Below are 60,024 nucleotides of genomic sequence, written 5' to 3' on the forward strand. Positions count from 1 at the left end.
TTTAAGCCTGGGTTCACACGGATGCGGTGTGGAATTTGCACCGGTTTTTGTGCGATTTCCGCACCACATCACGATTGCACCCCATTCATATGAACCGCTGCGAGTGTGCATTTTAGGTCAAAGCGGAGTTCCAGCCGTTTTTCTGTTCAATAAAAGTCAGCAGCTACAAAAATTGTCTGGCTTGTTCCAGGGTAGCAGGTGCAGCCTTCAAAAGTCAAGTTGGAAGCAGCAGCTTCTATATTCTTCTCCTGAGAGGTTCCCTTTACACAGAGCTGCTCTTCCTCTTGGCCCTTTGGTGACATTTCTCTGGGGCCCTTTTAGAGGCGCTGCGCCTTTAAGGAAAAGATTACAATAAGAACTCCGTAACAATGTTGCCAAAAAACTTTCACCGCTGGTCACGTGTCCTCTGCGGGTCATGTGAGTCATTTGTTGCAGCGATTAGGTCCGGACAGAGTGGGCGCGCCTCGCCTAATTTGCATGGCCACCTCCTTCCTGTCCTTTCCCGTCCAATGGCAGCCCGCCGTTTCCCCCGGGGCCACCCTTTGATTGGCGGGTGGTGGTGCCAGTCTCCGTTCTGCTCTCTCCGCTGTTATAAGTGACGTTGTGCGGCTCTGTACTGGCACTCTGCGGGGAGGGATGGCACCGGAGCGGGTGTGCGTGCTGGAGAAGGGGCCCTCGGGCTATGGCTTCCACCTGCACAGCGAGAAGAACCGGCCCGGACAGTATGTGAAGTTGGTGGAGCCCGGATCGACCGCCGAGAAAGCGGGGCTCAGAGCGGGTGACAGGCTGATCCGGGTGTGCGGGGAGGACGTCAGGGAACTGGGGCACCAGCAGGTGGTCGGTAAGATCCGGGCGGCCACGGAGCAACTCACCCTGGAGGTGCAGGGACCCGAGGAGGAGGCAGAAGACATTTCCCAGGTATGACCTTCCCGCAGATGTTCGGAAAGTCCATCCAGAACCGCGAGTTCTGGGCTAGGTGGAGAACTAGTGAGCCAGGTTCTGGGGAGGGAGGTTCTATTCAGCCTGGGAAGCCAGGTTCTGGGGGTTCAGCGCCTGGGAAGCCAGGTTCTGGGGGTTCAGCGCCTGGGAAGCCAGGTTCTGGGGGTTCAGCGCCTGGGAAGCCAGGTTCTGGGGGTTCAGCGCCTGGGAAGCCAGGTTCTGGGGGTTCAGCGCCTGGGAAGCCAGGTTCTGGGGGGGGGGTTCAGCGCCTGGGAAGCCAGGTTCTGGGGGGGGGGTTCAGCGCCTGGGAAGCCAGGTTCTGGGGGGGGGGTTCTGTCTACTCTGGGAAGCCAGGTTCTGTCCACCATGGGCAGCCAGGTTCTGAGTAGTGAGGTTCTGCCCATCATGGGATAGCAAGTTCTGTCCATCCTATGACTCTAGGTTCTGGACAGCCAGGTTCTGTCACACCAGGTTCTGTCCACCTTGGTATACCAAGTTCTGTACACCTTGGGAAACCAATTTATGGGGAGTGAGGTTTTTGGACATGAGGTTCTGCCCACCCTGGGAAGCCAGGTTCTGGGATGTGAGGTTCTGTCCACTCTGGGTTGCCAGGTTCTGGGTAGCCAGCTTGTGTCCTCCCCCTGGGCAAACCAGGTTCTATCATTGGGAGCCAGATTCTGCCTGCTCCTCCCCCTCCTGAACATTGCACCCGCACCACTGATTTGTAGGCATATGCACGGGCTAAGCCTTCGTTTACTGCCATGGCAGAAGTCACATGACTGCAGACCGGACACCAGACCCCCTTGTAATCAATCCACAATAGGTGGAGTTGGGAACTTTACTGCTGGAGTACCCCAGAAGATGGGTTGTTGAAGTGTGGAGCCTCCTGAAAATGGCAATATCTGTTTTTCAGGTGGACTGGGGTGGTGATCAATGCAGTGAATGGGGAAGAGGAAAGCTTTCAGAATTGCTACATAGTACAAGTTGTGTGAAGGTTCTTTATACAGGGAGGTAAGAATGAGAATTGGGGATCTGCGCTGTGAGCTCAGGAGCCAGAATGTGTTTCCATTGACGGCAGTGGAAATGGTTTTAGGACATTGGATGCCAGCCCTGTGTTCTGGGAATCGGCTGGCACTGCTGTGATTCTCAGCTGATTCCCGGATCTGATCCCGAGCTTTGATCTCCTGTATTGTGCAGATCAGCCGTTCTCTATCAGGGGTTCTCCTGAGGTTGCGTTTGGGTTCCCTACGATATTGGCAGTTTCAACCTCCAATGACCTTTTCTTCTCACTGACCTCACCCCCTCCCCCAATGTAAGGGGCATTCTTCCCACTGACCCTCCCCCTTCCCCATTGTAAGGGGCATTCTTCCCACTGTCCCCCCCCCCCCCCCCCCACAAATGTAAGGGGCGTGCTTCCCAGAAACACCCCCATCCTCATAAAATGCACTCTTCCCACTGCCCCTGCCCAATGTAAGGCGCTATCTTCCCACTGACCCCCCCCCCCCCCCTTCACTACTGCAAGTGGTGCTCTTCCCACTGCCCCCTCCAAATGTAAGGGGTATTCTCCACACTGTCCCACCCCCCCCCCAATTATAAGGGGCATTCTTCCCACCAACACCCCCATCCTCATAAGAGTCTTTCTTCCCCATGCCCAATGTAAGGAGCATTCTTCCCACTGACACCCTCCCCTTCACCAATGCAAGGGGCATTCTTCCAACTGACCCTCCCCCCCCCCCCTTCCCAATGTAACAGACATTCTTCCGACTGACCCCCCCCCCCCCTTTCCCCAAGGTAAGGGGAATTCTTCCCACTGACCACCCCCCACCTTTCCCCAATGTAAGTGGCATTCTTCCCACTGCCCCCCACATATGTAAGGGGCATTCTTCCCACCAACACCCCCAACCTCATAAGCATTCTTCCCCTTCCACAATGTAAGGGGCATTCTTCCCACTGATTTCCCCCCCCCTTCCCCATTGTAGGGGGGCATTCTTCCCACTGATTTCCCCCCCCTTCCCCATTGTAGGGGGGCATTCTTTCCACTGATCCCCCCCCCCTTCCCCAATGTAGGGGGGCATTCTTCCCACTGATCCCCCCCCCTTCCCCAATGTAGGGGGGCATTCTTCCCACTGATCCCCCCCCCCCTTCCCCAATGTAGGGGGGCATTCTTCCCACTGATCCCCCCCCCCTTCCCCAATGTAGGGGGGCATTCTTCCCACTGATCCCCCCCCCCTTCCCCAATGTAGGGGGCATTCTTCCCACTGATCCCCCCCCCCTTCCCCAATGTAGGGGGCATTCTTCCCACTGATCCACCCCCCCTTCCCCAATGTAGGGGGCATTCTTCCCACTGACACCCCCCCTTCCCCAATGTAGGGGGGCATTCTTCCCACTGACCCCCCCCCTTCCCCAATGTAGGGGGGCATTCTTCCCACTGATCCCCCCCCCTTCCCCAATGTAGGGGGGCATTCTTCCCACTGATCCCCCCCCCCCTTCCCCAATGTAAGGGGCATTCTTCCCACTGATCCCCCCCCCCCCCTTCCCCAATGTAAGGGGCATTCTTCCCACTGATCCCCCCCCCCCCTTCCCCAATGTAAGGGGCATTCTTCCCACTGACCCCCCCCCCTACTTCCCCAATGTAAGGGGCATTCTTCCACTGACCCCCCCCCCCCACTTCCCTAATGTAAGGGGCATTCTTCCCACTGACCCCCCCACTTCCCCAATGTAAGGGGCATTCTTCCCACTGATCATCATTCTGATAATTGGCGAGCTGTAGATATAAGAATTAGGATTTCTGAGACCAGAAAGTTATTTCAAGGGTTCCTCTGTGTTCACAAAGTTGAGAAAGTGATCTAGACCTAGACTTGTGGGAGCATTCCGACCTCTGACCCCTTTGGGGGAGGGGTTGTGTCTTTTGGAGGGTGGTCAGCAAGTGTAGTTGGGAGTGTTTGTTTTTTATTGCCGGAGTTCTGCTTTAACAATGAGGTGTAATTAGTGATTGAATTGCTATAGTTCATCCTTAGAGGTGACCGCAGACCAATTGTCATTGAACTGAAACTGCGCAAACACAGAGCATGCACTGCAATTCGCTGTAACATTTGGAAGTCAGCGATTCCATAGAAAACAGATTTCCTTCGTACAAATTCCTATTGAAAAATGAGGATTGCTGGGAATAAAGTGCCCGACTGATGTGGCCCTTCCATGTGTGTATCAGGTGATCACCACTCAGGTCTGCTTTTATCAGCAGAATTTAGTCTGTAAATAGAAGGTGTATCTTTCCAGCAGGGACACAGAGAAATTATCTCCCCCCCTCTCTATCTAAAACTAAAAGGCTTTGACTTTATCCCAAACACTGGATTCAGGGATAAGCCCTTTTATTTAAATCTCTTCATAATGTGAATTTCTTCTACTTGATGCTTTGTGTATTTCTTTTATGTCTGTGCAGTAATCCAGTTTGACTTTCCTTCTGTAATAACGACCACTCACTGTTGCTCTCTCTCCTTGTTCAGGGTGACAGGTCTCGTCTCCGCCCCCTTCTGTAGTTTTCTGTTGGCAGCCTGTAATGTGTGGAGCCTGTTTGATCCCTCCCACAGCTCTGCTCTATCTTTGCTTCTTCAGGGTGACTGGTCTGGTCTCCGCCCCCTCCTGTGGTTTTCTGCAAGCAACTTGTAGTGGGTGGAGTTACTAGGTCCCATCTATAGCTCTGCTCTCTATGCAGCCTATGTAAAGGACAGTGATGATGTCACTGCTACTTTTACAGGGTAATACCTGGGGAGCACAAAGTTTGTGTGTTGTGCTGGAATTCAGCTGTAAACCCCCGCAGCCAATCAGAATTCATCCTTTACTGCAGAGGACATTCTGAGCAATATGGATTATTGCACCTTCCTGAAATTTAAATCCCTTATAATCCCTCTTGTGCTGCATTGCAGGAACTCTATGAAGTCTTTGGTTCCCAACCTTAGTACTTTCGTACCTCCGACAGACCATGTTTTCAGGATTTCCTTCCCCATGCACAGGTCCTGTAAATGAATGCCAATGGCTTGGTATTGATGATGTTATCTACGGGTAATTCCCAAAACTTGGCCTGTTGGGGGTATTTGAGGATGGGAATCCCTGGAAGTAATAGTTGCTCTGGAAGTCAAGATTTTGCATACCGCTACATATGCTTCCCATGTGACCATGCACAGACTTCACCATTGGCTGCTTATGCACGAAGAGCTGCGTTGTGGAAGTAATGATTTTTCAGCAGTGATGCCACTTTTAGATCAGTTCAGCCAGTCCTATGATTTACAGAACCCTTTTATGCGGCACAGCCAGTTTCTTGTATTCCCTTTGCTATTATGCAGGTAAAGCAATGGAACCTGATTAAACCTTCCTTCTCGCAGACTGTAACTGGACCATTCAGGAGCAGCGGCAGACTGATGGGCTCATCCGTCTGCTCTATTCTCCAGTCATCAGGCAGTTTGCTTACAGGACATCTGCTTGAGCCCTGTTACTGCCATACCCCCTTCCAGGCTGAGTTCTGCTGTAACAGGAATGAAAACAGACTAACCTGAAACCATATTCAGGTTCTTCGACTTGGTTTGCTTAAAGTGAATTCTTTCCTCCTTTCAGCCATAGAAAAAGTACTGTATATGCTGCCTGCAGTAGGGCTGGATGCTGCACCCTCTATGCAGGACGCACTGCTTCTTGTGTAAGGGGCCTTAGTAGTCGGGCTGCCCACAAACCCACCTTCTCTTAAAAGCTGTGAACGCACTCACCAACTTTGCTTACAAAGGAGACTTGGCTGAAAATTTCCCACCATGGCAAACAACGCTTCTTCTGATTTTAGGTTTTCCAGCTTTGTGTTGCAATCGTTGGCACAGTCCTTGTCTGACTTGTGTGAAGGTGCCAAATTCTATTCTGTAGACCTTCCCCTCTGTGCTCAGAGGTCATTGTTTGCTTTGTGGCCCTGCTGCAATTGTGAGAAGTGAGGCATGCTGGGACTTGTAGCTCCACAGCGTTGGCATAGACAAGGGTGTGCAGAAGACTGTTCAAGATCAATACATAAAACAAATCCAGCACTGGCATGTATTGTACAGTGAGCACAGACTATGTACAGGCATCGTGCCATAGGGGGGTTCAGGACCATGTTACGTGGGGGGCATAGGGTAACCAGTATAGTACCTGAGATCTGATTGGCTGTTGGTTCCTGTTCTATGCCCTGCCTTGTTTATTAGGGCTCACCTCCAGGTAGATGCGTGTGTTTTTTTTTTTTTTTTTTTTTTTTTTTCTGAAAAAAAAATCTTTAAAGTGAAATTAGGCCCTCTGGTTTTTTTTTTAGCAGTTTCAGCGCTTATTTAATGACTTTAAGGATATGCATTATCTTTATCTTGTAATCCTTGCCTATCTTTTAATCCACCTTTTTTAAGCTGGTGACACGACCACTGCCCCAAGTTTCCTGTTTCAGGGTGGCTCCTTTCTATTACAGCATCCTATGGAGCCACCCTTGCATGCAGAGACTAGAGTTGAGCCTCCCTGCACTGTTCAGCAATAGAAATGCACAGCCCTGTAGCCTAGGATGGCAAGGCACCCCTGCCCCCCCAAACCCAATCGCTCCTCCCTTCTTCAACAAACTGACTTTTTATTATCCATTGGTGATTTAGGCTTTAAAAGCCTTTAGTGTGTGTGTGTGTGTGTGTGTGTGTGTGTGTGTGTGTTAATTTTGACACGTTCCCTTACCACTTTTATTATCACCGGGAATATAGATATCCCCTGTGATCACAATAGGCAGTGACCGATACTCTTTACTGATAGATCTGGGGTCCATTAGACCCCTGATCTTTCAAATCCGGTTTATACCAAGAATGATATTTTGAAAACTAGGGCTAGGTTCACACTTGTGGGCTTGTTGTGGGTGCGGGAGTTGTGCTGCTTTTTGAGAAGCGCGGGGCTGCCATTTAATCTGAATGTCACCCGTGCCACCATTCCAAATGTTTGGGCTGCCGTGTCTGAGCAAACGTAGGCTGCATGACCCATAATAGTGTTTGTTTACATCTGGTGAAGCTGGAAGTGATGCAGCGCTCAGTGCTTCCGGTGCTGCGGCCATCATCCCGGTATAACCACTCAAAGTCCAGCAACGTACCAGTGGTCCTCAAGTGGTTAACACAGACCCAGGGGTGGACTGACAACTCAAGGGGCCCCCGGGCAATAGGGGATCATGGGGCCCCTGTGTCCTTGCCCAAACTCAAAAAAGCCTATGAAAAAGGTACCAGGGACATCCCATGGGGTCCCCTACTGACCCCGGGCCCTCGGGCAGTGCCTGAGTTTCCAAATGGTCAGTCCACCCCTGCGCAGACCTACACCGCCCTACCCACTATCTTTGCACTCTGGTGCACCTCCTCTCACACAATTGGACACTTTTTTTTTTTTAATTTTTTTATTGTAATTGTGTTTTTTTTGTGTTGTGTGGTTTTTTTTTTTTTTTTTTCTTATCCCTTCTCAGCACAGTTACTTAGTCTGGCTGCAAAAGACAAGTCCATCCAGTTCAACCATTAAAAAAAGTTATAATCCTACACCCAGAGGAAGGCAAAAACCCAGCAAAGCATGATCCAATTTGCTCCTGCTGGAATTCCTTCCTGATCCCCCGAGAGGCAATCAGATATTCCCTGGATCACCTTTACCTATAAATGTTATATTCTGTGTATCTAAGGGCCCATGTACACTGCAGCTGATATATTCACGTTAGGAGCTGTTCAGCGTGTTTTTTTTTTTTGTTTTTTTTTTTGTTTTTTTTCCAGCAGCCCCTGAACTCTCCCTAATGTTTTCCTATGTGTCCATGTACACATCTTCATTTACAGGCATTTGAGTTTACAGTTGTTGTTTTTCGAATGCAGAAAACTTGCGTTCAGCAGTCCATTTTATCAGCGTTTCAAATGCAAGACACTTGTAAACGTGGCAAATCACGTTTTATAAGCATTTGCGTCTGAAATTTTTTTTTTTTAACTCTTCCACAGTTTCCGATGCTGTCCAGAGCCTTTTTTCATCATGAAAAATGACTGGAAATAGTTTTCAAGGTACTCAGATGGACAAAACACTGAACACAGGATGTTCCTACCAAGCTTGTCACACATTGTAATAACCAATTCACACCTCAGACCTCTCCCTCCCTTGGGTACAAAAGATATGAGGAATCTGAGGTGTGAATGGTCATTAACATATCTTTTGTTTCCAAGGGTGGGAAAGGTGGCTGGTGGAGGGAGTCATTAAGGACACCTGGCAGGGGGTCCTCATGAGGAATCTGAGGTGTGAATGGTCATTAACATGAGGACCCCCTGCCAGGTGGCCTTAATGACTCCCTCCACCAGCCACCTTTCCCACCCTTGGAAACAAAAGAAATGTTAATGAGCAACTCACCCCTAATTATCTCAACACATACTGCTGTCTCTGCTTCTACTCTCTATATTTCTCCGAAACAGTTTGAAATAGTTAATAATTTTCCACTTTTCAGTGCATTCTGGGCATTTGGGAGGTTCTCCTGCGCATATCTTTAAAAAATGTTTCTAAATGTAAATACGCATAAATGCGGTATGCAAATGCGGCTAAAATGTTTTTAACCTACATTTTCCAGCAGTCAGTTTCCATCGTTCAGAAGTGTCCTGTGTACATGGGGCCTGAGAAAGAATCCAGGCCTTTTTTTTAAAGCAATCCACTGAGCTGGCCAGAGCTCCCTATATTCTTGCCTAGGCACCCACAACCCCATTAGGACACTGATGCCATGCATCTCAGGAGGCTTTGGGGTACTCAACAGCACATGTTGGTCATGGGGGGCCCAGCTGTCTCTTCCTGGCCAAGGAGGTCTTGGGACTGATATATTTTTAATCTCTAAAAACTGGCCTGCGTTGCAGTTTGTTCACACGCATGCTATGGGGAAACATTGTGCGCGACTTTTAGCTTTCAAAGTAGCTAACATTTTAGTGAGCGTGCAGTTAGAAACTTTTCCGCTTTAATAACGATCGACTTCCCATTTGCTGCAGTTAGCCGCGGTATTGCTTTGCACGCTGTTTAATAAACGTATATTTGCTAGGTACATAAAGCATTTTTTATGGTTCTGGCTTACCACCGAGCAGCCCACACTTCCTGCGTGAATGCTTTTTGTAACGTCATGTGACCAGCGCGCAGGAGACAGCCAAGTGTTCAGGTCTGTAGAGTAATATGTTCTGCTATCTGAAATTCAATAGACTTTTATGGTATCCTGTTCTGTGTTGACTTTCCCAGGCTAGGCCGGAGGTCCAAATGGGGGTTCTAATTTTGTGTTTTTATTTGATAGGTTGCAAATCCTCCAGCAGCATCTGCCAATGACAAGGTATGTGACCGATCTTCATTGCTGTATCCATGTGGACCGGACTTTTCTGTATCTTTGCTCATAAAGAGTCGTTACATTTATGAGATAATGGAAGGATGGCTTGAGAACAGTAAATACTGCCTAAATGAGAAGTGACCGGATCATAAAACCAAGACAGCAGATTAGTTGTGTGTCCTATTATTACAGATGATAACCCATCTGCCGCAAAGAGCTCATGTGGAATTGTAAACTTTCGAGGACCTGCTCCAGGCATATATAAATGACACATTATTGCATGGCTTGCAATCATTAACGGCATTGGCCACCTTTTTGAAAAAAAAAAGAATATACACCCATGTTAAAGTGTTACTAAACCCACAACCGTAAAATCAGTCTGTATATGCAGAAAAGCATGCTTGTTATACTCACTGTGGAACCTAAGGCAGGGGCGTGTCTACCACAAGGCATTTGCCTAGGGTGGCATTTTTCAGGGGGGCAGCTGCATTTTTCAGGTAAGCGGCGCAACCCCCGAAAGAAGGGATGGAAGAAGGGACACACATGTAGCATGGATCTCAGGGGGGATCTGAGAGGCTGCTTGGTGTATGCAGAGCCTGACTTTTTTTTTTTTTTTTTTTCTGGCGATTTCCGGAGCTGTGAAAACTAGTATTTTCTTTTGCTGGAATTGGGGGGTTGCTAGTACATTGGGGGAGGTGGTAGTGGAAGGCTCTCTTGGGTGGGGCTGGGGTGTTGTTGGTCAATGTCAGGCTCTCTTCATGGTGAAGGGGGGTGTTGGTCAGGGTCTCTCCATGGGGCAGGGGGGAGAGATTTTTATGTTGCATAGGGCAGCACAAAACCTAAATATACCACTGACCTAAGGGGTTAATCCTCTGCATTGTGTAAAAACACTATTTGATCCTATCTTCTCTGATCCTCCCCTTCCAGCGTCTCCCTCCTATCTCCTGATAACAGTGTGGAGACACTCTGAACATGCTTAGTTTGGTGTGTATGGCTAGAAAGTTTTTTTTTTTTTTTTTTCTTGGGAGTGTGCATGTGATCAGCACAGGGCTAATCTGCATTGTCAAGACCGATATCAGGGGTTCTGTATCCACCTGGAGCAGAAAGAAAACTCCTTCAAATGAGATTGATAAAAAGTAATACAAGAGAAATAAAATCAATTTGATTGGCTCTGAGGAAGAGGTACAACCTCAAAACACATCAGCTATCCAGAGGTCTACAGTCCCCCCCCCCCCCCCCCCCACCAGACCACCTTCAGGGATCTTGGACCACACTGCATCTCTTGTGACATACTTTCCATTTGATTTTATTTCTCATGTGAGTAATTTACTTTTTTATTCATCTAATTTGTAAAGGTAATGCACTAGGCCCGTAAGAACATTTTTGTCTTTTCATATACACTTCCTTCCATGTTAGCCTATGTGTCATAGACATTTTATAGGCAGGAAAAATAAAAATCACTGCCAGCATGTCCATGAGCAGTGTTTTGGCAGAATGCTAAACATGTTAACACGTCTAAACATGCGTTTTAGCGCTTGAGGTAATCAATTTCAATGGCCAGCATAAATTATTATTCTGGCCAATGAAATGATTTCATGCCCAAGTGCTTGATGCACCTCAATGTGTTGCATGCGTTTTTACAAGCATCAAGCTTTTTTTTTTTTTTTTTTTCCTGCCCTAATGCAGCCACCAGGATGGTGTGTAGGAGAGATGGCAAAATGTCCCGTGTGCAGAAGGCCTTAAAGTGTTACTAAACCCATAACCGTAAAATCAGTCTGTATATCCAGTATGATTGTTACTCACTGTGGAACCTAAGGGGCTAATCCTCTCATTGTGTAAAAAGGCTGTTTGATCCTGTCTTCTGTTACTCCCATTTTTTTTTTTTTTTTTTTTTCTTCAAGTGACCACCTCTATCTCTGAATTGGACAGACTGAACTGTAGGCATTTTGCACATGCTCAGTTTTAGATGTATGTATGTTTTTCCTCTTGGGAGAGTGCATGTGATCGGCACAGGGCAAATCGGCACTGTCCAGACAGAGGTCAGGGGTTTTTGAATCCTACAAGCTTTAACCAGTGTTCTGCTGAACACTAATATAAGCCACAATACTGCTCTAACTTCTGAAGAGAAGATATTTACTAAAATATTGCCTTTCCATGTTGTGTACTATGGGAGACCGGATATAGTGAAGGCGGGGTCCGGGGAGACCGGATATAGTGAAGGCGGGGTCCGGGGAGACCGGATATAGTGAAGGCGGGGTCCGGGGAGACCGGATATAGTGAAGGCGGGGTCCGGGGAGACCGGATATAGTGAAGGCGGGGTTCTGGGTTTAGTAACGCTTGAAGTTTTGTGTTTAAAGTACCAACAGATTTCCAGTTCTTATTTGTTCTGTTTTTACATTGTAACACTTATGTTTAAGTATTTATGTACCATTCATGTTTTTGCATATGTATTTAAATATTACTCTGCCAGCAATCCAAATGTTTGGCTGCAGAGCAGTCTCATTTCCTCAATGGATGAGTGGCAGCTGGGTTTTTGCACATTACTGATAATTGCCCTGTGGTATAATATTAAACCATTTGCTGAAGTGGGTTATAGACTGTTAACGGTGCTAAAAGTTAATTTTACCAGCCAGCATGAATGTGTTGGCGGAAAGTGCCTGAAAGCTGCTTAAAGCCAAAATACACTTAACCACATGCCACCCAGCCACTGTAGAAATACATTGGCAGGGTGGCACGGCTGGGCAAAACCACGTTTCCAAACATGTGTTTGCAAAACGGGGCGCACGCGAGGCGCGCCACCACCCTACCTGTCCCGCCGATCATGGCCGCGGATGTCAGTCGCCGGGTCACAGCCGGTCGTGAAAAATAAAAAGCGCACAGGTGATCAAATACCACTGAGAGAAATATTTGTGTGGGGGGAAAAAAAGGACATAAATTTCGTTTGGGTGCAGCATTGCATGACCGCGCAATTATCAGTTGAATTAGTGCAACGCCGAGTAGCAAAAAGAGGCCTGGTCATTAGGAGGGAAAGTGGTTAAAGCTGAAACTGGAGTACAGTGGGGACCCCTGGGCTGTTCAACAGGAAGTCAAGGGAAGTCCCCCAACAATCATCCCTTTTGGAAGGTCTCAACTTAGTACCTTGTTTTGGTGCACAGACAGCCGTAAGCACTTAATGGGTTTTAACCCTTTACTAACCTATTAAAGCCTTAAAAAAAAAAATTAAAAAAATTTTTGCATTGGATACGATATAATGCTGATTTGTAAAAGGATTTTTTGTGCATGGTAAGGAAAGTACACTGTGAAAATCTGATTTTCTTTTCATTAGGGTGAAAAATTGTTAAAACTTTAGCAATCAATAAGTGTGTGTGTGGGTTTTTTTTTTTTCTCCTGTTGTATGGTTTTGTTTTGTTTTGTTTTGTTTTGTTTTTTTATTTATTTTTTGATGAGGCTCTTAACGTAGAGGGATGTTAAATGCAAAAAGCACGCTCTCTGCACCATACCATGACTCTCAGCAACAAATTGTGTCGTACTGCAGCCAGATTGTTGCTTGGGGTTCCTGTAGTTTGCATGTCACACTGTCAAATCTGATATTCTATTAGATATTCTGTGTAAAATGAGGACCGGTCTTTGTATGAAGATTTTGCTTCCAACTGCTCCTCGCCTCCCACCAACCTGTCAGCACTTCCTCTTGTTTCTGCCAAACAGCTAATGATCTTTTGACCCCCCCCCCCCCTTCCTGTACGGTTTGTACTGACCAGACCACAGTTAGAGGCTATAGCTGGCTTTACATTAGTAGAATTTCATTTGAAACGTTTCAATTTAAGAACTTTGTGTTTTTTTTTTTTTGTTTTTTTTTTTTAATTGAGTTAAAATCTGTTCACTTTCCGCCGCAGTGATGGGACAATTGGGAAGGAGCAAGATGGAAAATTTTTATCTTTTTAATTAAATTTTTTTTTTCTTTTATTGCTGGGAAAGTACATTAATTTCAACATCGTCGAATGTTAAAAGCAAACAAAGTGGTGTGGGTTTTTTTTTTTTTTTTTTTTTTTTTTTTTTACAATGTTGGTCAAGTCATCAAATGTACTGAGAATTTTCGTACGAATATTTGTTCAAAAGTCCAGTAGTGTATGGACAGCTTCAGAGTTCACCTTGTTAGGAAGGTAGACAGCACAGTCGAGGGGACTTGGTGTGTTGGAGTTCTTGCACAAGGTACTGATATTTTACAGATCTTCCTGGCAGAAAATCTGAGTAAAAAAAAGTATGGTCTGTATAGTGCGTGCGTTACACATGCATAGATTTGTAAATGTCCACAGCTGCCAGAATTGAACGGGAAAGTGTTTTGCACACATACACTTGTATTTTATTGTATTGGACCGATCAGAAAAAAACACAAGTTACTAGTCAGTATCTTACATATTGACTAGTAACATTTTCTGTTTTTGTTGTGTCCTTTTTTTTTTCTTTTTTTTTTCTGATCGTTCCAATACAATAAAATACAAGAGCGTTAAAGGGCCTTGCTTAAGAGGATTCTAGTACATGTGTCCATAAGTGCTACGGGGTGGGGGTGTTCAGACATTGGCTCTAAAGGGGTCCTCCACCTGCACTCTGGCCACAGTTTTGGCTGGCAGCAGTGGAGCAGTTAGTTGAAAGAAGAAAATGGTCCACTGGTCTACAAAGCTTGTACAGAGATAAAATACAGCGAGTGACACTGCTGAGCATCTTCTGAAAATGCTAGTGGCCTAGCTGTCATTTTGATCCATTATCTTCAATATTTTCTAAGTGAGTGACCCCAAACAAGTGAGTACATCAGTCAGAAATCCTCCGCATGCTTGATCAGTGGTTCAGAGTATTGAAGTTATTGTAATAGTACCAGGGGCGGACTGACCAATTGGAAACTCGGGCACTGCCCGAGGGCCTGGGGTTAGTAGGGGGCCCCATGAGATGCCCCTGGTACACTTCTCGTTTTTTTTTTTTTTTTTTTTTTTCATAGGCTTTTTTTATTTTGGGCAAGGTCACGGGCCCCATGGGTTGTCAGTCCACCCCTGAATAGTACCACAGCTGGGCAGATGGTATATCTAACAAGTCAGTAATGGCACCCTCACCCTTTTTGTTGTTTTTGCTACAGGTGTGTGTGGGGGAAGGGGGGAGGAGAGATAGACCTTCCTTGAGTTCAAATGGTCAGGCACAAAAAAATCTTTTATTACAATTGATAGTTGCTTACACTTCTACTTTTTATATTTTTTTTTTATCCTTTTCTGTTTTTTTTTTTTTTTTTTTTTTTTTTTTTTTTTTTTTTTTTTTTTTTTTTTTGTTCCACAATTCTTATTTGGAGATCTTAATGGTTTTCCCATTAGAGGCTATGGAAACTATTTTGTTTGTAAGTGGTGGCATAGTGACCCGATAAACAGTCCTTTTTTTGTTTAATCTTTCAGACTTTGCTGTGGTTATGGGGCCGGTTTAAAAATGAATAGTGCATAGTTTGGTGGTTCTTCACCTAGCACTAGAGATTAAATATTATTTCACAGGACTTTAAAGTGAACTTGGCTAGGACTGGCTTTACAGTAACTGCAAACATTTTTTTTTTTTTTTTTTTTTTCATGTGGTCATTCCCTTTTGCTCCCTTGCTGTTGAGTTCATTGCGAACAATGAAGGCAAGAAGCCTCTTGTAAGCTCCAGTAATATCCCATTTGGAGCTTTGACAGGATTGTCTGTTTCCCTTTTTTTTGTTTTCCCGCACATGACCGAGCTGGGCCAGTTGTAAGCTGCAGCATGATCACATGAGAAGGGTAAGGTCACCCGATCCCTATACCTGGAGGTACCTTGTAGCAACAACAGCGCAGTGGGAGGAATAGATCGCTGCTGCTCTGTTTTCCTGCACACATTGGCCAATCATTAAACTGCAGTGATGTCATGTGAAAGAATGGTAGGGAGTCACCTGATGCCTATAACCTATAGGTTAACAGGGTAGCAAGAGCAGAATGAATGGTTAGTATGTTGCACTGGGAATGGGGAGCATCTAGCCCCAATGCAGGAGGCTCCAGCATTGAGCAATGTGGATGTAGATCTCCCCTGCCATGCTATTGTATCCTGACAGCAGCCCCCCCTTCCCGCATCAGCGTACACAGATCAGCAGCTGCATGTGCTGATTTTCCTGCATGATCATTCAACATGAGCCAGTTGAACTGGCTTATGTTGAACAGAGTAAACACGTACCGAAAGTTAGCGGGTTCCTGATTTTAGTATGTAATACTAAACATGCTGAAAGTGGGGAAATGAGATCTGACTTTTTATTCTGCATGCTTGTTCCAGTCAATGTGGTAATGAAGACAGACATACAAGTACACTGCTACAGATGAATTCTGCAGTCTTTAGAGATGTACTGTCAGCCCAGATTCAGCCAAGTGCAGCAAAGTTGATTGGACGGGGCTTCACAGTACAGATGGACAATGATCCAAAACACACTGCAAAAGCAACCCAGGAGCTTTTGCAGGAAAAGTAGAATATTCTGCAATGGCCTAGTCAATCACCTGATCTCAACCCGAATGAGCATACATTTTACTTTCTGAAGGCAAAACTAAAGGCAGAGACTCAAACAAAGAACTGAAGATAGCTGCAGTTAGAGCCTATCAAAGCATCAGAAAGGAAGAAACCCAGTGTTTGGTAATGTCCATGGGTTCCAGACTTCAGGCAGTCATTGCCAGTAAAGGATTCTCAGCAAAATATAAAAAATGAACATTTATGATCATTTATCCAAATTACATTTGAGCCCTGTAAATGGAGGGACTGGGCATAAAATGGTTTCAGTTCCCAAAATTTTTACTTTATGTTCAACCCCTTGAATTAAAGCTGAAAGTCTGCACATCAAATTCATTTGGATTGTTTTGTTTTAATTTAATCTGGTGGCATACAGAGCCACGTATGAAAATTGTGCCTGTGTCCAAATGTATATGGACCTAACTGTATATTAAACTTGTTCATGAGTAGGCCACAGAAATAGGTTTAGGATATACAACCCCAGTTGGCACACAACCGGAACACTGGTGAAATAGAAATAATCAATTTGCAATGTTTACCAGATTAGTCATTAGCTTCAACTATTGAATTGCAACATCAACAGTAAGAAAAGGAAGAAAAGGTGGTTTGTTTTCTCAGCTCCCTCTGGACCACTGGCACCATAATGGTGGATGCATAAATTATGTAAACGTATACTCTTTCCATGATTAGATATATGTACCCAAATTTGAATAACTGGCCTTTAAAGAGAAGGTCCCTTTAACTAGTTTGCAACTTGAGTCCTGCAATGTTTAACGTTCCTGATATGGTGGTATGTTTTCTGCTAGCAATGGTGGGGCCCATAAACATTAGTGAATACTGGTAATTCAATGAAAGGGAGATGAGTGATGACAGAGGTTGGGCATCCGCCTGCTCACCAACCACATGGATAGCATGGCCTCCTAGGAACTGAGTTCTTGCTCAGACTCTTGGCTGGTTGCAGGGGCTGTGAGGATGTGCAGCAGGTGGAGATGTCTGTGTGAAGACCGGACCGTGACAGTCCTGATAGAGAAGCTTGGGCAATCCCAGTATGGCGATTAATGTCACTGTTGTGCTGAACTGATGTGTGGAGTTCCACAGTAGTAGCAAGCAATCTTTTTCTGGATAAACGACAGTTCCCCTGTGTTCAGCTCAGAATCCCACACCAGAAGAGCGAGCCAGTCCCTTGCTGTAGAATATCTGCTTTCACTGCATCCTATTTCACCAGCTCTCTGGTAGTTGTAGTTCAATCATCAGGATGTGTTGGCTATAGGACTACAGGTACCAGGATTTTGTGCTGTTAGAAAAACTGAAGCCACTCTAAGAGGAAGTGATGTAGCAGCCCCAGTACTGGGCACTGGAGGGGGGAATAAACAGTCTCGTCTTTAAATATCCCTGAATAGCATAATGATATAGCCAGCTCGTGGCTACACAAGCTATGTATATGGTGGTGTGTGTGTTTTTTTTTTTTTTTTTGTTTTTTTTTTTTTCCTTCTACAGTAGCTGTTTGTTTTTTCCCAGCAAAGGGTTCCTCCAGCTCCCAAACAAATGTTCATTGTACCAAAATTAACTGTTTGCTCATACTTATTCAGTTCTAGCTGCCTTCTTCCTAGATTCTGTACAGCACATGGTTAAGGTGAAGTGCCCAGAAATATGCACAAAGCAATAACCTGGCTGCATGGTTCAGGGCTATGTAACAGAAGACATCCCCTGAAACTGTGAGCCTAATGACCCCTGCACCAGCCGTGTATTGGGTGAGGAGGAAGAACACTAAATTCCACCAATGCCCTCTTTATACATCTCCTTGTACAGGTGGCTAAAGATCTTTATCAGCAAATAGAAGGAAGTCTGATCTGTCAGGACAATTGATGAGAAGGATTGCTGGGGAAAGGTTATATTTACAAACTTGCTTGATTGCCTGGCTATTAAAGGAGGACGTCACGCTTTCAATCAACATGGATTATTTTTTTTAACACTTGCACTGCTAGCATTAGTAAATGAGGAAAGTATATTATATTGTTTAAACTTTTTTTGTTTTGCTTCCTGGTTTCTTGCCTAGGCAGATATCATACATCCCAGGAGTCTTCAGGTGGGGAGGAGGGGTTTCCTCAGCTAAGCACTCTCCTGCCTGCATGTCTGAGCTAAGGGCAGGTGGATCCCAAGGAGCAGGTAGCTAATCATTTTCAGCAATTATTCGGCAAGAACTCCTTTTTAAAATGGGAGAGTTTTCTTCTAAACCAGTGATCTCCAAACTGCAGCCTTCTGCTTGCTTTTATCTAGCCTTTGTGGCATTATTCTCTTTTGCTGACATCAGGGTGGGGCACGGTTCCTCCCACTGACACCAGGGTGGGGCACCGAGAACAGGGATGGGGCAACATTTCCCCCCTGACACCAGGACAGTTTCTACTCCCACAGGCCACATTGTAACCCCCTAAAGTTTGAAGGACAGCAAACTGGCCTTTATTTAGAAAGTTTGGAGACCCCTGCTTGAAATATTTAGTAGTTCCTTCTCCATTATGATCCACTTGGGACTTATCACGGCCAGTGGATATGTTTGTATACAACGCGGTGGTTGCGTTTGTAGTGCAGCAGATTTTTTTTTTCTTGTTACTGCATTTTGCAGTTGCTGGGTATTGCCACTTGCCAACTGTACCCATTCAAGTCAATGGCACTGTGTTGTGGTTGCAGTGCAAAATCCCCCTTGGGGATCAAAAAAACATTCATGGCAACTTATCTCCTGAACAGCTGGCTCTGAACTTCTTCTGAAAAATGATACACCACAGATCAGTTTTCAGAGTGCCGACCATCTCAAAGTTCATAACACTTAGCTTGGGTGAGAGATGGGGGGACCCTCAGAGGCTGTCCTACTGTATGCCCAGATGCCAATACATTGTAACCAGTTGGAATAGACTCGCCTATCTCAGGGGTTCTTGTGTTTGCACTTTTTAAAGCAATATTAAAATTGAAACCAAACCTTTATTATATTGCAGCTTACTAATTCTTAGATGTGATGGCTGCATTAGTTTTACTTTTAGGCTCTTCTACTTTCATCTAGTGATCCAGCATGCAAGTCTGTTTTCACAGCCCAAACTCAGCAGAATGTGTCCATTTACATGGATGAGACAAATCGCTTGCAAGCTGATCCTTTTTAATTTTCTTGCCATTGTTGGTGGTTTATGTAAAACTGGAAAGGAAAAGAAGAAAAACTGAAGCCAAACTTCAGCTCACACTTAATAATCCGTTACAGCAATTTGCTAGTGTATCCAAACCTACTAATACATCAAACACTCCCCCCAGACTGACAGAGCTGCTGTGCCTCCTGTGCTCGTTCCTCCAGAGCTCTCCATTATTACAGGAGGTGTTTTACTGGCCAGATCACCAGGTAAAAAACTGGGGAGGAGGGGGTAGGGGCAAAGAAAGGAAAACTAATGCAGCCACCATATCTAATGATTTGTAAGCTGCAAAGTAGTTTTTGTTTTGTTTTTTTTTGTTTTTTTTGGGGGGGGGGGGGGTTAAAACAGATCTAGAAGTCCTCCTAGACACAAGTTGCTAGTACATCTAAAGTACAAATTGTCGGTCTTGTTTCATGACAATGGATCGGATTCAGTCATGGCCTGGACAGTAGGAGTTTGCAGTGGAGAAGTGCAGATTCTCCTTGGTTGAGGAAATGAGGAACCAGAATTAGTGTCTGGGCTGTTTGTAGCGTCGGTGGCTTTTCGGTGCATACAAGAAGGTTCCGCACCATTGCAAAGCTGACACTGTTCCGGGAATGATACATCTATTCTGTGTGGTTCTCCAATCTCCATTCTATTCAGTGCTCATTGTTCCTCTGTTTGTATTACACACAGTGCAGGAACAAGAGTGTGGATGTGTACGACATGCCTCGGCTTGTAGAAGATGGCAAAGAAGTGGCAGTTGCTGTGTCCTGTGCATGGAAGTCTTCCAGTTGGAGGTGGTTAACCCCTTTGCTGCCACTGATGTACAGCTGTGCAATCACTTCCACACCCCCCAAAATGTCCAAACACCCCAAAATGTGTCCCTACCCCCCCCCCTTGCTTTCCAGGCTCCACACTCCATCTGCACACCCAGTACAGGCATAGCAGGTGTCATGGGGTAGGGAGGAGTGCGACCAGTGAGTCTGTTACTGAACTCTACCTACTAAGAGCACCAGAAGCAATGTGGATTCAATTTGTATTGGGTCACTTCCGGGTTCTGCTGTCACTTTCCAACAGCTGTGGTCAGGAAAGAAGCTCTTGGAGTGCCACCTGTGCTCCTTTAGCTTCAATGGAGATCTAACTACCTCTGTCATTAAAGAGAACCTGTCAGAGCAATATAGTATAACCCTAGGTTCACATACAGTCATGGCCGAAATTGTTGGCACCCTTGATATTTCTCCAGGAAATCATGTATTTCTCACGAAACGTATTGCATTAACACATGTTTTGCTATACACATGTTTATTCCCTTTGTGTGTATTGGGACAAAACAAAAAAAGGGAGGAAAGAAAGCAAATTCGACATAATGTCACACAAACCTCCAAAAATGGGCTGGACAAAAGTATTGGCACCCTTTCACAACTGCGGATAAATAAGAATGTTACAAGCATGTGATGCTCCTGTAAACTCACCTGGGGCAAGTAACAGGTGTGGGCAATATAGAAATCACACCTGAAAGCAGATAAAAAGGAGAGACGTTCACTTAACCTTTGCATTGTGTGTCTGTCTGTGCCACACTAAGCATGGACAACAGAAAGAGGAGACGAGAACTGTCTGAGGACCTGAGAACCAAAATTGTGGCAAAATATCAACAATCTCAAGGTTACAAGTCCATCTCCAGAGAACTAGATTTGCCTTTGTCCACAGTGCGCAACATTATCAAGAAGTTTGCAACCCATGGCACTGTAGCTAATCTCCCTGGTCGTGGACGGATGAGGAAAATTGATGAAAGATTGCAACGCAGAATAGTCCGGATGGTGGATAAGCAGCCCCAAACATGTTCCAAAGACATTCAAGCTGTCCTGCAGGCTCAGGGAGCATCAGTGTCAGCGCGAACTATCCGTCGACATTTAAATGAAATGAAACGCTATGGCAGGAGACCCAGGAGGACCCCACTGCTGACACAGAGACATAAAAAAGCAAGACTACAGTTTGCCAAAATGTACTTGAGTAAGCCAAAAGCCTTCTGGGAAAACGTCTTGTGGACAGATGAGACCAAGATAGAGCTTTTCGGTAAAGCACATCATTCTACTGTTTACCGAAAACGGAATGAGGCCTACAAAGAACAAAACACAGTACCTACGGTAAAATATGGTGGAGGTTCAATGATGTTTTGGGGTTGTTTTGCTGCCTCTGGCACTGGGTGCCTTGACTGTGTGCAAGGCATCATGAAATCTGAGGATTACCAAAGGATTTTGGGTCGCACTGTAGGGCCCAGTGTCAGAAAGCTGGGTTTGCGTCCAAGATCCTGGGTCTTCCAGCAGGACAATGACCCCAAACATACGTCAAAAAGCACTCAGAAATGGATGGCAAAGAAGCGCTGGAGAGTTCTGAAGTGGCCAGCAATGAGCCCAGATCTAAATCCCATTGAACACCTGTGGAGAGATCTTAAAATTGCTGTTGGGAAAAGGTGTCCTTCCAATAAGAGAGACCTGGAGCTGTTTGCAAAGGAAGAGTGGTCCAAAATTCCGGGTGAGAGGTGTCAGAAGCTTATTGATGGTTATAGGAAGCGACTGATTTCAGTTATGTTTTCCAAAGGGTGTGCAACCAAATATTAAGTTAAGGGTGCCAATACTTTTGTCCAGCCCATTTTTGGGGTTTTGTGTGACATTATGTCATATTTGCTTTTCTGCCTCTGTTTTATATTTGTTCCAATACATACAAAGGGAATAAACATGTGTATAGCAAAACATGTGTTAATGCAATACCTTTTTTGTGTGAAATACTTGATTTTCAGGAAAAATATCAAGGGTGCCAACAATTTCGGCCATGACTGTATGTGCGGGTGATGCCACTGCGGATCCGCAAAAAAATTAATGGACCACCCGCACAGAAATAAGGACCCATGGGTGGGTGCCATTAGTTCTAATGGCACGCCGCCTGCACTGGAAAACTGAACCGAGGTTCCCGTGCGGGCTGTCTTTTCAAAAGAAGTGCAGGGACTTCTTCCCTGCGTGGTACGGGAGTCCATTCAAATAAATGGGCTCTCGTACCCATGCAAAACATGGCCCACACTGCCACATATATGTGAACTGGGGGTAACATAGACTTCCAAATCCCCCCTAAATTCAAGCGTGTGTTTTTACCCCAAGGAAAAAAAAAAAAAAAAAGAGAAAATATACCCAAGCAATCCCTGGACCACCCCCCTTCCCCAACATACGCACACCGGAGTGAACAAAAAATCTAGCACCATTCCTAATGGCTTACGCTACCTTAATGATCTATAGGAGCTTTTTAAATCGTCACTTAGAGAAATTTTAGGGTACCAGAATTTTTTTTTTTTTTTTAAGCAATTTTAAGACTTGATATGTTCATCAATTTCCTCAGCACAACCTCTTCAGTGGGCTGCCCTCTGTGTTTTGCCTAAAACTTTTGCACAGGATCGCACTGCGTTTTTGGAATGCAGTTATGGCACCAAAACATGCATTGCACATTCTATCAAAATTTGGGATTGTGGCGATTCTACTGGCATTTCCAAAATCTCAAGTGTGAGTGTAGCACAAGTGTCTGTAGATGTGAAACTCATTAACCTGGTAACTGGGTATCTGTGCTAGATTTTATAACTTAGCTGAAATTGTATCTTGTGATGTGGGGATATCCTCTTTTGTATCAGTCTTGGTTAGGAGCCCAACCTGCACCCAGGCAGCCATGGGGGGTGGCACTACATGGTGGACTGACCAGAAACTGTTTGCACACATTACATTTCTTCTGTTGAAGATTACACAACAAAGCAGACACATGCATAAACCACTTCAGCAGTGACATGTTGGCAACCTGCATTTCTGTGCATAGTGTGTTTTTTGTAAATTTGTAATCCTGTAGATCAGAACTGCATTTCCAAGATAGAACTGCCCTTCCTTTTTTTTTTTTTTTTTTCTTTTTCCTTCACAACAGTGGCAAGGACTGCCGCACCTCTAAAAAGCAATCCACGCTTTGAGGTGATATGTTAATGGTGAAGTCTTTCAATTTTGACTGGAGTCCCTTCCAAAGTGTGTCTTTTTTGGTTTTATCCAGGATTTGCTGTTATACCAGTCTACCCCTCTTCCTTTTTTTTTTTCATGGTTTGAGATCGCCTGCTTTGTGAGATAGGAGAGGAGGTTGCTAACGCACCCTCTCTTGTCCCTCATGGCTAGAGATTAAAAGAGGGGGGGGGGGGGGGGGCTGGAGTCAGTTCTAATTTTCTCATGGTCACCAATCAGATTCAAGCTTGCTTTTGAAAGTTTGTTTAAACTTTCTGAAGTTGGTGCAACTTTTTCTTTCAGTTTTCAAAGTTTATGTGAACTCTTGCATTGTAAAACTTATTCAGGTTAATACAGAGACCTATAAATACTTTTTTTTTTTTTTTCTATTTACAATCCTCTGTTCTCAGCTGCATAAGAATCTTGGGGAGCTGGGGGAGGAGAAATGGCAGAACACTGAACTTCAAAGTGGCTGTCTAACTTCATTTTGTAAAGAGCTGTGTAAAGTATTGGCGCTATATAAATCCTGTATAATAGTGTGATCAGTTTAATAGGAAAGAGGGACTGGCAGGAACACCAGCCATTTCACACAAAGGAAGCAATACAAAGAACAGACTTTTTTCATAAATCAGGTACATGTCAGGAATATGAAATGATGGGTTTACATATTCAGTGAGTTTTCTGATGTTTGTTTAAAAAAAGTCATACTTTCTTGCTCTTTGCAATGGCTTTGCACAGAGCAGCCCCGATCTCTCTTCTCAGGCTCCTCCCTCCTGCTTAGTGCCACCATAGCAAGCAACTTGCTATGGAGGCATCCAAGCAGGCTTGCCTCCTGAGTTGCTGCTTTGTGTCCATTCAGACATGGAGTGTGGCACAGTCCTGCTCTCTCCTTACTGGTTGGGATTGACAGTAGCAGGAGTCGGTCTACTGCTGCTGTCTCAGCCAATGAGAAGGGAGAGATCCAGGAAAGCAGAGGCTCTTGTGCACATCCTGGATCGTGTTGGGGCTCGGGTAAGTATTTTTAGGGTGTGCAGCTGCACACCAGTTATCTAACTTCAAGCATAACATGCATGAAGGTTAAAAAAACAAAAGTGATCCTTTAAGAAAATAAATCTCTACTATTAAAGTGGTTGTAAAGTGATACTAAATGCACACTGTTTTTTTAATTTACAGTGTTCCTTTTTCTGTATGTGAATGATGGTACTGTAATTGTTAATTTAAAAAAAATCTAAGTACCTTCTTTCCTATTTGATATACCGCTGTTACATGACCCAGCTCTTTTCCGACCTATCTGCAGGGGAACATAAGCAGGAGAAGCTTCAAGTCTTCTGCTGGTCCAGTGTTAAAGGGAAAGAAAAGCCATTTGGGATACAGAGTAAAAATAAATATCAGTGTTAGATCGTCAAACACAGACTTACCTCGGTTTACGTCTTTAATTTATTTCCCATAGGAATGTATTGAAAACCAATTAATCCGTTCTGGAGGGCAGAAAAAAGTAAGTCTTATTTGTTCAAAACTCTTTATAAAGTGCAGTTTAAAGGCATAAATACTGTACGGGGACATGATTAAGAAAAAACTATTTGTAAATGCATTGAAAACCAATGAATCCGTTTGTATTGCGAAAAAATTTGTAAACCGAGCCATTATTTTCAATGGATTTTCATTCATAAAACCAAAGTTGCATTAACCAAGGTGTTTGTAAACCAAGGTACGCCTGTATATATTTGAAATCAAATCTTAATTTTTTGGCAATGACCTTGTGTGGGTGTCAATCCCTTCTAGCCTGTGTCCTAAAAAAAAAAAAAAAAAAAAAAAAAAAAGCGAAGCCTCAATCAATCAAGATGTAATATCCCCCCCACATTGTGTATAGCTAATCAGTGGGCATGGAATAGGAGGGAGGGAGTGGGCTGTCATTTTACCTCTGTATACTCCCACATGTGAGTCTGTAGTCACTTGGACTGCTCAGATGTGATGAAGTTGAAGATGTGAAGAAATGTTTAGCATATAAACACTGAAAACTGAGCATGTGCAGTAGCTGCCAACACTGCTCTGCAAAATCCCCAATTGCATTGGTGACCTGGAGAGGGGGAGGAAGTACTAAGCAGGTTTTTTTGCAGAAAACGAATCCCCTGGTGACCGAACATGAACAGCATGTAATACAGCATTTATTAATAGTTTGTTATGTGGGTTTAATGATACTTGAAATATGCCCATTCATGGCTAGATCTTCGTTTGTACAGCCTGTGCAGGGGCTTGGCATTTACAAAATAGGCCTTCTGTACGAGAGTGAAAGATGCTTGGCATTGATTGAAGCCAGGGTAGGGTCTCATTGGCTACAGTATGATAACTTTTTTATTTATTTTGGGAGGATAGGTACAGATATTGCCTGCTGTCTGTAGCCTTGACCCATCACCCCTTTACTTCTCCACAGAAGGAATACCGCCCCAGGCTTTGCACCATGAAGAAAGGACAGAATGGATATGGATTTAACCTGCACAGTGACAAAAGTCACCCAGGGCAGTACATCCGGGCTGTGGATCCTGATTCACCCGCTGAGCAGGCTGGACTTCTGCCAAAGGATCGCATCATTGAGGTACGCTCATGTACTTGGATAAGGTAACCAGGCAACAATTATTCACCGGGAAAAAAAACAGGCGTTGCCTATCGTGATTAAAGACCGGCAGAGGAGATATGAGCCCGGGCACTCATATGGTGTAACTTGAACAAGCAGCATTACCACTTTACAGCACCGTCTCTGGTTGTTTTCCCCGCAGGTTAATGGTGAAAGCATGGTGGGCAAACATCACGGAGAGGTGGTGAGCGCCATCAAGGCTGGGGGCGAGGAGACAACTATGTTGGTGGTTGATCCTGAGACAGACCAATACTTCCAGGAATGTCATGTGACCCCAGGACAGCAACACCTGTCAGGTTAGTGAAATTGGATTGTGAGTTGCTAACAGCTTTCTCCCCCCTCCCTTCAATCTACTTAGCTGGATTATAGGGATTCCATGTACTGGATTCACATCTCTGTTGAGTACATGGGGGGAGGTGAGCAAGATTTGTGCACTTTGCTCCACTAACAGTCTGCTCTGATCTTTCCTTCTGAAGTGTAATATTGACATGAGGTTTTACCCAAAAGTGGTACATTTTATGCATTTTTTTTCCCCTAGCACAAATTTTAGATATTTCTATTTCCTGCATTTTTTTTTTTTTTTTTTTTTATATAGCACCAACCTAGCCATACACATTTAATGTTGAAAAGCATGAACATTCTTCCAAATGATTGTCTTCAGGTGTTTTCAGTGAAGGATATTAATGCTACAACATTGGACAAAGTTTTACAAAATTGCACACTTCTTCTTACCGTGTGTTGATAGTCCATTATCTGTCCCAGCATGACTCTACCACTGTGCACAAAGCCAGCTCCATAAAGACATGGCTTGATGAGTTTGGTCTGGAGGAACTTGAGTGGCATGGAATGAGTCCTGACCTCAACTCTACTGAACATCTTTTAGAAATTCTGATTGCAAGCCAGGTCTTCTTACCCAACATCATTTCCTGACCTCCCAAATGTTCTTGTGGCTTTTGGGCACACATACCCAAAGACTTGCTCCAAAATCTTGTTGAAAGCCTTCCCAGTAAGATGGAGACTATTATTGCTTTAAGACTGCATTCCAAAACTATGAACATTCATATGCAATGTTAACAGTTTTTTTTATATGGGTGTGATAGTCAGGTGTCCACAAACCTTTGGGTATGCAGTTGGGTCTCTGAGTAATCAGATGTGTTACTCCTCTGAATAATTTGTAGTGTCCCGGACTTTAACTGTCTGCTGTAGAATTGTGTTCATGTTTGTGTTCATGTTTTATCGTACAGATGGTAAATAGTGTTTTCAAGGTGAGAGAGTCCAACTTGAAAACCCTATGAACTGGAGTTTTGAGAATTTGGAAAGAACGCTACCCAAACTCACAAACTTTGATCTCGGAATATATAGGGTGTTCACAAGAAACTGCTGTATTTATGATGGCACAGCTTTAGAGACTTTTGTGTAGCTGGGGAGAAGACATACCTGGATAGACAGTACCTGGCTGTTGATCATGTATATAAAAGAGTTGGTATTCATTGCTCTATATATTTCCCTTATTTGGACAGTAGCCAAAAAATGAATAGTTCTGGGAGACCGGCTCAGTAGTACATCGTTGGCAAGGTTGAATAAAGACCTCCAGTTCAACTGGTGTGGGTGTATGGTCATTGGTGCCATGGTTCTTCAAAGTGGCATTGGCTTCAGCATTATGCAGGTAATGGGTGGTCAGTCACACACAGTTCAAGGAACTGCTAGCAACTTCCTGGAGGAACTATAGGGTTTTATGGAACACTGGTTGAGAATAGCTGGTATATAGGGGTGGAGTTTTAACTAAAACTGGTACATGGTAGCCAATCGGCTTCTAACCTCAGCTTGTTTAATTAGGCTTTGCCAATAAAACCCTGGAAGCTGATTGGTTTCTATACAGAGCTGCACCAAATTTTCCATGCTCCAGGTTTAATCTCCTCCAGTGATCATTTTTGTATGGCTTTGTAAACTTACAATATCACTGTTTTAATTGGATCTGACTATCATCTGCAGCAATAGAAGACCAAAAAACAATTTGGTGTCGTTTAAAATTTTTAATAAAAATACTTTCCTGATTAACACCAATTAGCTTTGTCCTCCTTCCTTCTCTTGGCCATGTATTTGCTGTTGTCCTTTTATCTTTTGTGAATAACATCCTCATGTATTGCACCAGGAATTAAAAAAACATTAGGCATCCTAAAAACAGCACTAAAAAAATGGCAAAAAGTGTATTCCCATTTACTGGGAATTTACTTGTTGTTTTTTGTTTTTTTTGTTTTTTTTTAGACCATACTGGCTGTGAGGGAATTTTGCTGTGGGTACCTGAAACTCTATAAAGCAAATGTAGTCTTGCCCAGACTCAACAGTCTTCACAAGTTTGTTTTGCTCTCAGAACCCCTGCAAGTCTTGAAAGCAGGGCATGTAACTCTTCAGAGATATTGGGTGGTGGCAGCTTTGATAAATGAGGATTTGGGTCTGTGTCCCTGCTAGAAATAAATTTTAATTGTTCTGTTTAGTGCTGGATAGACTAGGATTTATTTTCTTCGGTTGTTTTGTTTCCTATGGACAAGCTGCTTATGTTGTAGCTAATACTAGGCATGCATTGTAGCCAGTTTAAATCTGAAAGTGCTTAATGAACTCATCCACGTGAGGCTTTGTTCCCCAAGAGGCAGCAAAAACAAGGTCCTCACTTGGGGTCCCCCCAACCCCCCACTTCAAAAATGTATATGTACCATTTCTGAGCAAAGTTACTGCCAAGTCGAGGCATGTAACTAAAATTTGAAATTTGCCTTCCTATATGGACAGACCATTGCTTGTCCTGAAAAACGGTCCTGACATTGCAGTTTTTGGTACTGGTAGGTACATTAGTTTTAAGTTTTCAATATATTTTGCTGTGATTAGATTTCTACTCTGCAGTCCTCAGCCCTGCTTTCTCCTTCAAATGCTTTGGTTGCTTTTCTATGACCTAAATGATCAGCTTTTCTGGAAAGAAGAGACCTCTGGTTGGAGCAAGAGTGAGGACCTGGAGAACAAGATGACTGGAGTCCTTGCAGATGCAGCTTCATGAGTCCACTGTACTATCTCTGCTTCTTCCCCCTATTTTCTAACATTGCTATGCTTTTGTTGGCTTTTCTACTATAAAAGCATTGATCAGATCAGGAAAGGAGTGACTTCTGATGGTAGTTGTTCCAGGTGGGGGAGTTGGGTCCTGAAGAATAAGAAAGCTGGAGCTCCTACAGGTGCGGCCTTTAGGAGTCCATTCTAACAACTGCTTAATTTGAAAATATTCGTATTTGGGTACGCTTTATCCAGGCTTGTTTGAGTGGCTGTTTTTAGGCCTTGTATGGATAAACCTTGAAATCGTGTTCCCCTTCCACTCCCATTACATTCCCCTCCTGAGAGCCCCTGAAAACAGGTCTGAAAGGGTGCATTGAGCTGCAGGTCCTCCTTTTCATGATCTTGAACTCTCTCCCCAGGGGAGTGAATACTGGGTGGTATGCAGCCAAGAAGGCTGTAGATGCTGAATGCTTTTGTTCACATGGCAACTCTGAAATCTGTCTAGATAGCCAGACGGTGAACTTTACAGTCAGAAGTCGTTAAGTCTTGCCTCTTAATGGACATCTCGTGAAGACTATTTCAGATCTTTGATGGTTTAAAATAAAAGATCCACCTGTGTGGTTTCATCGGTTTGTAGTTATGGTATGGGTAGGGATGGCAGTATGTTCGTTTGCTGCTTTCTGGGTTGCTATAGGGACCGACAGTAATCCTCTTGCTAATTCTATTCAGGCTGAAGGCTCTCCTGCTTCACTTAACAGGATCAGTTTTATGTACGCAACACTGCTATACTGTGCTTTGCTTTTTTACTTTACATTCACATACAAGCGAGGCCTCCAGTTTTTTACTTGTATAGCTTATGGGTTGATTTTAAAGTTCTCTATGTACTGCAGGGTCCTATTGTCTGGGGCTGATTGTGCTTGTGAGTTCATAGCATCCAACCAAAGTCCAGCTGTCCTGTTCCATCCAATGGGCACAGTAAAAGGTCCCTTTTTTTAAAGTGCATATGCACCTTTTTTATGAAGGAAATGTTCACCAATGACCCTCTAACCCAGGGGTGGGCAAACTTTTTGACTTGAGGGCCACAATGGGTTCATATATTGCACCCGGGGGCCGGACCAAGAGTAGATGAATGATGTGTGTGTCATCCATAGTAAGTATAGTAATATTCCCCCATAGTAAGCATAGTAATTCATCCCCCATATTAAGTCCCCAAGTCCCCCCTGTGTCAATTCACTTACCTTTGCTCCGTGCGTTCCTCTCGCCGTGTTCCCGCGCCGTTCCGGTGTAGCATGAAAATCTGTCTCCTATGAGGATCTGTCCCCCTCAACGTATCCGCATGTGCCAGTTTCAGGCATTAGCAGCCGATCGGCGATCTCCGGCACATGCGCAGATACGTCGAGGGGGACAGATCCTCATAGGAGACAGATTTTCATGCTACACCGGTCTTCAGGGCAGACTGTGAGAGGAGCCTAGCTCCACGGGCCGGATTAAAAGGTCCGCCGGGCCGTAGTTTGCCCATTGCTGCTCTAACCCCAAGTATGTATGTATATCCCTAAAAGGTGCAGAAATTTTTCTTGTAAATCAGCACTTGGGTACCCTCTGGCGTAGCCATGCCACTGTTTAAAGTGGTTCTAAAGACTTAATTCTATGCATGAAGGTAAGAAAAAGTCTTCAGTGTTCAGCTCTCCCCCCATAGCCTAAACCTAATCTTAATCCAGCAATGTACACAAGAGCAGCATCTCTCCTGGGTCTCTCCCTCATTGTCTGACAGCAGCAGGAGCCACTGGCCCCCCACTGCTGGCTATCACAGCCAGTGAGGACTGAGGGGGGGGGGGGCCGGCTCAGGAGCAAGCATGCAGGCAGCTTCTTCTGGGGACACTGACCCGAGAAGAGGACGATCAGGGCTACTTAAAGGAAAACCATTGCACAGAGCAGGCAAGTATGACATGTTTGTTACATTAGGTTTAAAATCACTTTTAACGTCCAAGATGGAGTCTTCTGAGGACCACTGGCAGCACGTTTTTCAAGGAATTTTGCACCTGATGACCATTTAGAATTTTGTTGCTATGGTTTTAAATGTTCTCACATACTTGCATTACAATCAGAAGGTAGATGTGAAATTGTTGGATATCTCTGTACGCATTCAGCATACTAAAAATGTTTTATTTTTTCCTCCAAGGTCCTCTGCCAGATAAAGTGGTTAATGGGGACCTAGAAAAGGTAATGCTGCCTACTAGCCTATTTGTATTGCTCTTAAATATTTTGTGGGGTTTTTTTTTTTTTTGACTGCTTTTATATTTTCTGCTTGACAGGAAGACAAGCTGGAGCACCTGGAAAATGATAGTCCCCGGAACTCGTTTGTATCTAATCCAGAGCCAGCACCAGTAGAAAACCCAATTAGTCAGGAGGCGCAGAAGGTACATCTGTATATTATGTATTAAATACTCCTGAAGCTCTAAAATGATACATATTAAAATGTATGTGTGTATATTACAGTGGATATAAAGTCTACACACCCCTGTAACAATGTCAGGTTTCTGTGATGTAAAAAATGAGACACAGATGACTAATTTCAGAACTTTTTCTTTTTTTTTTTTTTTTTTGTGACTTATAAACTGTACAACTCAGTTGAACAACAGACTGAAATCTTTTAGGTGGATGCTATCGGCATGTCAAATCTCTTCTGTGCAAAAAACACTCCAAACCTGTCAGATTTCGAGGGCATCTCCTGTGTACAGCCCTCTTCAGATCACCCCACAGATTTTCGATCAGCTTCAGGTCTGGGTTGTGGCTGGGCCATTCTAAAACTTTACTCTTCTGGTGGATTCCTTTGATTTGGATGTCACGCTGAAAGATTAAGTTCATGTTCAGCTTTCTAGCAGAAGCCTGAAGGTTTTGTGCCAGGAGAATGTCACATGTACCACACAGCCAGTACTTGCCAGATATTCTTGCAGCTGCTTTAATGTTGCTGTAGGCCTCTTGGCAGGCTCACATACAAGTTTTCTTGTCTTTTCATCAATTTTGGAGGGACGTCTAGTTCTTGGTAATGTTGCTGTTGCGCCATAATTTCTCCACTTGATGACGGTCTTCACTGTGTTCCATGGTATATCTAATGCCCTGGAAATTCTTTTGTACCCTTCTCCTGACTGATACCTTTTTGATCCCTCTGATGCTTTGGAAGCTCTTTGCAGACCATGGCTTTTGCTGTAGGATGCGACTAAGAAAATGGCAGGAAAGACCAACTAGAACAGCTGAACTTTATTTAAGGTTAATCAGAGACACTTTAAATAATGGCAGGTGTGTACGGACTATTTAACATGATTTTGAATGTGATTGCTTAATTCTCAACACAGCTACATCCCCAGTTGTAAGAGGGTGTGCACACTTAGGCAACCACATTAATTTTTTGTTTGTTCAATTAAGTATGGACAGTTTATAGGTCACATTAAAGGTGGATAAAGTTCTGAAATGATTTTTGTCATTTTTATACATCACATAACCTAACATTTTAACAGTGGTGTGTAGACTTTTTTTTTTTAAATGTTTTTGTGTGTTATACACACATTCCACGGGGGACCATGAATGTATGTTATTTGAGCACAGAGCACTTTCAACTAATCAGGTTTATGTCACTATGGATTCCAAGTTTATTTGGACACTGTATTTTTTTGTATGCTGTTGAGCACTGTAAATCTGTTGTGCCTCTCACCCTCCACTCCCTGCTCACCTGTCACTCGTAAGCACAGAAGCCTTCTGTTTACAAGGACAGCTGTCCTCTTGGTGGCTGGTGGCTCACAGATCCCTGCATGCCCTGCATGTGCTCACTGTGAGGCATGGCAGGGGCAGATACTACCCAATTATCTCCCTGCAATTGAGAGGTGGAGCTGCCTACTCTGCCAGGACGTACTAAAGCTGGGCAGGTGAGATGCGAAGAAGCATTTTGAAATGCAAGCAGCGAAGGTACCAAAATGTTACATAGTATCAGCCTCTAGCACTGTACAGCAGAGCTCCAACTGGTTGTGGGAAATGCAGCACAAGGAGATGTCAGTTGTGCTTTGTCTCATGTACTAATGTGAGGTGTGTTTGTGGTTTTGTGTTTGTGGGGGTGTGGTTGTGTGGGGGTGTGGTTGTGTGTTTGTTTTTGTTGGCCAAAACTCATGGTACTGCAGTGCCACACGGTTTGGTGCCCACACGATTCTAAAGTTTGTACCTTCCTTTTTGTGCATTTCCATGCACTTGTCATGGGCTGCCAAGATGGGACTGAGTGCTGCACACTCTTGTAATATTCTCATACAAACCTCTTTCACACATTCATCTAAATCCTTTTTGGTTCTAGGATGTTTTGGATTCCAGTCCAGTACCTGCTTCCAACCCTGTCCCAAGCATTGAAACGCTCGATCTTAATTTGTCCCTGGCAGCAGCAAAGGAGCGAGCCCACCAGAAACGATCACAGAAAAAGGCACCCACCATGGACTGGAGCAAACGGAAAGAAGTCTTTAGCAGCCTGTGAGAAGAGCAAGGGATTGATGCGGACCCCATGTCTGTACCATGAAGTCTTTGATGCAGACCCCATGTCTGTACCATGAAATATTCCTGTGATAATCAACAGCCATACCCTGCAGTCCCATATTTCCTGTTTCTTGTGTCATCAGCAATGATCAACCAGTTCTGTGGGGTGATTGCCAGCCAGTTGGTGCAGTTATTTATTCTTGTTAGCCTGTGAATCCGTCCATTGCTATCTGGGATTTGAGATGGTGTTGGTGCCTATGTGCAACCGTGCAGCAATAACTCTCCGAGCCATCTTACAGGGAGCCGGTGTCTTTGAAAGCCAGAGGAATGGAGGAAGACCTCCTCCTGTGTACAGTATACACAGAATAATGGTTTCTAGTAGAAAGTTCCATTCCACAAACTTTTACGGTCCTGATAAATTTCCATTTGCAGATTTTTGATGTTTCTAATGAGTTTTTTTTTCTAATATTTTGTGAAAAAAAAATGTTTAACCAGATATTTTGCTATATAGCTTAATACAGATTTCTTTACTTTTAAGTGCCTTGTTACTACTTGTGTGCCTAATTTTGTGAAGGTTATAGGTTTTTCATATGGTAGGGAGCGTACAGATTAACCACTTGCAATTTTTAAATTGTTCACTTGCATACTGAGCTCATCTTTGCTGGAAAATTACTTGGAACCCCCCGCTCATTATTTATTTTTCAGAAAACAAAGACCCTGGAGCATAAAGTGGTGGCTGTTGCAAGAACTCTAGGATAGGCAAAATCACCTATTTGTACACCCCTCTACACAACACTAAACCATTAATACATCTGTGAAATTCCTTACTGTTTAAGTCCAACTGAATTTTCAAGAAGTAATCTCTGTAATTCAAAAGCCCATCTGATCTGACAAGGTGGAGGTGTAACGGCAGGTATTACATCACATCTCTTTGCAGTAAAAGGAAGCTACAGTTCCTATCAATCTCTGGGCATTGCATTGAATGTGGGTGGGTACACTAGGCCTGTACATGTTAAATGTGTCAGTCTTGCTCCAGCCACCCACTGCAAAAGGGGGCCGAGTTACATCACTGCTTCCTGGAGAAAGAACTACAGAAGGGATGTACCAAGACCAGTGACTGGGGGAATAGGAGACATAGAAGCCACTGGTCTTACAAACAGGAAACCAAAGTGAATCAACAGTTTGATTCAAAAGTGAATGAGCTATTTCAGAGCAACTACTGAGTGAACCAGATGGATGACCACCTAGTCAGTGAATGTAGAAAATGAGCAACAAGGACATGTTTGCCAGGCTTCTGCTTTAATGCATTATCTTTGTGCAACCATTTTATCAAAAACAAATTTTGAAGAAAAAATACACTAAAATTTCAGTGCACACAACACTATAGGATACCCAACATTTTGGTAAAATATAAAAGATGAGGTTGTGTTGCGGAAACAGATACCAAACGTGAAGACTCAAATGGCACATGCCCATAATATGGTGACAAGCTACTGTTCATGTGGTCCAACTGGAATTTTTCCTGCTGTTAGATCTGCTCTTATATGGTACCGTGTAGTCAAGGTGTGGGCATAGACAATGACCTTGATATAATAAAGGATGATAATAGTGAGTACAGCAGAGCCTGTATAGCTGAGCCCTATTGTGCAAAGGATTTCAGGTAACAGATGGTTGCATTTACCAGATTTTTAAAGAAAAAAGTCAACCAGTCCTAATGCATGCTTATGCACATGAGTGCATTTGCCCACGTAGTGTAAAAGTTGCTTATTTTTGGTTCTGGGTATGTCCTTGTGTTTTTGTACAGCCTGATATAAACATGAATGGCTGAAGGCAGCTGTACACAGCTATTTGCTGTAACTTGCGTAAAATGATGCATGCATATTCAATGTCCTGATCAAAGGTGTGTGCATTTGGGACTTTGTCTCTGTGCCTGCACCACTTTACACAAGTGGCAGCACCTAACTGCAGGCATCTTAACCCATTCATGTCTGAGTGGTTGTATGCAGCACCAGGACAACCGTGGCATCAAATGGATGCAGTGTGTTTACACTGCATGAGGAATGTGCATGAAGCCTTAAAGTGAACATGACTGAATTTTTTTTTTTTTTTAAACAAGAAGGGTATACATGGCTACTCTGTTGAATGGTTGTGCACAAAACAGCCTTGTTCCTCCTCTTCTTGGGTCCCTGGGCCCCTACTGAGTACACCTGTAGCAATCTGTCTACTATGGTGGCACTCATGAGGGCTTGCTCCCAAGCTGTGCTCTGTATGTCTATTGATGCCTACAGTGTGCCTTGGCCCTGCCTCCACTAACTCCTCACTTGCTGTGAGTGAAAGCAGGAGCCAATTGCTCCCACTGCTACCTCCTTGTCCAGTGAGGAGAGAGCTACTGCTCTTGGGCACAACACTGGATCAACATCTGCCTTGGGTAAGTATTTGGGAAGGAGTGGGGGGAATTGAACACAGAAGGCTGTGTGGGGTGTTTTTTTTTTTTTTTTTGGGGGTTTTTTTTTCCACCCCTCTTCTAACCCTAAAGCATAGAATACATTACAGTGAAAAACCTAAGGCTGTTAGAACCACTTTAAAGTGTAGTTCTGCTTAAAGTCTGCCCACTACTACAAATGCTCAAAACATGCCTACTGGAGATTTGAAGCACATTCTGTGGCTTCAAAAATTACTGAATCTGGCCTTTTTTTTTTTCTTCTTCTATGGGTTCTTGCAGCCACTGCCAGGGTGCTACATTGAGTGTGAAGCCTGTCCCTCTTGTAGCCCCAAAATAACAAAGTACAACTGTTCGCCCCTTCTGAGTTAAAATACACCTTAAAACGCAGGAAAAATGAAGGAAAAAAAATCCCCTGCAAGGTGATGTCATGAGGTGCTAGTATGCATTGCCTACTAGCATATTATGTAAAAGTTCCTTTAAAACGAAGCCCTCCAGTGGTGTGCTGTTCCTCCCGCAAAGGCTTCAATCTTTACCCGGTCTTCCTTCTGGGTTTAAGAGCTCCGGCTGTCTGACAAGCTGTGCCGTGATAACTTCATTCGTGCACAGGTGTCCCAGGCTACGGCACAGTACGCTGAAGGAACCAAAGGGGTATGCCATATCTTCAGCATGCATGTGCCGGCTCTAAAAAAAAAAAACAAAAAAAAAAACTCCTAAATGGTGTGTCTTTAGGTGAAATTAATTTTACCTACAGGTAAGCTTTATTATATGCGTACCTGTAGGTTAAAGTAAAAAGTCTACTACCACTTTAAAAGTTTACATATTAAGGAGTGCTCCAAAGACTGTTTTTGGATTAACAGCAATCAGATTGTTCTTTCATTTCCAACCTTGATCCAAGTACTACGCAGTTACACTCACTAATACACAGAGTAGAGGAATCAGTTGTTGGCCTATGTCCAGGAAAGCCTTTATGAACATCTGATGTAACCTGCAGTTATAACTAATATTTGTTCAGAGGGTGGAAGTGGCAACATTTTAAGTTGAGAATTATGTGTTCCCTCTTACTGATCAATATTGATATATTTCCCAGTTATCTTAATCCTTTGTTACAGGGTTACAACGTCTGTTAAAGCTAAACTCCAGTCCAATAACACTTAAAAAAAATATATATATTCTTCCTCAGCTGCAAATGATATCAATCCAATTTTTGTGTACCAAATGCCTTTGTAGACCCATTTTACCTGTAAATGTAGCAGTGACATCATAACTCTGTTGTGCATACCCTATGCAGAGAGCAGAGCTTTGAGAGGGACTCAGCAGGCCCCACCCACTACAAGCTGCCTATAGAAAACTACAGGGGGAGGAGACCAGACCAGTCACCCAGAAAAGGAGAGTGTAACAGTGACCGGTCTTTATTACAGGAAGCTCTTACACAGAGGTAAAGTTTTTACACTGGATTACAACACAGATCTGGAGAAAATACACAAAACATGCTGAGATCCTTAGGAAGAATACACAGCTTTTGTATTTCAAAAATATGTATCCCACCACCTTCTTTGTAGCATCATCAGGAAGCCGGTGGTCTCTTCTGGACCCTACCCTTGGGTTATACACCTGATGGAATCCTTGACTTGAGCATCCTAGAATGCTTTGGGTGGGGAGGGAATGTCATTTTGGCCTAGGCCAGAAAGGTAAAATAGCTGGCTATACTCCGCTGGAAAAAAAAAAAAAAAAGTATTAGCCAAAAATTTTTTGGATGTGATTTGCTATAAGGGGGAGGAGGAACCAGATGAACCGAGCATGAAAAACGTAAGGTTCCACATTAGGCTTTAACATGTACTGAGCTAATACACCCAAAGGTGTCTGCTCCTTGTCTTTTTAGCAGTAAAATATTTTTTTCCCCCCCAAAAGGCTCAGCATTCTTTGAGAGAATCAAAGCTGAGTGGTATGGAGACTCAGGCAGGGCCCGGGGTCAGTAGGGGGCCCCATGAGTTGCCCGTGGTACCTTTTTCATAGGCTTTTTTGAGTTTGGGCAAGGACACCGGGTCCCCATGATCCCCTATTGCCTGGGGGCCCCATGAGTTATCAGTCTGCCCCTGATGGAAACTGCAATCCTTCTCGGGGAGGTTGTTTTGAAAACATTCCTCCCTATTGGGATTAAAGTGCAGGCTTTCATGTAATGGACAACAAATCGCATGTGCCAGCAACACTAAGGAAAATTGATTACACAGCTGCAATCCATTGTTCCGTGAGATTATAGTGTCTTTGTGGCTTGCCCTTTAAAGTCTAACTTCCTAGTGAGGAATTAACGCAACCTTTGCTATTTGCGTAAGTTTGGCTTCTACTATTAATAAAGTGACCTGAGTTTACTAGAAAAAAAAAATCATTTTATGAGCTACTAGGGCTTTGAAAGAGCTAGAGATATTGGTTTTGGTGTTTTCTTGTAAACTGCTATTACTATAGGGAGGTTGATCAAATCACTTCTTGTCTGGTGAAGAACACTAGAGGTTCTGAATTGATTTTGAGATGTTACCAGGCCTGGAGGCACAAGTTCTCAGCATGTCTGGTACCAGGCTCCATTAGATGGGTCTAGTACAGTGTTCTCCAAACTGTGGCCCACGGGCAGGAGGATCCCCTTTGTTTGTATTTATCCGGCCCAGGAGGCACTATTTCCGACACTGACATCAACAGTGGGGGATAATTTCTCCCTCTGATGTAAATGATGGGGCATCACTTCTTCCTTTGACATCAATGATGGGGCGATATTCCTCCCACTGACACTAACGGTGGGACACTATTCCTTCTACTGCCACCAGAGATAGAGAATTATTCCTCCCTCTCATACCAATGATGGGGCAATGTTCCTCCCACTGACAATTGGACAATATTCCATCTACTGCCACCAATGATGTGGACCTTTTCCTCCCTCTGACACCAATGATGGGGCAATATTCCTCCCACTGACGATAACAATGGGACACTATTCCTTCTACTGACACCAATGATGTGGACCTTTTCCTCCCTCTGACACCAATGATGGGGCAATATTCCTCCCACTGACACTAATGACAAGGGCACTATTCCACCCATTAATACCAATGATGGGGCACTATTCCTCCTCCTACTGACCACAGGGGTGCTATATATTTCTTTTACTCCCAATGGCAGCAGTGCAGTCCCCCTAAGGTTTTAAAGCGAGTAAACTGGCCCTTTGTTAAGAATCTTTGGAGATCCATGGTCTAGTAGGATCTCATAAATGTTCAAACCATGTCACATGGTTCCTTTTAATTTGAAAAAGCAATGTGTCTACACCAGAAAGATTTCAAATATATCCTACTTTGTGCTTTATGTAGCCAGTGATATGCCATGTTTTGCATTAATGCTGGCCACATACCTGGCAATGTTCAGAGTAACTAACCAATTTTAAATGGGTTTCATGGCAAAAAGATAACCAAATGGATGCAGTTCAACAGTTTATATTTTTTTCAGTTTCTTTAATCTTTCCACAAATGACACAATACACATATATGCCAGAAAGCACAGTTACAGAAAGGCACATATACGTCCTGGATCGGATTCCAACTATTTATATCTTCCATGAAATGATCTAAAGCAGCCTTTCTCAACTAGGGTTCGGTAAAACCCCAGGATTCCTCCAGACTAATGGGGGTACCTTGACCAGTGGTGCCTACGGTAATACTATTGTATGGGGTCAATTTTCATGTGGCATGTCATTGGATGCTACGCTGACCATCAATATAGATGGGTACTACACTGACCACCAGTGTAAGGAGTCACTACACTGACCACTAATAGAAAGGGACGCTACACTGACTACCAATATAAGTTGACACTACAGTGGCCACAAATGTAAGGAGTCCCTATGCTGACCACCAATGAAAGGGAGAATTTCTGAACTAACAACCAAAGTTGGAACTGCACCGACAACCAACATAAGGGAAAACTACAATGACCACCTCTCTAACCTGGGAACTGTTCTGACCAAGAAATTAAAATGGGGAACTATACTGACCAACAATGTAGGAGAGATAAAAATGCCAGAATAGGCATTCTTTGTTTTCAATAATATATGCAAATCAACCAGGAATAAATTAGATCAGTGGTCTCCAAACATTGGCCGAGGGCCTGATGTGGCCCTTTGCTTGCTTTTATCCAGTCCTCGGGGCATTATTTCTTCCAATGTCATCATCAATGTCATCATCAATATTCCTCCCACTGATACAAATGATAGGGCACTATGAATCCTATTGATACCAATAATGGGGCACTATTCCTCCCATTGATACCAATGATGGGGCATTGTTTACTCCCACTGATGCCAGGACATTTTCTTCTCCCACTGGCCACAGTTCGGCCCCCCTACAGTTTGAAGGACAGAAAATTTTCCCTTTGGAAAGTTTGAAAGTTCTAGATCGGGCTGAGGGATCAGTGAAACAAATAGTTGCTGGGGACTGTGCATATCTCTTGATCCAGCTTGGGTTTGGCAGCCTGAGGCAATATATACAGTCCTCAACAAATATTTGTTTTATTGATCCCTCAGCCCAGTCTAGACTTTATTCTCCTTATTTTCCAGCCCTGGTGATAAAGGATCCCTGTAGCTCCAAAAATGCATTGCTACAATTTACTGAACGCAAAAAAAAAAAAAGACTACTCTGAACCTAAACTGGTAGAGCAGAACGTCTATCTTCCAATTTCTTTTGATAATTCCATGGGGACCCTCGCAAAGGGTACCTGGAACTAAAAGAGCTTGCTATCATGTTTATGCCTCATTGGGAAGATTTATTTTTTTACTTCCTGTAACAGAGACACAACAGGAAGTGAGAGAAAATCTCTCCAAAGCACAAGGAAATCCCCTATTTAACAATTATCAACAGGTGACCCCATTGAAAGCTTTTTCCTCTATTCCATTTCTGTTGACAACTGTAAAGCTGGCAATACACTGGTAGAATTTCTTTTCAGTACATTTGATAATTTCATCAGAAATACGATGAATGTTGTCCACATATGCTCTTAGAAATTCGTTCAGTCAAGAAAATGTTTCCACTCTGCATCATCGACTCTGCGGTGGTCAAGAAATGAACATCAATTCAGACCTGCTAACGATTAGAAGACAAACATGAACATTTTCAAACCAAATTCTACTGGTGTACAGCAAGCTTTAGACTTCAGATTTCAGATCATTTTCTCTCTCAAGGACAATGGTCACCTGGAGAGAGAGGATACAGGTGAAACGCGAAAAATTAGAATATCGTGCAAAAGTTAATTTATTTCAGTAATGCAACTTAAAAGGTGAAACTAATATACGAGATAGACTCGTTACATGCAAAGCAAGATAGTTCAAGCCCTGATTTGTCATCATTGTGATGATTATGGCTTACAGCTCATGAAAACCCCAAATCCACAATCTCAGAAAATTAGAATATTGTGAAAAGGTGCAATATCCTCAGCTCAAAGTGTCCCACTCTAATCAGCTAATTAAGCCATAACACCTGCAAAGGGTTCCTGAGCCTTTAAATGGTCTCTCAGTCCGGTTCAGTAGGAATCACAATCATGGGAAAGACTGCTGACCTGACAGTTGTGCAGAAAACCATCATTGACACCCTCCATAAGGAGGGAAAGCCTCAAAAGGTAATTGCAAAAGAAGTTGGATGTTCCCAAAGTGCTGTATCAAAGCACATTAATAGAAAGTTATGTGGAAGGGAAAAGTGTGGAAGAAAAAGGTGCACAAGCAGCAGGGATGACCGCAGCCTGGAGAGGATTGCCAGGAAAAGGCCATTCAAAAGTGTTGGGGACTTTCACAAGGAGTGGACTGAGGCTGGAGTCAGTGCATCAATAGCCACCACACACAGACGGATCCTGGACATGGGCTTCAAATGTTGTATTTCTCTTGTCAAGCCGCTCCTGAACAACAAACAGCAGAAGCATCTTACCTCGGCTAAAGAAAAACAGACCTGGTCTGTTGCTCAGTGGTCCTAAGTCCTCTTTTCTGATGAGAGCAACTTTTGCATCTCATTTGGAAACCAAGGACCCAGAGTATGGAGGAAGAATGGAGAGGCCCAAGGACCCCGAGTATGGAGGAAGAATGGAGAGGCACACACTGCAAGATGCTTGAAGTTCAGTGTGAAGTTTCCACCGTCTGTGTTGATTTGGGGAGCCATGTCATCTGTTGGTGTTGGTCCACTGTACTTTATTAAGTCCAGGGTCAACGCAGCCGTCTACCAGGAGATTTTGGAGCACTTCATGCTTCCTTCCGCAGACGAGCTTTATGGGGATGCTGACTTCATTTTCCAGCAGGACTTGGCACCTGCCCACACTGCCAAAAGCACCTAAACCTGGTTCAATGACCGTGGGATTACTGTGCTTGATTGGCCAGCAAACTCGCCTGACCTGAAGCCCATAGAGAATCTATGGAGCATTGCCAAGAGAAAGATGAGAGACATGAGACCGAACAATGCAGAAGAGCTGAAGGCCACTATTGAAGCATCCTGGTCTTCCATAACACCTAAGCAGTGCCACAGGCTGATAGCTTCCATGCCACGCCACATTGAGGCAGTAATTGCTCCAAAAGGGGCCCAAACCAAGTACTGAGTACATATGCATGCTTATACTTTTCAGAGGTCCGATATTGTTCTATGTACAATCCTTGTTTTATTGATTGCATGTAATATTCTAATTTTCTGAGATTGTGGATTTGGGGTTTTCATGATCTGTAAGTCATAATCATCACAATGATGACAAATCACAGCTTGAACTATCTTGCTTTGCATGTAATGAGTCTATCTCATATATTATTTTCACCTTTTAAGTTGTATTACTGAAATAAATGAACTTTTGCATGATATTCTAATTTTCCGAGTTTCACCTGTATATCTCCCTAGTAGGGGCACAGCAAAAAAAAAACCTGACAGGGCACTGAAAGGGGTGCTGGCATCTTAATGCTTATCCTAGCAATGTAACGAAGTACCCCATTTGGAGGCACCGCACACCGACCGCTCAATGTATATCAAATAGTAAATGACAGCCTCAGCTTCTTCTGAGACCATGACTCTGATGCATTTTATCTTGTCCCCGGGGCTTAGTCATAGGGTTCTAAGCTCCATGGTGGGGCGAAACACATTAGAGGTTGTGGTGTCAGGAGGAGCTGGGGATGAGACCGCTCTTTGCTATTTGATATACAATGAGCTGTCAGTGTGTGGCTTCTCCACGTGGGAATCTTCTTGATCCGGGACTAAGATAAAAAGATTTGGCCTTAGATCAGGGGCGGACTGACCATTCGGGCACTCGGCACTGCCTGAGGGCGTGGGGTCTGTAGGGGGCCCCATGAGATGCCCTTGGTACCTTTCATAGGTTTTTTTGAGTGTGGTTTGAGTGTGGGCAAGGACACAGGGACCCCATGATCCCCTATTGCCCGGGGGGGCCCATGAGTTGTCAGTTCGCGCCTGCCTTACATATATGATACTTTCAATTACAGTAAAAGTTCCATGTATAGTAAAGCTAAGGTTATGCTATCTTCTTTCTTATACAAGTTCAGCTTATTGGCCTCTTTAGGAAAGGAAAGGCACCCATTTCATATGTTTGGGCCACAGACAAAAAGATACTAAAACAAAGCTTTACTTTAATATCAAGACATGCTTACGGATTCATAAATTATTAATAATATGAACCAATAAATTATTGCAAGCAGTTTTTAAAGCCATTTAAATTCATTTGGTCAAAGTTCACAGAGAACTGCCATGGAACTCTTTGTACTCAGCGGTATCAATCATTTCAGGTAACTTTTTGACAGGTTAATTGTACTGCCGATCAAGTTTACGTCAAGAAAGTGAAAATATTTTTTTCCTCAAGAACGATCATATTTTTTTAAAGAGCTATTTAAACTGTGTTGATACTGTAGATGTCCTTTACAGCAGAGTTGATTTACTAAAGGAATTGTAGAATATTGTCTTGGCAATTGATTATTACGGAGAGTTTGGAGTTAAGGCATACTCTCTATTGGCTTACTTAGATATTAAAGTGCCATTACATATTTTTTCCATAAAAAAAGATAATAATAATATAAATTCCACATGTTTGCTGTTTTTTCTATAAAATTCCTCTGTTGTGTTTCCATTTGTAAGTCTTTCCCAGCCACGTTTTATATTCCCTCTGAATCTATGGAGTCCCCTCGACTAAATGAAGCTCTGGAGTCCTGTAGGTGTCCCCACTATTACATAGCCCTATGGAATCCCCTCTACTACATGGAGCTATGGGGAGCTGTAGATGTCCCCTCTACTACATGAAGTTATGAAGTCCCATATGAGTCCCCTCTACTACATGGAGCTATGGAGTCTCGAAGGAGTCCCCCTACTAATTGGGGCTTTGAAGTTCTGTATGAGTCCCCTCTACTACATGGAGCTATGCAGTCCTGTAAGAGTCCTTTCTACTACATGGAGCTATGGAGTCCTGTAAGAGTCATCTACTATGCGGAGCTAGGGAGTCCTGTAGGAATCCACTCTACTAAATAGAACTAGGGAGTGCCATAGGAGTCCCCTCTACTACACAGAAATATGGAGTCCCATAGGAGTCCCCTCTATTACATGAAGCTATGGAGTCCTGTAGGTGTCCCCTCTTCTACATGGCACTGTGGAGTCCTGTAGTATTCCCCTAAACTACATGGAGCTATGAAGTCCCTTAGGTGTCCCCTCTACTACATGCAGCTATGGAGTCCTGTAGTATTCCCCTAAACTACATGGAGCTATGGAGTCCTGTAGTATTCCCCTAAACTACATGGAACTATGAAGTCCTGTAGGAGCCCTCTTTACTACATGGAGCTATGGAGTCCTGAAGGAGCCCCCTCTACTATATGGAGCTTTGGAGTCCCCTTTACTACATGGAGCTATGGTGTCCTTTAGGAGTCTCCTCTACTACAAGGAGCTTTGGGGCCCTGTGGAGGCGAGTTGGAATCTGATCTAAGACGTATATGTACCTTCCTGTAGCTGTGCTTTCTGGCATATATGTGTATAATGTCAGTTGTAGAGTCCTCTCTACCTAAATGAAGCTAGGGAGTCCCTTAGGAGTCCCCTCTACTACATGGAGCTGTGGAGTCCTGTAACAGTCCCATATACTACATGGATCTATGGACTCCCATAGGAGTCCCCTCTACTATATAGAGCTTAGGAGTCCCTTAATAGTCCCCTCTACTACATGGAGCTTTGGGGTCCTGTGAAGGCGAGTTGGAGTCCGATCCAGGACATATATATGCCTTCCTGTAACTGTGCTTTCTGGCACATATGTGTATTATGTCATTTATAGAAGTCCTAGCTACCTAAATGCTAGGGAGTTCAGTAAGAGTCCTCTTTTCTACATGGAGCTTTGGGGTTCTGTATGAGTCCCCTCTGCTAAATGGAGCTAGGGAGTCCCTTAAGAGTCCTCTCTACCACATGGAGCTATGGAGCTCTGTAACAGCCCCCTATACTACATGGATCTGTAATTCCTGTAAGAGTCCTCTACTATTTGGAGCTAGGGTGTCTAAGCTAGGGTGTCCTGTAGGCCCTGTAGAAGTCCACCCTACTAAATGGAGCTAGGCAGTGCCATATGAGTCCCCTCTACTACATGGAGCTATGGAGTCCCATAGGAGTCCCCTCTACTACATGAAGCTCTGGAGTCCCATAGGAGTCCCACTCTGTACAACTGTACATACAGTGTTCTGAAGGCTGCACACACAAGCAGCAAGAGAGGGACACTGAGCAGCAGAGTGTAATAACAGTACCAGAATGGAATCAGATGGTACACATCACAAATGGGACTTTATATCAAGTTATACTTCTCTTGTCACCAGATTTTATAAATGACACTGCTTCCCAATTTCCATATTCGTCTTAGGCCCCATGCAGCCAATTTAATTCTATCTGTCATTCTTCCTGTGTGATAAAATATGATTATAGTAGATCTAAACCCAATCACTAAACATTTCATATAAACTTTAACAATTTAATTTCAAAAGTTGTTTTCATTCATTTTAAATCTGCTTATTTCATTAACGTAATGCCTGGTGATTCTGCCATAAAGGTCCTTGTTCTGGTACTTCCTGTAATCGGGTGACAACTGTCTCCCAGTTGTGTTCCTAGGATGTCACCCTGTCAAATGAGCACCTGGTGGAGACTACAAACAACCATGTGGACACACACTAGCACGGTAATGGTCCAGAATTGGCCAGTCCATAGTAAAGCCATGAAGCTGACACTGGAATGATTGTATGGAGACAGGAAGTGGTTGAAAGAAACTGAAGGAGATATGCAGCATTAGAGATACAACACAGCATGAAAAAATGTATAAATGGCATTTTGCAGGGAAATTATGGCAATTGATGATGTACTTTATTGAACTAAATGTCATCAATTTACAGTTTAGATCAACTTTTGGAGGACTATATGTTTGCTGTGACCAACAAACTATTTCTTTCTTCACTTTGTTTAATAAAGACAATGTGATAGCAATAACCCCCTCCCATGATGTTTCTGAAAGGAAGTGAACTGTCACTATGGAGTTGTGAAAGTATTTCTTCACCATCCAAGAATCACTGGCAAGAATACTGCTGGCTGTAGCTTCAATGGCGTCCCTTTGTTCATCTTCATTATCTGCTGAGGCAGCAGTATGGAGTTATTAGAGTGGAAGATTGAACTTGGTTAACCTGTATCATTTTTTTAAAACCACATTTATGTGTGTGAGAGTTCTTGCGTACGCCCTCATGTCGGACTGACTATTGTAATGTTGTCCTCCATGCTCTACCAAAACCTTGGCACCCCTCCAGTTCATCTTTAACTATGCTGCTTGAGTCCCCCATCTCTCTTCTTGCTTCTTTCTATTGGTCTCTCCATTGAAAAGCCAATTACTAAAAAATCCAGTTTAAACTAAAAGCTCTTTATACTTTTGCCCCTCCATGCATTCCCTTGGTACCATTTCAAGATCAACCTCCTTCCTTCTCTGCTCCTTCACTCTAGCCAGGGCTTTCTTTAATATTGATTGGACCCTGGGTAAACATTTTCTTGCCCCCAATGTAATTTTGCTCTCCACCTGCTCTGACACATACAAAATATAACAGCTAGTTTCAAAATCAGTTTACTGCAGCATATCAGGCAGTGATTGCAATTGGTTGCCGGTGGTTACAGCATATCATTGCAGCTCTTTTATTGCTACATGTTACAGCACATCATTTTTGCTTGCCGATTGGTTGCTAGATGTTACTGCACATCAATACTGCTCACTGATTGGTTGCTAGAGGTTAATGCACATCATTACGGCTAACACATTGCTTGATGGGGGGGGGGGGGTGTGATCAATGGCAGTGATGGGGAATGAGTGGCATTGCGGGGGGGTTGGGATGAGTGACAGTGCTGGGGGGAATGGGATGTGTGGCAGTGCTGGGGGTGATGGGATGAGATGAGCGGCAGTGCTGTTGGGGATGGGATCAGTGGCAGTGCTGGGTGGGGATGGAATCAGTGATACTCACTTGCTGTCACCTGTGAGTCAGTGCTTCCCCCTGCCTGCATGAAGCAAGCTCTCAGCTCCCTCCACGTATACTCTGTGTCCTAAGATGGGTCTCCTTACAAAACTGAGATCAATTTAGCTCATCTCTCTTTACTGTACCGGCATGTGAAATGCTGCAGGACTGTTCATCAAAAGCGTGTCTATCAGACAAAACAACATAAAGCAGACAAGATGAGCCCCCCTGTTCACATCAAATTCCCCCCTACATCATAAATCCCCTTCAGAGTCCCCCCCCTCATCAGAGTCCTCCCTCTTTATGTCAAAGTCCCCACCCAGGGTCATCCCCCTTACATCAGGGTCCCCAGAGTCACCATACCCCTTTACTCCAGGGTCTCCAGAGCCACTCCCCCCTGTTTACAGCAGGGTCTCCTGAGCCACACTGCTGCCCTGATTTTTTTTTAATCAGAAATAAAAATTTTATTAAACCAGAAAAAACACAAAAGACCAGAGCACTGCAATCACCAGTTACATAAACACCTATATATAGTGTCGTAAATATTATCACACATGTCAGTACCTGAGAGAGGAGATCATGGCACCTTCGAAGCCTTACAGGATGCGGTCCATGATCAAGTCAACTGGGACTTAAGCCCATAACATCTAGCCAAGGGACACACAACTTGTCAAATTTACCACTACAATCTCTATGTTGGTAAATATATTTTTCAAGCTGAATAGTCTCCCCCATTTGGGAAATCCATTTCTTCAACATGGGGGATCCGTTGATACTCAATGTCGCAAAATCAGTTTACATGCCTGAAAGAGGGCTTTAGCTACTGCCTGCTTGGGAAAATCCTCAATCTGGAGATCATCCAAAATACCCAAAAGACAATATTTGGGTGTTTCTGGTATCTGCACCTGAAAAACCCTATGGATGGCGGCCAGAACCTCCATCCAATAGCAATGTAGCTTCGGGCATCTTGTTAGCAAATGTATTAAATCTCCATGAACCCTTCAGCTCCTAGTACACGCTGCCCTGATTTTTCCTTTTAAAACACTTGGAGTGAGATTTGGTGACCTCTCTACTGTGCCACTCTCTGTGTACCTTGCTGGAGGCTCTGGCAAGAGAAAGAAAAGCCTTGCCTCTACCAAGATGGCCACATTCACATAGAAAGACAATGCAAACCAAAGCATGGTAGGTCTGTAATGGGAAAAATATCAGTTGCAGGGAGACCACAGGCATTCCCTCACTTTGAAAGGATTCCCTCTCACTTCCTGTTTTGATTATGGGATGGAAACTGAAGGGAAATCTCCTCAATGGGACAGATGGCAAATAAAACTTGACAGAGATTATACTGTAACCCTCCCTTACTGTATCCAAATGAAAATAAAAATTTTGGCTTTAGTCCTACTTTAATCTGTCGTCAATATAAGTATTTTAGCTGGAGTTGGTCTTAAAATATCAAGTTGTTATGTACACGTTGGTTTCACTTCAGGTTATGAGCCAATGAGCCATCAAGCCACAACTTTTTCCCTGACTTTGAAGTAGCAAAGTTTGTAACTTCACGTGCTATCTTTGGCCAATGAAAGCATTTCACTCTGGAGTTTAGGGAAATGATGCTCTTTGCACAAGTTATACGTGGCAATTGTATTTTACAACAGGATTAAGAGTGGCTGTGACTAATACATGGATGTACTCGGCATTAGACACACTAAGGACAGCAAAAGCCGGTTATTACTGATGTTCACGCCTTGATATATTTTAACGCTTTGAGATGCTCCACGGTAATGATGAGAAAAAAGATTTTTTTTCTTTTTAAGTGGATTATTATTTTGGTATCTAAAAATCACTGATTATATCAAACTGTATAGAAAAAAAAAAAAAAATATATATATATAATCAGTGGTCAACAACAGGGCATAATTCCCTCCACTGACACAATGAAGGGGCACAATTCTTCCCAATGACACCAATGACCACAGGTCAAGTCCTATGCTTTGGCTAATCACAGGGCATGATGATGTCACAATGGGCAGGGGTGATCCTGCCCCCTTGTGACATCATCAACCTATTTAGGAACTGTCATTCCAGTGCAGCTGTCAGACGGCGGGAGCCAGTGTCGAGGGCAGAGCATTTTGTTTTCCTTTTCTTTTTTCGGGTTGGAGGTGGCGGCAGGCATCGTGATTGACGTTGGATCTACTTCAGGGGACATCTTTTTTATTTTTGTTTTTAATAAAAGACTTGTTAAAGGCTGTCTACTGTCATTTTTACACTACACTTTTTTTTTGTGAATGGGTAGCTCATACTCGTTCATATGAGGTGGGAGGCAACATCTGGGAGGCCCCTTGTTAAAGGGGGCTTCCAGATTATGATAAGCCCCCCACCCGCAGACCAACCCAACACTGGCCAAGGTTGTGGGGAAGAGGCCCTTGTCCTCATTGGCATGTGGACACCGTCCCAATGCCGAGGGCACATGGCCTGGTAAGGCCCAGGGAGGGGGGGTGCTCGTTTGTCCCCCCCTTTGCTGGCCAGCCAAGCCTGTGCTTGAATCAAGGGTCTGGAAGGAATTTGGGGGGATCCCATGCTTCCCCCCCACTTTTTGGTATGGCTTTTAGGGGGAACTCCACATACTTTTTTAAAACGAAATTTTTACTACGTGTGAAATCTGTGAATGATCACAGAGATCACACGGTGCAAGGCTATTCACAACAGCCTTGTACCATGTGACAAGCTGTGACCAATCACAGCTCACACAGTATTTCTCAATGGCTGCAAGAATGCAGCCAGAGAAGAGGAGAAATGATTGCTTTTCCAGCCTTTATGGGTGTAAAAGCAATCAGTGTAAAAAAAAAAAAATCTTCATCACCACCCACCATGGTGACACTGTACTGCTAGGGTGACAGTATGTTAAAAAAAAACAAATAATAATATAAAAAAATAAAAATAAAATTTTTTTTTTTAAAATATAATTTTTGGTTATAAACTAATTTGGGGTTTTTTTTTTCACTAAAAAGATAACTGAATAAATTTTGGCCAAGATTTATGAATAAAGTTTACTTATTTGCAAAATTTTATAAGAAAAACACTTTTTTTCAAAATTTTTGGACTTTTTCATTTATATAGCAAAAAAAATAAAAATCCCAGTGGTGAATAAATACCAACAAAATAAAGTTTTATCTGTCTCAAAAAAAATGCAAAAAAATTCATATGGGTTCAGTGTTCTATGACTGAAAATTGGCCTGGACAGGAAGGGGGTAAAAGTGTCCGGACATGAAGTGGTTAAAGGACTTTTACAATTTTTATTTTTTTTTCCTTTAAGCAATAAAAAATGACTGCCCCTTTAAAAATTATACTTTTTAAAATGTTTTTTTTACTGATTCATGTCCCTCAGAGCAGTAGCCGAGTCCACATACCCCTTTTATGGCCAATAACTTGCATATAAGCCTTCAAAAATGGGTACTTTTGAATGTACAAGTTCGAGTCCCATAGACTTGCAATATGTTCGATGTTTGAGGTAGAACTTTCTTTAGGTTCGAATGTTCTACCGCAAACCGAGCAGGGAGGTGTTCAGACCATCACTACTGCTGGACATCTTCCAATGTTGAAGGTAAGTAAGCATGGTGTGTCTTTCATCCGCTTCATTAAGTTTCCTTGGCCGACCACTGTATCTATGGTCCTCAATGTTGCCAGTTTATTTTTCTTCAAAAGAGCTAGGACATCACATCTTGAAATCATTGCCTTGGAGAGACCTTGCTGATGCAGATTACTTTGCATCTTGTTGCTGTGCTGCTCAGTCTTGCCATGGTATATTACCTGTGACATAAAACCTTCACCAACCTCATCTTAATAGCAGAGTTTGGCTTTTCCTCACCCAGTTTTAAACCTCCTAGACAGCTGTTTCTGTTTCAGCTAATGACTGTGTTTCAGCCTACATATGAAATTGTTGACCATGTGCTTGGTATAACTGGTTAATTATACACCTGACTCTAATCCTACAAAATCCCTTACAATGTGCAAGTGTACAATGTGTACAAGTGTAAGAATCGATGCTGGCTTGAAGCCAAAGGATCTTCACACCATATATTGATTTGATTTAGATTTTTCTTCTGTTTGCTCACTTTGCAATTTGTAAATTGCTAAAAAAATAAACAATTAAAATATATATTTTTGAAAGCATTCTTACTTTACAGCATTTCTTCACACCTGTCTAAAATTTCTGCTCATATATATAATTGTATTACATAATTTAAAGTATTACTAAACCCACAACAGTACAATCAGTCTGTATATGCAGTAAAGCATGCTTGTTGTGCTCAGTGTGGAACCTAAGGGGTTAATCCCCTGTACTGTGTAAAAAGGATAGTTGATCCTGTCTTCTCTGATCCTCTCCTTCTTTTCCTGTCCCCAATATAACTCCCGATAGAACAGAGGCTTGGGGACAACTTGCACATGCTCAATTTGGTGTGTATTGCTAGAGAGTTTTTTTTTCTTGGGAGAGTGCATGTGATCAGCACAGGGCCAATCAGTGCTGTCCAGACACAGGGTCAGGGGTCCTGCAGCCTCATAGGGAGAATTAAAACTCCTCCTACAAGATTAACCAGTGCTTGGCCAGACACTGATAAAAGTCACAAGACTGCTCCAACTGCTGATGAGAAAAGGTATTTAGCAGTTTATATTTACTAAAATATTTGAACTTTCATGTTCTGTGTACTGTGGGAGACCAGATATAGTGGATGCAGGGTCTGGGGAGACCAAATATACTGAATGCAGGGTCCGGGGAGACCAGATATAGTGAATGCAGGGTCCTGGGAGACCAGATATAGTGAGTGCAGGGTCCGGGGAGACCGGATATAGTGAATGCAGGGTCCGGGGAGACCAGATATAGTGAATGCAGGGTCCTGGGAGACCAGATATAGTGGATGCAGGGTCCGGGGAGAGCAGATATAGTGGATGCAGAGTCCTGGGAGACCAGATATAGTGAGTGCAGGGTCCTGGGAGACTAGATATAGTGAATGCAGGGTCCGGGGAGACCAGATATAGTGGATGCAGGGTCCGGGGAGAGCAGATATAGTGGATGCAGAGTCCTGGGAGACCAGATATAGTGAATGCAGGGTCCGGGGAGACCAGATATAGTGGATGCAGGGTCTGGGGAGACCAGATATAGTGAATGCAGGGTCCGGGGAGACCAGATATAGTGGATGCAGGGTCTGGGGAGACCAGATATAGTGAATGCAGGGTCCGGGGAGACCAGATATAGTGGATGCAGGGTCCTGGGTTTAATAACACTTTGGCACATATTTTTTTAAATTTATAAAAATAGCTTGCATTAATTCCTGTTTACAGCTAGGATATATATATATATACTCTTCAATCCTCCAAGAAATTGTAAACAGCAAAGATGGGATATAATGGGTGTATATGCAGCAGAACTGACCCCAACAGTCCAAATTTATAGCCAAATCCAAGGTTGCAGCACTCCATTTTTTTCTATTTTTCCATATATAATAATCATAGCATGTATAAAATCACAGACAGTGTTCCATGATGAAGCAAGCGTTTAGACAGTACATCCTTCCTCAGGCTAGGAACACTGCATACTCATACAGTGTTCCTAATTATGCAATGTGTCTAGCCCGAGGAAGGATGTTCTGTCTGACAGCTTGCTTCATCATGGAACACTGTCTGTGATTTTATGCATGCTATGATATGGAAAAAAAGCAGCTGCAACCCTGTATTTTAGCTATAAATGTTATGACCTTTTTCAGTCCTATTGCATACGAGGTGCTATCAAAAAGTTTAGAGACTAGTTTTGTAACACGCCAACAGATGGCAGCACAAGGCTGCACGCACAGTCACAGGGAGCATAGACCTTCATAAGTTAGTGTGCCACTTCTGCACACTGTGCGCTTCAGCATGCTCTGACCCCGCTCTGTCATTTTATGTGGCCTACCACTTGGTGGCTGAGTTGCTGTTGTTCCCAGTTGCTTCCACTTTGTTATAATCCCACTAACAGTTGAGCGTGGAATATTTAGTAGCCAGGAAATGTCATGGATGGACTTATTGCACAGGTGGCAACCTATCACGGGACCACAGTTGAATTCACTGAGCTCCTGAGAGCGACCCATTCTTTCACAAATATTTTTAGAAGCAGTCTGCATGCCTAGGGGCTTGATTTTATACATCTGTGGTCATGGAGGTAATTGGAACACCTGAATTCGATAATTTGGAGGGGTGTCCCAATACTTTTGGCGATATAGTATACAGTACATATATATATATATATATATATATATATGTAAATTTTTAAACACTTTTACTCAACAGTCAAATTTGAAAATGTAGTACACAAATAAAGGTCATATCGCACCTGCCCAAGGGTTTTGTTTTTTTCATTTTGGCATTGACTAGTACACAAAGCCTTCATAAATTCTTGTTCAGGAAACACCAATTGCAAAGAATATGTTGCTAAGATTCTCAGCTCCTTTACATCAAAGTCTATCCAACCATTAATGAATTACACCTCTACACCTAAGAAAAACATTGATTTCTGATAAATGTATAGGCTTGATATACTGTATACAATGATAGTATTTAGCAGGGGCGGACTGACCATTTGAAAACTCGGGCACTGCCCGAGGGCCCAGGGTCAGTAGGGGGCCCCATGAGATGCTCCTGGTACCTTTTTCATAGGCTTTTTTGAGTTTGGGCAATGAAACAGGGGCCCCATGAACCCCTATTGCCCGGGGGCCCCATGAGTTGTCAGTCCGCCCCTGGTATTTAGTATATAAATTGATTTTTGCATACCATGTTTTCTTTTTCATATGTTCTGCATTTCCATGTCTATCAAGTTGTGACAATGAAAGGAGTTGGGTCAACCCATACCATGGCCAGGGGTGCTAACAACAGTCACCTTTTATTCATCTAGTTTAAATGTTTAATCCTTTCTGTGATGCATAGATTAATGTTCCCCAAAACAACACCCCATGTTGAGGAATGATAATGTATGGTCGCTTTTACAGCTAGGAGCATGCTATCATCGACAGCCTTCAGTGTCCCAGTAAAGACTAGGAACCAACATTATTTCCCATCAGGAATCAAACCCTGTGATTCCAGGTCAGTTATGACATGATGATCACATGGTTTTGTTTGTAAACTGTTGTCACTGTGACATCTAGCAATGTGGTTTTCCCTCTGTGCCCTTGCTGAAATGAACCCAAAACCATTACAATTTTTTTCAGAACATTACAGACAGCACTGGCATACTTCTAGTTAAAAACAATTTAGGAGGTGATTATGTGGTAAACAGTTGTATTATTTCAAGTTTGATTATATGTCTCTAGTTATGTTGTAAATAGTGAACTTTGAGCAGCATAATTGTTCTGCAAAGATATCAGTTTCTTTTATGACCTTTAATTAAACTCATGTGTGCCCTTTCTGTAATGACATATCTTCTTTAAAGTGAACATGTGCTGTACTCTTGGAGGTTGATTACTCATTGAAGTCCACTTAAAGCAGAACTAAACCCTCCTATCCTTTTCAGCCAAGGAAGCTGCCATCTTATAGAGAATAAGATTCTCTGTACCTGCCATGGTGCTGCACGTGTGATGAGTTATGACATCTGACATTTGATGGTTTGACAGTTTGGTTGAGAACACAAGCAAATGTGACAACTAGCATTCCTGCCATAGTCCCTTTTTGGTTTCAACTTCCTCTGTCCACTCAGTTGTCCGTCTATTTGGTCTGGTATGTATAGACTGCTATTAAAACAATACGCTACTTAACTACCAACATTTGACATTGACAGGAACAGAAAGCCACCCCATTGTGTAAAAATCCAACCTCATGTTCAGGGAACACCAAATGCCAAGTACGTGATTCTGCAAGCCTGAGATTCTCAATGGCTGCTATCAAAGTATAGTGATTTTGTGGTTAACATGCCTACCTCGCAGTTTTAGAATCGTCAGTTTGAATCCCAACTGGGACACTACTTTCACAGAGTTTTCTTGTTCTCCCTGTACCTGTTTCCTTCACACTCCCAAGATATGCTGGTAACTTATTGTCTAAATTGTATTCGAAGTAGGAAGCATAGATTGTAAGCAATATAAACACTTGTAATAAATAAATAACGTCTATGCAGCTGCTTTACTACACTAAACCTTTCAAGCAGCCTCTAAGCCTTTTTCAAATGGTTTCCCTCAAAGGAACCCCTAAAATAAATTTCAAGTCTTGAGGAACCCCTACTTAAACCAGATTATCAGAGGTCATTGGGAAGAATGTTCCTTACATTGGTAATCAGTGGGAGGAATGTTCCTTACATCGATGGTCAATGGGAGGAATGTCCCTTACATTGGTGATCAGTGGCAGGAATGCCCCTTACATTGGTGATCAGTAGGAGGAATGTCCCTTACATTGGTGATCGATGGGAAGAATACCCCTTACATTGGTGATCAGTGGGAAGAATGTCCCTTACATTGGTGATCAGTGGGAAGAATGTCCCTTACATTGGTGATCAATGGGAAGAATACCCCTCATATTGGTGGTCAGTGGGAAGAATGCTCCTTACATTGGTGGTCAGTGGGAAGAATGCTCCTTACATTGGTGATCAGTGGGAGGAATGTCCCTTACATTGGTGATCGATGGGAAGAATACCCCTTACATTGGTGATCAGTGGGAAGAATGTCCCTTACATTGGTGATCGATGGGAAGAATACCCCTTACATTGGTGATCAGTGGGAAGAATGTCCCTTACATTGGTGATCAATGGGAAGAATACCCCTCATATTGGTGATCAGTGGGAGGAATGTCCCTTACATTGGTGGTCAGTGGGAAGAATACCCCTCATATTGGTGATCAGTGGGAAGAATGTCCCTTACATTGGTGATCAGTGGGAAGAATACCCCTCATATTGGTGATCAGTGGGAGGAATGTCCCTTACATTGGTGATCGGTGGGAAGAATATCCCTCACATTGGTGATCAGTGGGAAGAATGTCCCTTACATTGGTGATCCATGGGAATTCTTCCCATGGATCACCAACGTAAGGGACATTTTTCCCACTGATCACCAGTGTACATTGATGTACATTGGTGATCAGTGGGAATAATGTCCCTTACATTGGTGATCACTGGGAAGAATGCAAACCTTACAGTGGTTGTCAAAATATTGCTCTTACAGACAGCTAAAAATATCATTAGTTTCAGGTTGCTGGCTCTGCCTGGTAGCATTGGCCCCAGAACTATGCAGGCACTACCAAATGGGAGGTCAATCAGTCACAGCTCAATAAACCCCTAGCAACTGCTGGAGGAACCCTGGTTGACTATGGCTGCTCTAAACAAAAGCTTTTGAATAAAATTGAAAAAACAAGATACAGGAAAATTAGTGTTTTAAAAAAGCACATGTGGATTTAACCAATCATTTATTTTACATAAATACAGGATCTGACAGCGGTGTTCTTTTGCCACATATTTTGTGCTTAAAAGCATGCCCCCCACTATTTCTTCTAAGAAAGTTGGGAAGTCCAATCAGACATGTGCTTTCCAAAGTACCCAATATATACAGCCTTCTGTTCTGCAGTCTGATGACTTGGTCAACTATTCATTTGCAAGTGGGAAATCTGAGAGTCCTATGCACTATTGAACAATTGGACTGGGTGATTTATTTTCCACACAAATCCTCCATAGCCAACAAATTCAAGAATGTGACTTTCACAATACTTTCACACTTTTATCCAGTACCTTCTATACTCAACAAAATCTGTAGACAGGTACAGGAAAATTGGGGTACAATAGCAGGTAGGGATTAACAAGAAGAGTAGTCAGTAAAGGGGCCAAAGGACGGTAATAAGTGTAACCAGCGTACACACAGTGAAGGACGCAGCCTCCATTTTGTTAAGAGTTCGCCATGTCCCCCCCCTCATTCTACCCCTTCCTCTCTGTTCAGCCACAGTGACATCTGGTTTTTTGTCACTGGCAGGCTAGAGGTAGCAGGGAGCCCAGAGCTATAAAACACCTCTCTGAGCCAGGACCTAGCTGTCCAAAGAACCTGTGCAATTTAACACCTCGTATAAGATAAGGCAAGCTTTCCCCGGAGTTCAAAGAACATTCCAAGGAAACATGACCAGATAACCTTTGTTAAAATCCATTTTTCCCCTATGTCTCATATCTTGGAATATGAGAGACTTACATAGAAAACGGACATATCGTCAGATTGGCCACAAGAGGACGAACTGTTTGGTAGGTCACTCGCCTTGTCTCGAATACATAGGAAAACAGAAAAGTAGATCTTGTGAACCATTCAGTGTATAATTTCATAATTCATATCTAATCAATCCTCTGACGTGTCTGCATATTAATCTACCTGTGGGTGGAATGTCACTTGTGCAGATGGAAAGTTATGGGCCAAAATATGAGTTATAGGAAATTTTGGCTCTAGTTGAGGTATCTGCCCAGACCTCCATGCCGTAAACGGGGTATTGGTCCTTAACTTCAGAGACACCCCCTGCTGGGGAACTATAAAATAGGCTGTCAGGCCTAAGAGAGTTAAGTTGAAGACGTCTCCCATTTTAACATCAGTACCACCTGGGGAGACCCGTGCCCTTTTGCTCTGAAACTTGGATCTGCTAATCCAGGACTTTGGCAAGTACCTTAACCCTTTTACCTCTCTCTGATATCTCTTTGCTGTGCTGTTAGTCTCTGTATATTTATATATATATCTTAGTTACATCTTTTTCTGTAAATATTTTTATTGCACTCGTTTGACCTTTTAGTAACAAATCTTTCCTTCTGAAAGTGTTGAACTGTTTCTATAGCGCTTTATTGCAATTTACGAATTCCTGCCTCTAAAGAGAACGCTACTGTGTTTTTTTAACCCTCTGCATAATCGGCCTGCGGTGATCGTATTATGCAGACGATTATCTCAACCATTATACTGTTTTAGCTGATATCGCCGAGTTTCCTCTTTCTCTGTACAAAAAGGAGGTGGAGGCAGTCTGAAGAGTTAATTGCGTAATTAACCTGAACCAGTAACAATCGCTCAGGCTGCCGGTACATCGATTGTGGTGAAATTAGCTGGAAAATCATTGTGCAGGGTGCAGCTGGGTGTGGCATTGTTACACACGTGACATCGCGGTTTCAGATTGGCCAGTCCTTTGGTCACAAGTTTGGTAAGAAGGTCTCGGGTGTGACACCGCAATCGTTACAGGGGTGTCTTTGAATTTATTCCTCTGTAGGTTGATAATTTCAATTTCCATGAAACGATGGGGCATCCTTACATTCCTAACACATTACTCAGTCCATATCTGTATAGATATCCAGCATGAGATTTTTCCCCATTGAGATCTGATGTGTTCTCAAAGTGTTCCTTTAATTTTTTTGTGCAGTGGACAATGTAAGGTTGTCCAAGGGATCAAGCAGGGAGCTCCCCAGCATCTCAGGTGGTTCAGTAAGAAAAGCCACAGCTAGACATGCAGAGGTTCCGGGTTCAAATCTGAATTCTGATAGGAGGGCCCTCTAGGTTGTAATTTGTGGTTCAAGCAAAAATGCTGTTTTTTTGTTTTCCTTGCACCTGATTGGGTATTCTTTACAAACTGAAAGTGATATTAAAGGCAATTTTTTTAAAATAACAAACATGTCATACTTACCTGCTCTGTGCACTGCTTTTGCACAGAACAGCCTCGGTCCTCCTATTCTAGGGTTCCCCATGGGTGCTCTTGGCCTGTTCCTCCCTCCAGGTGCCCCCAGAGCAAGCAGCTTGCTCTGGGGGCACCTAATCCAGCTCGTTCCCGAGCCACAGTTCTCAAAGTTCATTCACAAACAGAGTTGTGACTCTGCCCCACCCCTTTTCTCTCTCCTCATTGACTCACTGGCTCTTTTTCACAGGAGCCAATAGCTTGTGATGTTGTCTCAGCCAATGAAGAGGGAGAGTCCCTGGCAGGGGCGGACTGACAACTCATGGGGCCCCTGGGCAATAGGGGATCATGGGGCCCCTGTATCCTTGCCCAAACTAAAAAAAGCCTATGAAAAAGGTACCAGGGGCATTTCATGGGGTCCCCTACTAACCCCGGGCCCTCGGGCAGTGCCCAAGTTTCCAAATGGTCAGTCCGCCCCTGGTCCCCGGAGAGCCAAAGCTCTTGCGCACATCACTGAATCACTCTGGGGCTCAGGTAATTATTAGGGGGGCTGCTGCACACACCTTCAGGCATAGGATACATGAAGGCAAAGAACCTTGAGCCTTTACAACCACTTGAAGCTTCACTTCATTCTCTAAGCTCTGGGGAAATGTAAGTACAACTGCACTTGCAAAGTGCGCAGTCCTTTTGCCTTTAGTAAGTCAATCCCACAGTGTTGACATTTTGCACCCCCAGATCAACTAGCCTAGATCTGGCCCTTTGGTGACATCAGGAGCTGCACTTGAGGCCCCCTATGTCAAGTGTGTTGACCACCACCGCTTTAACCCTTCCCCAGGGGCGTACTGACAACTCATGGGGCCCTCGGGCAATAGGGGATCATGGGGCCCCTGTGTCCTTGCCCACACTCAAAGCACACCCATAAAAGCCTATAAAAAAGGTGCCAGTGCTCGAGTGCTCAAATGGTCAGTCCGCCCTGCCCTTCCCTATCCTATACAAAGTGAATGAATACCTAACTTGACTGATGGCAGTTCCACTTTAAGTGCTGTAACTGAACCTTACTCCCCCCCTTGTCTTTACTGTGAAGCGATGCCATTAAATCTCTTATGTAAGGCTCGGTAGGCTGGACATTTCCTACAGGATCAGTACACAAGGGTAACTGTTGCTGCTGAGAAAAAAAAAAACACTTGACCTGTCAGTACACAATGGAAGCTCACAAATTATTAGCAGCAGGGTGCCAGCTATCGCCATGCCTCCGTGCCCTGGTTTCGGCTGAGAAACTGTTTACTTTCTGCAAGCTGCTTGCAGTCCTCCTTTACCT

The 60,024-nt window shown here is 43.5% G+C and overlaps 1 protein-coding gene across 2 annotated transcripts; it reads left to right on the forward strand.

Moving 5' to 3' along the window:
- Positions 1 to 590: 590 nt before the first annotated feature.
- NHERF1 (NHERF family PDZ scaffold protein 1) lies at positions 591 to 33,690 on the forward strand. 2 transcript variants are annotated; one of them, XM_089692529.1, is made up of 8 exons: positions 591 to 918; positions 9,242 to 9,277; positions 24,427 to 24,471; positions 25,408 to 25,569; positions 25,751 to 25,904; positions 30,824 to 30,864; positions 30,957 to 31,061; positions 32,981 to 33,690. In XM_089692529.1, the coding sequence occupies exons 1-8, from the start codon at positions 637 to 639 to the stop codon at positions 33,152 to 33,154; spliced, it is 999 nt and encodes a 332-aa protein (XP_089548655.1). In that variant the 5' UTR covers positions 591 to 636; the 3' UTR covers positions 33,155 to 33,690. The 2 variants fall into 2 exon arrangements, with proteins under 2 accessions (XP_089548655.1, XP_089548657.1); XM_089692531.1 differs by lacking the exon at positions 24,427 to 24,471 and having other exon boundaries at positions 592 to 918.
- Positions 33,691 to 60,024: the final 26,334 nt, after the last annotated feature.

Source organism: Staurois parvus, unplaced genomic scaffold (genome assembly GCF_062004578.1).
Source record: "Staurois parvus isolate SC_StPar_1 unplaced genomic scaffold, SC_StPar_1.0 ptg000592l, whole genome shotgun sequence".
Classification (NCBI taxonomy): Eukaryota; Metazoa; Chordata; class Amphibia; order Anura; family Ranidae; genus Staurois; species Staurois parvus.

Excerpts from the sequence above, each read along its gene's own strand:
- NHERF1 (XM_089692529.1), top strand. The coding sequence starts at position 637 with ATGGCACCGGAGCGGGTGTGCGTGCTGGAGAAGGGGCCCTCGGGCTAT. Across the intron at positions 919-9,241 it reads AGGCAGAAGACATTTCCCAG|GTTGCAAATCCTCCAGCAGC; the intron begins GTATGACCTTCC and ends TTTATTTGATAG. Across the intron at positions 25,905-30,823 it reads AGGACAGCAACACCTGTCAG|GTCCTCTGCCAGATAAAGTG; the intron begins GTTAGTGAAATT and ends TTTTCCTCCAAG.